Source organism: Corvus hawaiiensis, chromosome 21, assembly GCF_020740725.1.
Source record: "Corvus hawaiiensis isolate bCorHaw1 chromosome 21, bCorHaw1.pri.cur, whole genome shotgun sequence".
In the NCBI taxonomy this organism is placed as follows: domain Eukaryota; kingdom Metazoa; phylum Chordata; class Aves; order Passeriformes; family Corvidae; genus Corvus; species Corvus hawaiiensis.
This window is the reverse complement of record NC_063233.1, coordinates 2,887,802-2,948,240: the sequence shown is the minus strand read 5'-3', so window position 1 is coordinate 2,948,240 and position 60,439 is coordinate 2,887,802. Positions and strand designations below refer to the sequence as shown.

General features: G+C 52.9%; 4 protein-coding genes, 1 long non-coding RNA gene and 2 other non-coding genes across 10 annotated transcripts; 5 read left to right on the top strand and 2 right to left on the bottom strand.

Moving 5' to 3' along the window:
* The first annotated feature begins 30,819 nt into the window (after positions 1 to 30,819).
* On the top strand, positions 30,820 to 42,058 carry PPP1R26 (protein phosphatase 1 regulatory subunit 26). Of its 3 annotated transcripts, none has more exons than XM_048325620.1 (3): positions 30,820 to 30,934; positions 33,652 to 37,677; positions 40,798 to 42,058. In XM_048325620.1, the coding sequence occupies exons 2-3, from the start codon at positions 33,713 to 33,715 to the stop codon at positions 40,949 to 40,951; spliced, it is 4,119 nt and encodes a 1,372-aa protein (XP_048181577.1). In that variant the 5' UTR covers positions 30,820 to 30,934; positions 33,652 to 33,712; the 3' UTR covers positions 40,952 to 42,058. The 3 variants fall into 3 exon arrangements, with proteins under 3 accessions (XP_048181577.1, XP_048181579.1, XP_048181578.1); XM_048325622.1 differs by having other exon boundaries at positions 41,545 to 42,056; XM_048325621.1 differs by lacking the exon at positions 40,798 to 42,058 and adding an exon at positions 38,315 to 39,935.
* Positions 42,059 to 42,225: 167 nt separating this feature from the next.
* Positions 42,226 to 43,195, bottom strand: PIERCE1 (piercer of microtubule wall 1). The gene is made up of 3 exons (XM_048325626.1): positions 43,036 to 43,195; positions 42,890 to 42,968; positions 42,226 to 42,728 (listed from the first exon to the last, which is right to left on the bottom strand). Exons 1-3 carry the CDS (start codon positions 43,098 to 43,100, stop codon positions 42,528 to 42,530), a joined length of 345 nt encoding a protein of 114 aa, XP_048181583.1. The 5' UTR covers positions 43,101 to 43,195; the 3' UTR covers positions 42,226 to 42,527.
* A 46-nt stretch (positions 43,196 to 43,241) lies between these two features.
* MRPS2 (mitochondrial ribosomal protein S2) lies at positions 43,242 to 44,982 on the top strand. Of its 2 annotated transcripts, none has more exons than XM_048325623.1 (4): positions 43,242 to 43,344; positions 43,418 to 43,483; positions 43,675 to 43,804; positions 44,083 to 44,982. In XM_048325623.1, exons 1-4 carry the CDS (start codon positions 43,317 to 43,319, stop codon positions 44,624 to 44,626), a joined length of 768 nt encoding a protein of 255 aa, XP_048181580.1. In that variant the 5' UTR covers positions 43,242 to 43,316; the 3' UTR covers positions 44,627 to 44,982. The 2 variants fall into 2 exon arrangements, with proteins under 2 accessions (XP_048181580.1, XP_048181581.1); XM_048325624.1 differs by having other exon boundaries at positions 43,269 to 43,344; positions 43,421 to 43,483.
* Positions 44,983 to 46,762: 1,780 nt separating this feature from the next.
* On the top strand, positions 46,763 to 51,209 carry LOC125336718. The gene is made up of 5 exons (XR_007207833.1): positions 46,763 to 47,030; positions 47,498 to 47,606; positions 48,381 to 48,425; positions 49,505 to 49,550; positions 51,035 to 51,209. It is a non-coding gene; the product is annotated as an uncharacterized LOC125336718 (long non-coding RNA).
* On the top strand, positions 47,877 to 48,011 carry LOC125336893. Its single transcript, XR_007207878.1, has one exon. It is a non-coding gene; the product is annotated as a small nucleolar RNA SNORA17 (small nucleolar RNA).
* LOC125336892 lies at positions 48,456 to 48,589 on the top strand. Its single transcript, XR_007207877.1, has one exon. It is a non-coding gene; the product is annotated as a small nucleolar RNA SNORA17 (small nucleolar RNA).
* A 1,355-nt stretch (positions 51,210 to 52,564) lies between the features above and the next one.
* DIPK1B (divergent protein kinase domain 1B) lies at positions 52,565 to 59,115 on the bottom strand. The gene is made up of 5 exons (XM_048325672.1): positions 58,984 to 59,115; positions 56,521 to 56,655; positions 55,145 to 55,252; positions 54,842 to 55,018; positions 52,565 to 54,322 (listed from the first exon to the last, which is right to left on the bottom strand). The coding sequence occupies exons 1-5, from the start codon at positions 59,044 to 59,046 to the stop codon at positions 53,510 to 53,512; spliced, it is 1,296 nt and encodes a 431-aa protein (XP_048181629.1). The 5' UTR covers positions 59,047 to 59,115; the 3' UTR covers positions 52,565 to 53,509.
* Between the last annotated feature and the right edge of the window lie 1,324 nt (positions 59,116 to 60,439).

Here is a 60,439-nt window from a genome sequence, read left to right as displayed (position 1 = left end):
GAGGACAAGGAATTGCGTAACACCCACCCCAGCCGCCGCTGGATCAGCTCCCCAGCTGGAATAAATCAAGAGAGATCCATCGAGGTCAATCCTGGCCAATTGTATCCACATAATCTTCTCTCGGGAAGCAGCACTCAGTTGATGTGCAGAGTTCCTGCCTCCTCCACTGCCCACTCCAAACCTCTTCCCAAAAGCACCAGAATAGAAACCCCTCCAGCAGTGGCTCCTCACTGAGTGTCTGTGCCACAGCCCAGCTGGGGCAGAGCCAAGCTGCCCCAAAAAATGCATCTGGGATGGGGATCCAGTGGGGAACTGAACCAGCTGCCCCAAAAAACATCAGTTTATTCCAGAGGGACGCAGGATTTATTTTCCATTTGATTTGCCTGAAATGGCTGGGGTGGAAAGAATGGACATCTGGGATAAAGGGTTCTTGATAATTCATTTTCCAGGATGGTCCTGCTCCCAGCCCCAGCGGGGTTCTCATGTTTATTTAAAAAATGTAAAATATTTATCTCTGTTAAGTGCTCTCCCTCCCCAGCCCTTCTCCCCTTTTCAGGGTGAGGGGGTGGAGCAGGGCAGGGATATTTGTGTGGATCCTTCACAAACAGGGAAATAATCAACAAACTGGAAGTTTATGGCCAGTTTTTGTTTTCTGGTGGATGTTTCCATCCCCAGAACTGCTGCAGCAACTCCCAGATTTAAAGCAAAGCACAAAACAAAGCATTGGGGAGTCTTGGGGTGTCCCTGGGGGAGAGGGCTGACCACAGGCACTGCTCCCCATGCCCTCAGCACCCACCCCCCCATCCCTGTTCCCTGCCATCAGCCCCCGGCCCTGCTTCCAATAAATAAGCTAGATTTTCCCAAAACCTCTCCCACAGCCCCTTGGATCCTCCTGCTTCCCTGAGGGCTCACCTCCAGGGGACAGCCTGAGTTTGGGGACATATCCCTCCCAGAGGGCTGCTCCCACTGGGAAAAGAACAGCCCTGTGGGTCCCACCCTGCACCCTCTCCCTCCTGAGAAGGGAAGTTTGGGACCATGGATGTCGGAGGAGAGGCAGGGAGAGCGAGGCTGCTTTGATGGAGGCGTCTTTCAAAGAATCCTAACCAGCCTTGTTAGATGTTTTATTCAGTTTTTATAAGTGTTCCTTGCTCTAAAGAGTAAATTAGGAGTTTGGGGCAGTGCCAAGGGGTGTCTTTTTTTGTTTCTCTTGGCAGTAAATCAGCTTTCAAATGATTATTGACATAAGGAAAAACAATATTCAAATGCAGGCCCCTCTCCCTTTTATCACCCCCCTCCCCTCTCCTGTTCCTTCTGCTGGTTCCCCCTCTTTTAAATGGAGATCAGCCCTGGCCCTCCCCATCACTCCCTCTCCATTTTGGGGAGGTGACAATTCTATTTTCACACGGGAGGGGTTCTTCTTTCTGTCCTTGCTTTTCCCATTTCAGGGCAGGATCTGGTGCAGAGAAAAGGCAGAGAAGGAGCAGAATTAAGGCCCTGGAACATCACCTCGTGTGCTTGGCTCCACACACCTGCCTGAGCTTCTGGAGAACACAGCTGACAGCAACAGGAGAGGAAAAACCAGGAGGCATGTCTGGGAAAGAAGTGTTAAATCCCAGTGACTGGAATTGCAGCAGGCGAGGATCCGGCAGCAATCCTGGGTTAAATCACAGCTAAAAAGAGAAAAAGTTGCTCTGAGGAGCATTTTTAGATGGTTCCAGTCACGAGGGGCTGGGGGGTCACATTCCCAGGGGACGTAAATTGACGTGGTGGCATTAAATCCCAGGCAGCTCCTCACGCCCGGAGCCCTGACCCGCTCACCCCTCGCTCCCAGCCTTTATTAAAGCCAGCCTCGGGAGATGTGGCTGGCATGAAAAAGCACCGGAGATTTGCATTTATAAAATTCCCTGAAACAAATGGCTTTGGTGGGACAGAAGTTCACGTCAGAACGGCCCAGGGGGTGCAGGGGTGACTCGGGGAAGGTTTCAGCACCGTCAGCACCGTGCTCTGGCGTTCCCAGGGATGAGGCAGGAGCAGAGCTGGGCTGATGGGAATGGGAACAGCCTCTCCTGGGTGCCAGCTGGGCAAGAGGGATTTGCCATGGGGCTCACACCAAAGGCAGCAAACGGGAGACACTTCCACCTGCCTTGGCCCTTTGGGGCTGCAAAAAGCTTTGCTGACCACTCCAAGTGGCCCTTCCTGGCCAGAGAACCCTTCCCCAGGCTGATTCCAGCCCAGCTCCCTCTGCAGCTGGTGGGATTTGCAGTTTACCCCGGCAGGATCAGAGCAAGCTCCCAGCTCCTGGAATAACTCCTCCAGCAGCACTCCATCAATCCCAGCCCCTGCACAGCCAATTGCTCTTTGTGTTTCTTCCCAATGCACTGCAGCACATGTACATACACAGGAAAGCACAAACGGGTATAAATTACCTTCCAGGCAAAGCCTGAGGACTTCGAAATTGCTGAGAAATCAAAGCACATTCCGGGGGGGGGAAACGTGGTAAATTGGAAGGGGGAAAATGCGCAGAGAGGATTTTAATAAAAACAGAGCCAGAGCGGGAGCTCAGAGCCCTTTCAAGGTGTTCATGAAGTGAGTGCCAGCACAGCCCTTGGGGGCACAGAGGAGTTAATGCCCCCAATCATTTTCCAGATGGATGTGGATGTCTAAGCTGACTGAAATCCCCCATCCCGTGGAGGGGGAACATTTTGGGTGTCCTCCTGGGGTGCTGGAGAAGCAGAGATTTCCCAGCTCCGCTGTGCTCTGAGCAAGGCAGGAGCCAGCACTGAATGTAGCTGAGCAAGCCAAGGATGGCTCTTCCAGGTGAAGGAAATAGGATCAGAGGGAAAACAGTTGGGAAGAAAAGCAAAAAGAAATCACAAAAAAGGGGGTTTCTAAATGAAAAATATAAATCTAAAGTGCAACCTCAACCTTTTTCGCTTCAGAGTGACGAGGTTTTAATGCTGGAAGCTGGAAGACAACCAGCAAGTGATGGAGAGGAGGAGGCTCAGCCTGAATTCCCTGCTGGGAAAGCGGAGCCCTTCCCGCTGCCCTGACGTCAGGACGTAGAGCTGGGATCAATACACCCAACACTGAAGCCAGGGTGGCTGTAAAACACGTCCTTTAATTACTCACAGCCAGCAGCAGAACAGCAAGCCCAGATTAAAGACCTGCAGCCTGCTGGGGTTGTGGTGGGAGCCTTGGGAAGGGCCCCGGTGGCTTTGTCCCTGCCCACCCTGACAGGGTCACCGTGCACAGGGACCCTCCCGGGGCCACCACAGCTGTCACAGGAGTGTGGCCGTGTTTTTACTCCAGATCCAGCCTGCTGCTGCTTTCCCAAGCCAGCCATAATATTTTCCTGGCTGATCTTAGCAAAGTTGGAGTTGGAATGGAGATCGATGTGTGGAATGGAATATGCTGAGATACATTCTGAATGTGTCGCCGGGAGCGTTTCATGACGGGAAGGCAGCAATGACTCCAGCAGTGTTTTTCCCCAGCCTCAATCTTGGCACACTTTGGCTTTTCCTCCCAAGGACCCATTAGTCACTGCCCTGAATACAAACCAGCCCAAGCAGCCAGATCCTTCAGTCTCGCAAAGATCCCCCATGTTGTAATTCCAAAATAACACCACACTCCTTTAATGATCAATAGCAATTACCAAGTCATTTATATCCAATAAAGGCTCCAGCAGGAGGTCTGGGTGATATATTACTGTATAAATTCACATTATGAAGCAGATTAACAAAGCATTATGAAAAGCAAGCTTATTATTTGCATGAACACGAGGCTCAAGAGGTAATTGAAGCAATCCAGCAAAATGTCAATGACTCCTTTTGTGTATGAAATATTCATTAAAGGCAAGCACTTATTTGTGAGCGATTGTTTATTTATACCTTTTCATTTGCATTCTGCTATAAAACTGGCTGGCTTTCCATTAGGGCACAGCCAGCATCACTTTTCTTGGGAATCGCTGGGACCTGGAAATTGCCTCCTTGTCTGCAGAGAGCGGCGGGGGATTTTTCTTAGGCAGTGGATGGATCCGATGGATCATGATGAGGAGGGAAAGGGAGCAGTTGCAGGAGTGATGAACGTCCTTGTGCTCCCTCATCCCCCCTCTGCCCTCTGCCCTCTTCCCTGGTGCTCCGGAATGGAGGTGGCTTTGGGGGAGCCTCATTTGGGCACCCCAATCTCTTACAGCAAGACCGGGGGGAGTTGCCAGCCTTGTGATGCGTTTTTCCTGGGCATTAATTAGGTATTTTCATATTTATTTAATTTTGTTATACTTTTATTTGTTTATTTTATATTTATTCATGCTAACGAGCAGTGTTTTCCCCGCTGTGGGGTGAGGGACCCATCTGCTCCCTCCAGGGCTTCCTTGGGCTCAGCCCACAGGGACAGATCCACAGGTTTCCCTGGATCTGTGTCCACTGAGGATGCTGTGGGGGTCACCTCACGGTGTCACCCCACTCTTGGCACCTCCCTGTGGGGTGAGCCTGAGGCTGGCAGGGCACAGCCTTGAAAAGGAGCAGTTCCCCTTCCCTCTCCCCACACCCACTGGAAATGCCTGGAAATTACTGGAAATGGGGTTGGGTTTTGTTGCTCTTGGTGCCATATCCAAACACCAGGGCAGCAAGAGCTGATGAGGGTGCAGAGGGACAGCAAAGATCCCACAGATCCCTAGGGGAAAGCATCCCCTAAAAAGCAGAGAGCTCGTGCCCCTTGTGCCCTGTGCCCCAGGCAGGAGGTGCAGGGGCATCCCAAGGCTCTGGGCACCCTTTCCCTGCTGCTTTCTCCAACTGAAGCCCCAAATGAAGTTTTTCCCAGCCCATCCATTTGCCAGGACAGCTCCTGGGCTACAAATCAATGCAACACCGCATCTTATTTGCTCTGCAGCCAGCTGAGCAAAACAATGTAGCACCAACAGAGACATGAATCTCCTTCATTTATCTTCGCACTAGAAAAATTTCAAGGCTGGAGGTTTTTTTCTGGCTCCCTGGCAGCACTGTCAGGAGCGTGACGTGTTAGGAATGGCTGGATGGGGGCTCAGGATTTGTTTTCTCTGTGATTTCCTCGCTCCAAATTGCAGCTTTACTCACACACGTCCCCAGGTGCCACAGACAAATGTTTGACCAACAGCTTAGGGCAGGATGTGAGGATCAATCTTGGATCCCTGCTCCGAGGGAGGCTGCAGGGGAGATGGAATCATAATTATCCTTAAGGGGAAATGCCTGTGCAAGGCCCCATGGGCGAGGATTGGCTTTGGGGGACTCGGGATTTGCTCCCCCAAGGCAGGTTGCAGGGTTGAGTTTCCCTGGGGGAATGAGGCCCATTCCCTGCCCCTGAGCAGAGCTGCTCTGGAGCTGCAGTTCTCCCTCTCCCTGCTGTACCTCACCCTGTTGCGGTGAGCCGCGGCTCCCGCCACGGTGCCCTGGACCCTGTTGGGCAAAAGGTCCAATGGTTTGATCCCTCAGGGGCCCAGTGACCATAAAATGGCCGCCCGTTCCAACATGGATGCCTCCCTGCAGCCCTCAGGCAGCTTGGCGGGAAAGATCGTTGGCCTTGGCGGGAAAGATGTGACACCCTGCAAGTCCACAATGGCCGCCACACTCTCCTCCCTCAGTTATGTCATTAGTTTTTAATTGGCCCATTAGTTTTTAATTGGCCTTCCCCACCTGCCTCCTTTCCCATTGGTTATTATGCATTGTTCCCCGCCTCTGTTGCACCCCTGGTCTGCTCTGTTATTGGATGCCTAATGCATGCGCTGCCCTGACTGCCGGGGTATAAAACCCCCTGTCAGAGGCTTTTCTCTGCTCTTCTTGCCCCTTTCCTTGGTGTCAATAAACTTGCTCCTGCTTCCCCAAGAAGAGTCCCTCGCTTCTTCCTTCTCCCTTCGTGCTTGGTCTATCGGTGGTCGAGGTGAGCTCTGCTGGAGACCTCGCCCGTCCTCCCACGATCAGTCCGCCTCTGTCCTCCTCCACGGCGGTAGGCGAAGACTGCCCGGTGCTCAAGCCCAGTTGAGCTAGCCCTTGGGTGAGCACTGCGGCATCACCCCAGAAATCCTACTGGACAATCCCTTCCCGACAGCACCTTTTGGGATTGCAGCCACGGGTATTTCCTGGAGGGTTTTGCTGCTCCCCTGAGCTCCCTCCCTCGTGGAGGGGTTGCCCAAACCCCATCCCATCACTCCCTCAGCCACAGGAACGAGCAGACTCCTGCTGACTGTTCCCAAAGCTCTCAGCACTCAACCAGAGCAGTGAAACCCCAAAGAACCCCATCAGGGACCCCACAGGTGGGAGCAGAGCCTCCAGTTCCCAGGAAACATCAAACACAGGTCCCCACACCTCCGTCCTGCCCCTCACAGCAGCTGCTGGTGCTGCTGCCACTTTCTCAGCGGAGATTTCAAGCAACGGAGACTTCAGCTCATTGCTGAAAGCGCCCAGCGAGCTCCGTGCTCTCCGCAGAAGTGGAACTCGGCAGGGCAGAGCACGGTGGAAAAATCCCTGTTCCTGTTGTGGGAGCCAAGCCCTGGGTGCTCCAACAGCCAGCAGCCAGCACCAGGATGCTCGGGATGAGCCTGAGAGGGAAAACATGGGGTGAACCTGCCCAAGGATGCCCAGGATGCACAAGCCCGAGGATCTGGGGCACCACGCTGTCTCCTGCATCACCAGCTCATCTCACCCCTGAACTCTGGAAGTTCCCGATGCTCTCCGAGGCAGAGCCGTGAAAAGGGAAGGATGTGAGAGCTGCCGGAGCCACAGAGCACCGGGAAACTGCTGACAAAGTGCGCTGGCTGCGCCCTTAATGGCTTTTAAATCACGGAGGTTCAACAGGAAAAAAACAACCCCTAATGTTTACTCACACTTGCGCAGCTCCTGATTTGCATATAATTGCTTCCTGTCACAACACTCCATCCAGAGGCTCTTAATCCCGGCGATCAGAGGAGCCCTGTGCAGGGAATGCCAGGAATAAATCCTGGGATGCCTCAGGAGTCGTGGCCGTGTCCTGTGGAGGAGCAGGGACAGCGACAGGGACATCCCAGCAAGGGATTCATTACAGAGAGGAGCCCAGGCGAGGCAGGTGACAACACGGATTTCCCTTTGGATTTGGACTGATATTTATCAATGCTGGGAACGCTGGGGACATTCATGGGCGCAGCTCCCTCCTGCAACACTTTTTTATCCCTTTAACACACAAACCCCTGTCACTTAAGATCCCAGTTAAAAGATCCCAATAATCCTAGAATGGTTTGGGAGAAGGAATTCCTCCCCAGAGTTGGATTTGAGGCAGGACATGGATGGTGTGGGATGGCTCAGGGGATCCAGGATGTCCCCACAGCCCCAGGTGCCCGGGCACAGCAGGAAGGAAGCGCTGGCACTCCCTGTGCTTGTCCTACTTTCCTGCTCATCCGACGGCGCTGCTGATGCACTCACGATGCATTTTTTAAAAACCTACGTCTGTCTGGAGGATTTAACTCCAGAGACACTTTCTGAGGATGATGCTGGAGATGTTGGAAAACATGATTTCCAGGGAGGCCTGCAAACCAGCTGAAAGCAGCCCTCTGTGGATCTCTGAAGCTCTTAATTAGACAAGAATTAACACCCTGGGAAACATTTGATTCCTAACAAGGGCACAGCTCCCTTTCACTGGGATTAGCATCCCTTGGACTCCTCAAGTTTTACATCACCCTCCAGTACACAGATCTGCTTCCCCACTTGTCCTGGTGTCACCTGCCTGTGCCAAAAGTCTCTCTCCATCTTTTTTAATCAGCTTTTTGTAAGTTCTGAAAAGCCCCAATGAGGTTTTTAGAGCATTTCTTGAGTCAAGCATGGCATTCTCTGTGTGTCATCTCTTCCAGCATTCCTCCAGTTCAGGGGAGGCACTCCAGCATTCCCCAGGCTCCAGCACTTCTCCTGACAGGCCACTGGATAAGCAGAGACCATGAAATTTTAACGGAGTTCTGTGTTTTCCAAGGCACGCTCCGGTTCAGCAGAGCAGGAGGAGGGCACAGCGGATGGGCTGACGAGACACAAAGAAGGGAGCAGATTTCAGCTGCCATGCTCAAGGAGGTTGAGACGAGCTAATTAAGCTCTTAGGGGGGAAAAGTGCCCTATATTTTGTTTTATTCCACTTTCTTTTTCCTCTTCCCAAGTCCCACGCTCTCCCCTCGCAGACGTCATTGCAGGCGAGCACATGTGTCGTCTCCGATGATTTATTCAGGAGCCACATCGGCTCTGCCTTCCACTCCAGTGAGCAGAAACTTCAATATTTCATATGGAAATCTCCAGCTCTCTGTCCCTATTTCTGCCTCAAGCTGCTGCTCCTCTCCGGGGTGCAAAGATGGGGTGGGTGCAGCGCTCTGCTGCTGCTCCAAAGTTTTTCCCGAGTTTTCTGGATGCTGTTGAGTCTCTCCCTCCTCCATCCAGCAGTGTGACAAACCCAGGGTGGCACCGTGTCCCCTGCCAGTGCCACCAGCCCTGGCTGTGCCCGGGGTTCATCCATGAGCCTCGAATTCACCAGGATTTACCCATTAATGACCCTTTTGTTCAGTCCTTGGGTAAAAAAATCCCTTCCTGGAGAATGAAGACTTCCTGCCTGGAATTCACCCGGATTTACCTGTTAATGACCCTTTTGTTCAGCCCCTGGCTAAAGAAATCCCTTCCTGGAGCTGTAAAGGCCCTTTCCAGAGCAGGTGCAAGGAACAAGGTTGTGTCTTTTCCTGCAAGGATTTGCTTTGTGCCTGGAAAACCACACGTGGGATCTGGGGGATGCTGAAAGCTCTGCATTCCCAAAGCTTCCAGGGGCTGGCACCTGGGACACTGAGCTGGGCACTGGTGCCTCCACCAGTGGCACTTCCCTGCCAAAGGATGCAGCAGCTCCCATGGGCTGGTTTTGGGATTGAAAAGTGCTCCGAGGAACGAGGCAGAGCAGCAGTTCCAGCCTGATTCCTCCTAGGGAGAGGGTGAAAGTGTTAATTAATATTATTCTCATTCAATTAATATTATTCTCCATGAATGGTTTTAATCAGCCTTGCAGAAACCTTGGCAGTGGTGCTGCATTTCCAGGGATGAGCTGCCCTAAATCCACCCAAACTTTGGGAGGAGAAGCGAGATGGAGAGGTCAGGGGGTGCTGGGACGAGCTGGTTTCTGTCCTGAAAACCAGCACAGAGCCTGGCCCTGCTGCTGGTGCTGGTCCAGAGGGAGCAGAGGGGCTGAGACATCTCCCTTCTTAGGCTGAAAGTTGGGGACTCTCTAATTTTGAGAGCTGCAATACTCAGAAAATAAATCTCTTTTCCAAGCTTGCTCCAGCTTTGGAGCTGCTTGGCGATTTTCCACTTTTTGAACCAAATTTGGGGTTCGGTTGGAATGAGGGATGTCAGTCAGCTCGATCAGAGCAGGAGGTTCATCCAGCTGCTGTTATCCCGTGGAATATCTCAGGGATAAGAGGGAGCAGCATGTGCAGGGGATGAGGATGCTCTGACACGCAGCTGATTCCTGCTCTGCACTCCCATCCCACTGCATGCCACAGCATCCATATGGAACAGGGCCCCCAGCGAGGGAGATGAGAGCCACCAGAAGCGATGGTTCAATTGGAGAGAATAAAGGAAACAACCGAGATGATAAATTCATTCCAAGAGGGGGGAACAATCCATGTCTTTTACTGCTCTCCCAACAAAAACATAAAACACAAACAAATCAAAGGGCTGGAAGTGCTTCCAGACTGTGGCATGACCTGACTGAGCAAGAGGCTTTAATGTGGAGGGAGCTCCCGGGAGGATTAAACTGCTGATAATAAATTATTGAGAAATATTAGGTGGTGAATGGGCCCGATGCTGGATTGATTCACAGTGACATCCACGAGGAACAAACGGAAAAACGCAAAAAAAACCTCAAAGCAAAGCAAAGCTGTGAGTTTGAGCTGAGAAAAATGGAGTGAAAGCAGCCCCCAAAGGCTGTTTTAGGGTGCAAAAGGGATCTGGGAGAGGTTTGTGTTCACATGGAGGGTCTGCAAATCCACCGAGGGCAGCGCCAATTTTCCTCTGGGTTCTCAACTTGGCTGGAAAACTTCTCAGGTGCCCATGGTGCCATGCACATCCTGGAGGCAGGAATATCCTGGGACTGACCCTGCCTGCTGGAATGAAGGGAACAAAGGAGCCAGACACAGCCATTAAAAGCAGCCCAATGGATTTAATTTAATATTTTTGTCTGTTAATGCTATTAATCACCATAGGCACACGTCAGGAGCCTGATGCATATTTAAACCGGGCCAGGAGCCAGTGATTTCTCCTATGCAATTTCCTAATGTTAATAATGTTTCCATTAACCATATTCAGGGAATCTGCCATTTTTTTGTCCCCTTCTGGCCCCTACTTTTTACTTTTAATTATGACCCGGTGTCAGCTATTGAATAGGTCGGCGCATTTGAAGCATCTGCAAAGATTTCTTTTTAATAATGCAATTTCTTGGCTGTAATAGCCCTGTAACAGGAGTAATTAATGAGCCACACATCCAGCATGCTCTCAGAGGCTGCCCATCCATCCACAGCAAAATTTGCTGATGGATAAGGTGCTCCAAACCAGGAGAGAGTCAGGAAAAATCCAACAGGGACTGCTGCTACCCCATTCTTTGGAAGAGCAGAGCTGGGGGCCACTAGAGTTTCCTTGCAGCTGCAAAGGGGGAAAGGGCGGGTCTAAAGCCAAGTACTCCAAAAATTAAGTGTCAAGGCAAAGTGGCGGCAGAAAAAGTTCAGGAGGTGACTCCTCAGAGTAGGATTTGTGGTTTATTTCGTAAGGATGTGGCAGCCCAGTGCACTGACGGGATGCAGGAATTCCACCTGCCACTTTGCTACTGAGAAAAATATCCAGGAAAGCAAGAAAGGTGCAAAGGGAAAGGCCTGGGGAGGCGGAGGGTGCAGGGGGATTTGGGAGATGGGAGTTGCCAGCAGCAAACTCCCTGTGGGATCACACCCTCCCTTCCCTGCTTCCCCGCTTCCTCTCCTGCTGTGTGAGAGCTCATCAGAGCAGCTGCAGGTCTGAGCAGAGGAGATGCTCAGGTTGTGTAGGAGAGGAAATAAAGCATTTAAAAAGTGGCTGGTTCGGGCTTGCAGCTCTCCGTGGCGTTAATAACCCAATCCCAGCCCTGCTTCCCACTGGAGGAGCTGGCTTTGCCCACTGTGGTGCAGGAGCTGCAGGAGCAGTTTTGGGGGTGATAACCCCTGGGGAATCAGCCAAGGTTGGTGTTGTCATTGTCACCGAAGTCACCAACCAGGGGGACACCAACACAGTGGAGCTGCTGCTTTCCCCAGCACCGAGCCCACAGCGGTGCCTGGAGACGCTGCCATCCCTCCTGCCAGCCCTGATCCCACTGACGGGTGGGAAAACGCTGCTAAAACATGGTAAAAAAGCTGGTAAAACACATCAGCTGTGGGGACAGGCCAGGAGAGAGGCAGAGCATCCCACTGGGTGCCACATCCCACGGCTCCCTGCCTCCCACCAGGTGCCTGCATCCCACCATCCCCAGCACCCAGTCCCCTTCCGTGGGGCTGATGGAACACGACAGCGAACACAAAATTAGGCTTTGGGGAGCTAAATGGGGCTTTTGCAGCAGAGAGCCATGAATCAGCCTCCTTGTTGGGAGCTATTAGTGTCTCCCTTGCCCTACTTTCCCGTGCTCCGTGCAGAATTCCATGGCTGGATGTGTGTTACTAAACCAAAAAGGACGTTAATAAATAAGGAACGATGCAGTCCCTCCGCCTGGCTTAAAAAGGAGCTGGGTTTGCAGGGCTGAGGTGTGTCATAAAATCCATCCCCGCCCCCTTGTCCTTCCTCCTCTGTCCCCTGAGCCACAGCCCCGTCCCCAGCAGGGCCAGGGCTCCTCTTGATGAGGAATTGGGATGAATCAGGCAATTAGCTGCAGCAGTGCCTCGCAGATGCCATCGCTCTGCTGCTGCCCCAATGCACTTATCTAATAAATGTTTGCAGGAATTTAAGTGTCACCAGCAGCAGTGACAGCGTGGGGACAGCTGGGGAGGTGCTGCAGGAAGCTGCTGCCTCTCCCAGTGCCACCGTGGGGACAGGGCCAAAGTCTCCTCTGCCAGGGAGGGTGGAGAGGCTGATTCTAGGTGGCACATGGGACATACCATGGCATCCTGTTTATCTGAAACACAGGAAAAGTGTCAGGCGCTCTCTTCCTTCTAGAAACCAAAATTCCGAGGAGAAGTGTTGAGCCATAAGATAAAAAGTCCCCACACTGCACAGTGCCCACGGAGCTGCCCACACCCCTGAGGTCCCTCCTTCACCCTGGCAGCATCCAAAGCATGGGATGAGGAGAGCAGGGGGATAAATCCCACCCTCACCCGGCATCTGGCTCTGCTCGTGGCTGATATTAGAAAAAGAGTGAGAAGGGAATGAAGAGAGCCCTGAGAAGCTTGAAAGGTAATTAAGGTAAAACTCGTTAATATTTCAAGGCAATGCTGTGCCTATTACAGCAAAAGGCCTGGCTGGAGCCAGGGAAGTGACGGGAAGAGCTTGTCTCGTTGCATAACGGCACATTATGGGATCAAAGCAATAAAACTTAAGCAACCTTCTGAAAAGCCTTGCGGGGTGAGGGGGGAAAAGCCTCTGGAAAAGCCTGGGAGAGCAGGAAATAAAAAAGCTGCCAGTTCTTGTTAGACATGAATAATCAGGGAGAAAAACTCCCTGCAATCCTCTCAGGACATCGCTAAGTGTCCTCCAGTGTGGGGAAGAAGCTGCTGCTCCTGGGCTGGGATGATTTTGGGGGCCATGGGGAAGGAGCTCAGGTGGGCAGAGCCATGGAGACAGGCCAGTGGCTCCTTGGGACCCTCTCCAGCATCCCCCTTGGGTGAGGATGGGGCAGCACAGCTCTGAGCATGGTTTGAGGGGCTGGGCTGATTATTGGGGTTGGAGGAACTCGGTTAATTATCAGGATTGGAGAAGCTCAGCTAATTATGTCTCGCAGTCATTGTTATTCTGGCGGCAGCGGGGAGGGCAGCTCGGCTCTCCAGAGCGGCTCCATCTCTGGTTTCATCTCCACCAGGAAGGGAGGGAAAATGGGGCTTTTTCCTCTGCTTGGAAATTTTCCAGCAATCCCCAAGGCATGGGCTGGTTGCTGCTCCAACACCCTCGGGAGGGGAGGTGGCACCAGGTCCTGGGGGTCCCCAGTCCCTGTCTGAGCCCACCCTGACCCTCCCCAGGGAAAGCCCATCCTTTGAGAGAAGCAGGAAATCCCAGGAAAGCTCAGTGCCTTGGGCTTCCCAAGCTGGACCTGAGGGCAGCAGAAAGTCCCACAGAAGGGCTGGGGCTGGAAACAGAGCCTGGAACCTCCTAGGATGGGGATTCCCAAAGCTCCAGTGGATGCAGGCTGTCCTCCAATATTGGACCAGCAGCTGTGAGAGCAGGGACCTGGCGAGGTGAGGAGTGGATTCCAGCACTCCTGTGCTCTGCTCCCCAGTAATTAACATCCCAGATTTGCCAGGAACACATCAGCAAACATTTGCCTCTCAAACAAACCAAATAAATACGAATCCCCCAAATTTCACATCTCTGTGCGAGGGTCCTGCTGCAGATGGGCCGGGGCTGAGGGATGCCCACATCCATCCTGCCACAGCCAGGCGATGTGCAGAGCTGTGAATTCCCAACATGCCTTGATTTATTGATGCCAGAGATCTCTACTCTCCTCCTCTGTGGTTTCTCCAAGCAGAATGATTCCCAAATTAAATTGCGGCATTTTTCCCAAGCACCCGCTCCCTTGAATGCACAAGGCGAGGAAAAGAACAGAGTTGCAGTGGAGGGATTACAGGATGGGGAGTTTATTTGTGTTTATTTGTGCTTTAAAACAAGGGGCTGGGGCTCTCCCTGCTCAGGAAAGCAGCACAGAGCTGTGAGGAAAAAAATCTGGGAGGAAACCAGGCAGACTTGGAAGGGGCTGTGGACAGGAGAACTCTTCAGGAATGGAAAGAAATTTAAAATACATTCAAAAGGTACAACACAGCTTTAAGGGCTGGAAAAGGGGAGTGCGAAGGAATTGAGAGATTTTAGGGAGCCAGGAGCAGTCCAGGAGGGGAAGCCCTTTCAGGATCTCTTCCCACAGTTTCTAAGAGGGCGAAGGATCCAACCTTGCTGGCCTTGCTAAAAGCAGGGAGTTCATTTTCCTGCTGTGCTGGAGATGACACCGAGAATATTCCGCTTGGATCCCTCCAGCCTCTGCAAAAACCAATTTCCCTTGCGCCAGCAAAACTGTGTTTTATTAACAGCAATTTGAGCTCTCCGATAAATCCCGGCCAGGCATAATTCCTTGGAAAACGGCATGTCTGCATTGTTACTGCCTCCCTGCTCCTTGCTTGGAACCATTTAGGACAATACTGACTTGACGGAGTCCATTAAGCAGGATATTCTGGGATGTGCCACAACTGCTGTTGTTAAACCTGCTCGTTTCCTGGGCAATGGTCCCGAGCAGCAGGAGCAGCCAAGAGGATTCCCATCCATCCATCCATCCATCCATCCATCCCGGGTGGCACAGCCTCGTTTGTGGGCTGGACACTGCTCCCGCTGTCCCTGAGTGTCCCAGTCTCAGGAAAATGTAGAAAAATCAGAGCTGAGTTTAGCAGTGAGAGGCTGGGGCGGAGGCCAGAGAGATGGGAACTGTGTGGAATCATGGAATCATGATTTGGGTTGGAAGGATTCACCCCATTCCACCCCCTGCCATGGGCAGGGACACCTTCCACTGTCCCAGGCTGCTCCAAGCCCCATCCAACCTGGCCTTGGACACTTCCAGGCATCCCAGGGGCAGCCACAGCTTCTCTGGGCACCCTGTGCCAGGGCCTCCCCACCCTCACAGCCAAGAATTCCTTCCTAATCCAAACCCACTCCTTCAGTTTGTAGCATCTCTGGGACCCCACAGCAGCCCAAGCAGTGGGCAGGCAGGGGGATGTGGCAAAAGCTCCTGGGTCACCCCAAGGGTGCTTCAGGTGGAGGAAAACTGCTGCAGAAGTGAAGATTTCCACTTGTCCCTTCGCAAGCTGGAGGTTCAGGGCAGGAGAGTCGCTGCCTTGTGAAAGGGAGAGCACAGCCAGGGCAGGACTCCCACTCCACATCCAGACGGTTCCCCCTTCCCTTCCCGGGATGGGTGTGAGCCCCTGGATGGATCCAGGCTTGTGGGAGGTGCCTGCTGCTGCCCAGCCCATCCCCAGGCACGGCAGCAGCGCTGCCAGGAGCACACACCAGCAGCGCCCATCGATCTTTTTTTAATTTGAAGAACGAACAGTTTCCAGGAACTGCTCCAAAGTTAGAAACAATATGATGCTGCTGGTGAATAAGTCATGAGGGCTGGAGCCTAAATCTACATATTTATGTACACACTCCCTCATCCAGGGGGATGATTTATATAATTTATACAAGTGAGAACACTCCCATGCCAAAGCGCAGCTCCGCCAACGGTGCCACTCTCCCCAGGCTGCGCTGTGCCCCACAAAAGCCAAGCTGCCACCCCAAATTCCTGCTGCAAGGCTGGCACTGACCCCCCCCCAACCTCGACCCACTGCTCAGGTGGCTTTTGGGACACACAATCCTGCCCTCAAATCCTTGCTTCCCACCTCCCAGCGCTGCCAAAGCCACCAACCGGAGCTCTCTTATTAGAGAAACTGAAAATATTGCCAGGCAATGATATCTCAGAGGGGGGAAGTCAGCAGAGATCTATTTTCACACACTTTCCATATCAACACTTCTTTCCCCCTCTTTTTTTGCTTTTTTAATTATTGAGCGTTTCTGCTTCAAGAAGCTCCCCCGTTCTCCAGGGGGGTGGGAAAATTATATTAAAATAGGCCTTTTGCTAATCTCTGCCTTTTAATGTGCGGCAGAGCTGCGCAGTTTTCCTGCTGGATCCCAGAAACATCAGAAAGTCTCGTGTGCCCCCAGGGTCTGCCTGCCAGCTCCCCGTTAAGAGAGCAAGCAAACCTGATTAAATTGTAAAATTGCAACCGGCACTTTTCCTTTCTTTTTCCCTTTTCTCACTCAGCGCTCGGCTGTGTCTTTAATTACCGCCTTCAATTATGTGTCACTTCAAGGACCAAGCCCGGCTTTTGAAAACCCTTTTTGCTTCAGTCAAGGGGGGGAAAAAAAAACCTGTGGAAAAAGTCGGAGGATGGTTCAGGTGTGGAACTCCAGGCTTGAGCTTAACTTAAACCCGTGCTTGAGCGCTTAAGTGAAGAGCTTTGCAAGGCTCAGGGTATCTCTGTGCCTCAGTTTCCCCAACCACCCGCAGCAGGCTCTGCCCCTGAGGCTGGCTTGGTCCTTTTCTTTAGGATAGGGCCACTGGAATCATCACTGCCCTGCCAGGACACGGCCAAAGCCTCTCAGTGCCCTGCAGAGACCCCGTTTTGGGGCACACAGAGCCCCCAGCCCCTCCTGCTGAGGGAGGAGATCCTCTGTCCTCTCATCCCAGCAGCAGAAATGCCCTCAAAGGCTTTTCCCCCTCCCCAGTGCGAAGGTCAGCCCGCAGGAAGGGAGTTTAAAGCCTTTTCCTGGGGAAAAGCTTCCCGAGAGGCGGCTCCCGGGCAGGAGAGGTCTCACCCCGATCACAGAAACACCGAGGGCTCGGCTGGAGATCAAACGCCTTCGCTGGCCGCGTTCAAAGGCGGCCGGGGCAGCGCTAAGAGCCGGGGCTGCCTCTCGCAGCGTGCAGCCTCCTCCTCTCCTCCTTCCTCCTGAATGCCTCCGGGCTTTCATGTCTGCGGCAGTGCCCCCTCCCTGGCCAGGAAACCCCAAAAATGGAATTAAAACCCCTCCGAGACGCTTATGCTGGTGAGCCAGTCCTGCCTGTGCCTGCACGGAGGAGAGGATGGGGAAAAGGGCGTTTGGGGTGGCTCTCACCGCTTCCCTTCCTGGGGTGCTGAGCAGCGAAGAGTTCAGGGACCATCGCGAGGCAATTCCCGCACTGGAGAGGTGCAGGAAGCTCCTGGGTGAGGTATGACTGTTCCCTGGGCTGGCTGTGAGCACAGCCAGTGCCTTCAGGGAATCTGCCCCTGATGCTCCTGAAGTCTCCTTGGCTCCCTGTGGGAGTGGGAGATGGGCTCTCCATTCCAACCACCTTCCTGTGTTTCCTCTGGAAAGCTCAACCCTCCCGACCTAACTCGCTGGTTTTGGGTGTTGCAGGTGGGCAGATTCTACCTGCTCTGTCTCTCTCTTTGAGATCTGGGGGGGAAAAAGAAGGAAAAAACTTGTGCAAGGAGCAGAGAGGAAGTGTTTCCTGGTAAGGAGTCCTTTGCGGCAAGGGAGGAAGGGGAGCTACAAGAATCAGCACAGACACGAAAATTAAGAGTCAGGAGTAATGAAAAGAGCCTGGACCGCCTCTTAGCCCCAGAGGAACCCCTGATAATGCTGTGGGTGCTCATTAAAGAGATCTAATTAGGACTCTGAAGCCACTGATGAGCCACTCCACATCCCCAGCGTCACAGTCTCCACACAGGCAGCTCCTGCCCCCCCTCTCCTCTCGCAGGCTCACGGCAAATCCCTGCACAGCCAAAATCCTGCAAGGGCCTGCCCAGCCTCTCAAAAAGAGAGTAGGTTTAGATGGGATACTGGGGAAAAATCCTTCCCTGGGAGGGTGGGCAGGCCCTGGCACAGGGTGCCCAGAGCAGCTGGGGCTGCCCCTGGATCCCTGGCAGTGTCCAAGGCCAGGCTGGACATTGGGGCTTGGAGCAACCTGGGACAGTGGAAGGTGTCCCTGCCCATGGCAGAGGTGGCACTGGATGGGTTTAATGTCCCTTCCAACCCAAACCATTCCATGATTAACTCTGAGGGCAGCCCAGCCCTGCCAGGATTCCCAGAAATAATTGCTCACCCCTCAGCTGGCTGTGACCCTTGGGCAGCCAAAAACCAGCGCCACAAAGATAGGATGAACTGTTTGAACACACAATGAAAACCCTTGGGTGAGCTGGAACCCAACAGGGTGTTGTGAGGCCTAATTAATTTATGTCCAAAAGCACTTTGAGGGTGTCAGATGAAAGAGGTTATCATAGGATTGCGCAGAGATCCTTTATCCCACAAGCTGGAAGCAGGAACAGCCCCGGCCATGCTCCCACTTTAAAGGGCATGGGCTATTAGCACAAAGCCTGCTGATGAATAGCAGCTATTTTATTTTCTCGTGTTATGGAAATGATGCTGCATCTTCTGGTGATGACACATTGTCCTGTCACGAGAGGACAGGGAGGAGGAGGAGAAGTTCCTGGTGAAAAACAGAGAGCTAATTATTGCTTCCTAAAAGCCTGCAGTGAGTTTGGACCCAAATGCCTCTTTCCCTGCCATGCCCCTGGGAGAGTTTGCCTCTGCTCCAGCATGCCCCTGAGCTGATTTAGGGTGTCTGGAGCTCTCCTAACACTGCAGTTGTTTGAGAAGGGAGAAAAGGATCCATCAAAAGACAAGGGGAAGTTTGAGGGGTTCTGCCTCACCAGACTGGGCAGACAAGGCAGCCAGGCTTACATCCCACCCCACAGAGTCCCAGGATCCCCTGAGCTTCCCCAGCCCCTCCACTGAGAGCCCCATCCCCATCTCCTCCTTTGGGGTTTTGGTGCAGGGAGCTATTTTGGGTACCCTGGGACAGTGGGTGCCACCACTCAGGAGATCTCAGTGAATGGCCAGAAACTGGGATTTTCCTGCTGGGATAGGAAAATGGGTTAGAAATCAGCCCCAGTTGCAGATGCTGAGTTGTTTCTTCTCTACAAGCCAGTGAGGGCAGGATCAGGCCCTTTTACATCACATTTTATGGCTGTAGATTTAGGGAATTACAACCTGCAGGATGAATTCCTTCCCAATCCCCCTCAGAAAACCCCCTGAAGAATTAAACACAACCCCACATCAGCCCAAAACATGCACAGCCCCCCTTGCTGTGCTTGGAGGGGTCAGCCTCCTCATCCTGGAGGAAGAACAAAGAATTTGGGTGCAGAGGAGCTGCTCAGGGACAAGGACAGGAGGCATCCAGGGGTGGGAGCTGCGCAGGTTTCCCTGCTGCTCCTCTGCTGTGGTGGTGGCAGGGTTTGTTTAATCGCAGCTCCACGGCAGAGATAATTTGTAGGTATGAAAGTCATCCTGGTGGGCGTTCGTTTTTGTTGGCTGTTTGTGTGCACAGGCTGAGTTCCTCCTCCCAGGCTGATGCTTCCCAGCTGCCGAGACACCACAGGGAAGGCATCAATCCAGCTGGGAACACCCCTGCCCCACAGAGCCCACAGGCAGCTCGGGGATGGATCCTCCTGCTGCTGCTGTGCCAGTGGGAAAAATTCCCCCGAGGGCACAACTTGCTGGTGCCCACTTTTATTTGTAGGATGGGGGATTTGGCTGCTTGGAGCCCCCTGGCACCCCACAGTGTGGGTTCCTGAGTGGGGAGATCTCGTGGATGCAGTTGCCATGGAAAATTAAACCCCCTGTCAAGATGCAGAGGGAGCTAATGAAATAATTAACAAGTAGCAAACAAAAAAAAGGAGGATTGTTGTGGGGCTTCTGCTCTGTTGTCCGAGCTGTGGAGGGGAACTGACCCTGAAAGCAAAGAGATGGAAAAAGCAGGGAAATAAACCCTACCTAAAGCTGAGCTGGGGCTGGGATTGTCTGAGTTTTGTTTTGCTTTCTGTCCAGAAAGCAGAAATGGTAACTCCAGGACACAGAGAAAGCAAGAGCACAGCTCCCTTCTGACCCAGCTGGCAGGGCAGGTGCTGAGGGACAGGCAGCCCTTGCTCCTGTGGGATGGGCCCACGGGATGGAGGATCCATGTGGCTCCACAGGACCTTCAGCCACAACTGGGACAGGGCATCTGCAATGGTCCATGGAGCTGAAAACTGGGGGGGACACCGGGAGGGGACACTGTGTGGGGAGCGCTGCATTGCTCTGAGACGCTGACACAGAAGGACCAGTTTTAGCAATTACAAACATCCCCATGGCAAAAAGGCACCCACAGGAACATCAAGTGCCTCTGTGGGGTCTCAGTGCCAGCCCTGAGCAGGGCTCTGACTGGGCACCCCATTCCCCTGCCAGCAGAAGGCTCCTTCCCACCCTGCCACGAAGCACAGCACCAGATATATCTCTGCACCAATTTATGCAGCACAGCAATGTGCTCCCTCCGTCTCCCCGAGACACCAGTTGGCAGATCTGTGCTGTGAATGTCACAGCAGTCTTTCATAATAACTTCTCCCACCATCCCATCGAGTGCAGGGAGATGGGAGTACCATCTGCTGGGAGCTGAGTGCATCCCGCCCTCGCCAGAGAAACCCTGACACCCTTCGCTGGGCCCACTCAGCCTCTCTCAGGGTGTAACAGCCACGCTTGAGTCTCCCAACTTTCTCCTTGGGAGGCAAGCAGGTCCTTTTTGTCCCCCCCTCATGTCTGCAGTGATGGTCCTGGGTGTGAGGGGGTGACCAAGTCTTAAAACAGCTCCTCATGGATGCTTTTAGCCCTCAGCCCTAAGATCATCTCACAGGGAAAAGCATCAATAGGATTGGCTCTGTCTACAAGACTCCTTCCCTAAAACAAGGAGCAGTAACACTTGGAGCTGCCAGGGATAAAAGACAACATAATCTGATTTTCTCAGGCAGGAGAGTGTCACTCCCCAGGGGACAAAGATCTGATCTCTGCCCAGAGCCAGCAGCCTCTGAGACAGGGGAGCCACAACCGGGCAGTGCCAGGGAGAGCTGGGTCACCTGGGGAGGATCCCGAGCCCGTTGCCACTTGGGGCTGCACCTCCAGCCCGTGTCACCTCCCAGGCCAATGTTCCCAGGGTCCAGCAGAGGGAAGGGAAGGGTCTGAAGCAGCAGTAGGCAAGGGTTTATCCCAGCTTTGAAAGGCAGACAGGGAGGGAGCAGCGAGAGGAACAGGGTATCTCCATCCACAGCTGTTGATATAAGGAAAACCAGGTTTCCAAACGCTTTTCAAAGCTCATTCAAAAGTGTTTCTTGAAGAAAACACTTGAGCAGGGATCTTTGCAGGAGCACTGGGCATCACGGGGGTGGCAAAGCAGCAGCAGCAAGGCAGTTTATACCTGTGTGTGCACAGGGGGTGGGAAGAGTCAGGGCTGGAGTGGCAATTAGTGCAGGAGAGAAAAATCTCAGGGCACTCCAACACAATTTTGTTGACACTGTTGTGCTCAGCATGAGCTGGAAAAGGCCAGCGTGGTCCTTGCCCCTGAGGAGCGAATGGTTTCAGCTCTTGGATAATGAGAAAAAGTGTTTTCTGAGGGAAAAGAAGTGAAATGCTTTTCCTCTCGTGAGGCACTTGCTTTCTTTAAGCTGCTTGCAACACTTTTCATAATTAAAATGCCTCCGTAACGTCACCCGGTGCTTTTTGATGCTTGCTCTTTGATTTGGATCAATGAAAATGTCCTGGGAGCTTATGGCAACAGCCTCGCTCAGCATTTTCTTCACTTGAAAGAAACCCAGGAAGAAAAAAACATTTGTGGCTCTGCAAGAAGAAGGATTTTCCAAAAGGGCTATTCCACACCGTGGGAAAAAAAGGAGAGTGATAATAACCTCACTCCTGAGTTTCCATCAAGGCTGATTTGCATAATTAACTCTAAAATTAGTTGTTGTTCTGTCCTTTAGGGAATGCTGCAAAGGGAACCTGGTGAGGGCAGACCTTTGCCCAAGGCAAGCTGGGTCTGCCCGGGGATGTCCCCAGGTCCCCCATATGCAGCCACAGGTCCCTGGCAGAACCAGGGACCCCAAGCCCTGGATGCAGCCAAAGCCTGGCATGCCCAGGCACTCCCACAGAGCCCAGAGCAATGATAAGAACCGTTAGATTCGGATTTGCCTTGAAAACGCACTCGAATCAAACCTGATTGGATTAGCACTGAAATCCGAGCGCTGCCGGAACAGGGAGCTGCCACCTCCAAGCCCTCCTGGCTTTTCAGCTGGGCTCTCTTTGGCGTGTGCCTGTCTCCCACCCACAGCAATTGTGCTCAGAAGTGAATAATTATGGAAAGGGACTTTGATGCCAAAGCAAAAAAGAAAATAACTCAACCCCAGCCCCCAAACTGGCACAGCCTGAGCCGCGCTCACGCTCCGGCACGCTCGGCTACACGAGGAGTTTATTTTTTTCCCCCCCTCTCAACAAAATGTCAAAAATGTACTTAATGAGAAGTTCTCCTCTTACAAATGAAGCAGTAATCTGTCAGAAGGGAAAATCTGCTGTAAACTTAGAGCTCATCCCCTGACTCCCTGCCAGCACCAGCGCTGGCAGCCGGGAGGGCGGCGGGGCCGGAGTGCCACCTACAGCGGTCGTGGGGAACTGAGCCATCCCAAAGCCTGCTGCCGTCAGCTTTGGGGCTGCTTGGCAAAAAACAGGCTGATGCTGCAGCTGGAAGGGTGGTGGGGATCGTGGCAGGGATGCAGGGCAGGTCATCAGCAAATTAATCAGCTCTCCAACAAAAATAAGAGTTTCTCATGCAACTCGTGCTCACAGCACAGACTTCCAGAAATTCGTGCTGCGGGGCGTGAGGAGTCCCTCGTGTGGGTTCTTCAGGAGGGCACAGGGCTCTGGTCCTGCTTCCATGGGCAGCACACGGCAAAACCCACCCTGGCACCGGGAGGAGGGGATCCAGTCAGAGCCACACCGCAGCAACTCCCAGAAAGATCTGCGGGAGAACATATGGTGTGTTTTTGAATGCACCCATAACATTTATTTAAAATACAGGCTCTAAAGCTTGCCAGCAAAGCTTCATAGGAGGAAAGCTTTCTTTGTGCTGGAATGCCTCCTATTGTTTCACTCAAATCATTAGGCTCGTATTTATTCGGGTTTAGGCTAAACAAGTGGGGAGTATCGCAGGCAGAGCTGCCCAGGATTCCCCTGTCTGCAGGATCCCAAATCCAACCTGCTTGGCTCAGGGGGGCTGCCAAACCCAGCCGAGCTCACTGCCCTGACGCAATCCCTAAGCCATAAATGTCCCTCTGCAGCAAGGAGATGGCTCCTACAGGGAGCAGGTCCTGGAGGAGAAGAGCATCCCAGTGTGTGTCCTCCCGGCTGCCGTGGGGTGGGCGGAGAGGCTGAGCTGCAGGTGGGAGCTGAGGTTCTGTGTGTACCCGAGCTGTCCTGCCCAGCCCCGCGGCTTTGGCAGCTGCATCCCTCCCGTCCTGGGGATGAGTCAGGGCATGGCAGGCGGCCGGCGGCTCGAACAGAAGATTACGGTGGCATTTCAGCTCCCCCGGCCGGCCCGGGCTGTGCCCGGCGTGAACGGAACCCGCCGGATTGCCGCAAGGCACGGGGTCACCGCCGAGATCTGTCCCCTCTCCTCCGCCTTCCGCTGCGCTCTGCCAGCATCTCCCCCGGGCACTGCCAGGACATGCTCTGCCAAGGACAGAGAGGCCGGGAATAGCAGGAGACGGATTTCTCATCGCCTCAGTGCCACGGTGCCCACGGCTGGCAGAGCGATGCTGCTCCACAGGCACCTGGCGCAGAGCCTCGGGCAGGTGACAGGTGCCGGATTGTGTCCCTCGGCTCTGTCCCATCCTGCCAAGACGCTGGGAAGGGGCCACGGGGAGAGCCCAGAGCTGGCTGCACCCCCCGTTCTGCCGCAGGGTTGGGGTCTGGCAGTGCCTCGGTGATGCCCAAAGGCAGCTGCACCATCTAGAGGAGAAACGGCCCCCGAGCAGAGCCCACACCCAGCAGGCACAGGGGCTACAGGAAAAGGGTGATCAGGGCAGCCTGGTCATAACTGAGCTGCAAATCCTTCATCGAGGCGCTGTGTGAGTGATTTCAGGGTCTCATGAATGAGCCCAAATGGCCCATCTATCCCAGAGCACGGCAACAGGGGGGATAGGATTCACAGATCCTGTCTGTGCCTGCTTTACATGTGACTGATCTCTGCTGGCTGCAAGGAACAGGGCAAAGGAGAGGGGAAGAAATAAATTAAAAATCCCCAGTCTGCAGTCAGGCTGACCACACAGCCCCGAGCTGGGAATCAACAGCCCTGAAAGCAATTTCGTCGCTCAGCTGGACCTGTATTACTGCTCTCCCTCTGAACAGCTGTGCCAGGGACACTCATGAATTACCACAGAAGAGATTTGAGTGGGTGAGGGAAAGCCCCCCCTCTTCCCACCCTGTGCTCCCGGCTCCCCCTTCCCCAGGGTGCTGAGGCCGAGTCACTGCCCAGCATCCAAACACGTGGCACGTTTCTGATCCCTTGCACTGGGGAAGTCTCCAGACAGAGACTTTGGGGACCAAACCCTCAAGGCCATACCCCCAGGTATCCAAAGGAAAAGGAGGCTGCGCTCCATGGGTTGGGCTGTGCTGGCAGCACCCGCCAGCCAAGGATTGCCCAGCTCCCTGGAGCAGGGGCTGCCCTGTGCCACCCACCAGCACACCCACCTCCTACCCTGTGGCAGCTGGATGAACCCATGCTTGGATTTGCAAGGCCTGTGAGGGCCACCTCACCCTCCCCTGCAGCCTCACGCAGCACAAGGGGATGGGGGAGCTCCATTCCCACTAATTTCACATTTTCTATTTGCACCATTCAGGCCCCTGCCGGCTGTGCGAGTCACAAGGGAGCGTTGATCGTATCCCAAACACAACCACTAACACGTCTCAGCTCTCAATCTGCCTCGTTTGCTGACACCCAGTTTTCTCCTCCTCCTCCTCCTCCTCCCACCAGCTCCTCGCAGCCGGTTCCTTCCTCCCAGCACGTACGGCTCAAGCTGCTCCGGCTTTCCCGTCCCACGCAGGCACACACAGCCCAAGGTGCTGTCTCCACACCTTCCCTTCCCCGCCCGTGGCTTTCCTGAGCCCCAGCCAAGCTGGGAAGCAGGCAGGGAAGCCTGGCCAAAGGTCAGATCCAGCCCTCACTCTGCACAGTGTGGGATGCAGCGAGGAGAGAGCAAAAAGAAAAGCACCTCAGGTAATGGGAATGGGCTTTTTTTCCCGCTCTGATTCTTCCTGGCCAGTTGGGCAGTGCCAGGAATTTGCTGAGCCACATTTTGGGTGAAGGTTTGTAGCCCCACACTGTCTTTTCAGCATCTCAGTGGCCCAAGGGGTGCTGGAAGGATCAGAGGGGGTTTGGGTCATTCTCCAGGGAGCCCAGACCACTGCCAGGGGATACAAGATCAGGATGAGGAAACACTTTAAAAGGACCATCAATGCCAGCAGTGCAAGCCCTATCCAGGAGAAGGCATCCCACATTTTTCTCAATGCCTACTAGGACAGGATTTGATCTCCTGCTCTGTCTCCAGAGCTGTTATGGATCTGCTGTACTGGAGGCATTTGCAGTGCCCAGCCAACATTTCTCCATCACTGACAGCTCTGCAGGATGGGAGGGTGAATCCGACACTGCACTTAGTCCAAAATTCCCATCACTGGCCATATGACACGGCCCTAAAAGACCCATGAAAAGCAAGAGGACACGTGGAGTGTGAGCAGCTGCAGCTTGCACAAAGCAGGAGCGCTCAGGGCTCCTGCCCTTTGCCTCTCAGGGCTGGGGCACTGAGGGAGCAGAATGAAGACTGGGGGAAAAGAAATACTTCAAGTAACTATCAGCCTGCTTTCCAAGCACTGCTCCAACCAGCCTGGAACTGCTCCTGGGAGGTCTCCTCACCCCGCAGAGCAGCGGGGAGGCTTTGGCTCGGCACGGCTGCTCTGCTGAGGGCGATTAATTTAGTGCTGCTTTGCTGGAGAAGAACCCAAGTCAAAGCATTGCACAAACCCCCAGTTCAGCGTGTTTTTTCAGTCTGATGAAAATTCAAAACAGCGGTGATCTCTGGCTTGATCCAAAACTTATTTAAGGAAGCATTTTAAGCACTGAACCAAACAGGAGCTGTTTGCAAATCCTTAATCAAAGCCACTTGTGCAAAGAGCACTTGGCAACGGCAGAGGCGTCGCTGGATGAGGCTGTGCACCGTGGCCCTGGTGGGACTGGACAGGCAGCATCCTGTGGTGGCTCCGTGGGCTCAGCCTGCTCCACAGGGACCTCGGGGACAACTCATTTCCATTGTGCTGAGCCTCAGACAGAGACTTTGAACCCCTGCCAGCTGCCCTGTTGTGAATTCACCACAGAGAGGTTTCGCTTGTTTGCAGCCAAGAGAGTCCACGGATGCTAAAAATAGAGCACTCCTTGAAGGTGATCTGAAAAGCTGAAGATGCCTCTTAAAAACACCAGTTTAGAGCTAATGGGGGCTGGGACTGTGCTTGGGATGGCTCTGCTGGGAATCAGAAGTTGCTCCACAGACGGAATCCAGCAGCCTCTGTCTCAGAGGGGGCTGCAGGGATGCTCCTGGGTAAGCAGCAGGTCAGGAAAAGCACTCTATAAATGCCGGATCTGGTAACTGCAGGTGGCCAAGTCCATGGCTGTGCTGGGATTCCTCAGCAGAGAGTCAGAGGAGCAGTAATGAGGGCAGCTGGAGTTGTTGTTGTGTTTTCTTTCCCTCCCCCTGCCCCATTAAAGCTCTCAGCAACTGCAGCACAAAGTCAAAGCAGTTTCCTTTTGAAATATAAAGTGAGTGCAGCATCTCTGTTTCACTCTGGCTTTTCTTCATGTAGCAGGGCAGGTATCCATCCCAAGGTACATCTTTGATCCTGCCCTTTAAATAGGCCATTTTAAAGCTCACAGACCCCTTTTCATCACCAGGCACCTTGGCCCATGGCACCAAATGCCCGTGTTTATATCCTGGCTCATGGCTGGAATCAAAGTGCTGCTCTGGGAAATTCTGCACATGGTTCATTAAAAAGTAAAAAACGAAGCCTGGCTTTCTGTGTCTGGATGAATCCCCATGTGTTCAGCCATGCTCCCAAGCCCCGAGGTGCAGGAAGTATCCGAGCTGCCCCCACACCTTGCACTGGCAGGGCTTGGCACTGAGCATCAACACCCTGTTCCTACTGCTCATCCCAAAAGGATGATGGACAAGGTGGGAAGAGGTTGGTCACTGCTCTGACAACACCTCAGTGACCCTGCAGAGCCAAGAGCAGTGTGAGGAGCTGCTGCAAGAGGAAGAGCTGACCTCAGGAATGCAGTGAGAGGTGACCTGAAACACAAATGTGCTGCAAAACCCGGCAGGTCGGGGGCAGGAGCTGCTGCCTGTGGATGCTCATTCTGCAGCCCTGGGATGAGCAGTGAGTCTGGAGGAATCCCAGCTGGTAAAAACCTGGGACAAAGCCAGCATAGAGTCCCCGTTTGGTGGCCCAGTGAACACCACAGCAACCCGTTTGCCCTTTCTGGGTAGGATCCAGAGGTGAGAGAGCATCCCAGAAAAGCCACACCAGCTCTGGCTTCTCACAATCTCCTCGAAATTCCAGGAACTGGAGACTGAGCCGATAAGAGTCTGACACCTAATGGGCACAAGCAGAATTGTGACAAGCACAGGAGCCAGCTGGAAGTGTCCTTGTGGGAATACTGACAGCATTGCCTCCGAGCAAAGCCCGCGGAGATGGCCAGAAAGGAGGGATTTGTGTAAAGAAAACTCTTAAAAGCCTACACGGCCCATGTCCAGGATTGTAAACATGAAATATTTATCATTTAACCTAGATAGGAATGAGTCATACAAAAACCATGAAAAGGTTCCAGGTACAGAATATGAGAAGGGGGCCATCATTTGCTTTGACATTTTAGAGGTCTCTGCCACGTGGTAGCAAGGAAAGGTCAGGGTTACAGTTAAAACTCCTGGCACTAAATTGTGTTTTTCACGTTGTTCTTATGCCAGATATGCCTGGAATGAACAAGGAAAAGGGACATCTTCCAAAGCAATGAGCTGTGCCCCACAGAGACCTTCAGCTGCACTTTGTATAATGGTCAGTGATGAACGGGAAGCCCACCAGATTTGACTCAAAAATGTTAAATGCGGTCTGTAACCTGTCTCTGTGCTATAATTACAGTTTAATTTGCTTCATGGATCCGGTTGGTTTCTTTCCTTAAAAAAATCTGTCAACCAAAGGTGATTTACAGCAACGATGTCTTCCAAGGCAAGACACAGCACAGCTTCCAGGACTGAGCTCCACCAAAAATTGCCCTTGAACCTCCTCCTGCCTCAGGTGCTGCTTCCCTGGGCAGCATCCAGCCCTGCTAAAAGGAAGCTCAGACCATCTCTGTTCCATTCAGAGGGTAAATAGAAATGTTCAATACCCAGTGCTGCTTCCTGGCAGCTTTCACAGGCATCTCTCTTCCTTTTTTTTTCCTAAATTAGATCTTTCTATTATAACTTCAAGGCCTCATGAGTCTCCTTGGCATTTATTAAATAACAACTAAACTCTTCAATTTGCCATGTTACTACATGATCCAGTTGTTCTCCATCTAATAAATCATCTGAGATCAGACTAAAGGAGCTGAACAGGGCAGGGAGATGTTGGAGCAGGGCCAGCACTGAGCATCCTGAAGCTCAGTGGAGCCATGTGAAAAATGGACCCTAAATACTGAGGGTCAGGGAAAATCAGATTTGGCTCCATCCATCTCCTTTCTCCAGTGCTTTTTCTCCCAAAACCTCCATGGGCACAGCAGGATTGTGTTGTTGTGAATCAGTTTTGCCCCAAAACCCAAAGAGGTGCTTGGGGAATGCCGCCAGCAAAGGGTTTGAACAACCCGAGGTTATCAACTTCCCTCGTGCCCTATACATGGCCGTGTCCTCAGCCAGCATCAGCTGTGACCCATATTCCCAAAAAACAGCAGCACAGCAGACATGGGCAGTGTTTTAACATAGCTCCATGTAGGAATATTAATTGGCCACGAAGCCACAGGTTACCTGACAACAAAATCTGCCTGGTGAGTCATTTTATTCCTGCTAATTTGGTTTTAATCTTGTCCTTTCTCTTGCTAAAAAAAAATAAAATAAAAGCCATCACCTGAGCTGTGATGTCAGGCTCTAAGGTATCCAGAGGTACCTGTAATGAGCACCTAACCCTGCAAACAGGAGGAGTAGATCCCGAGGTCGGGGGAGATGTTTCATTTTGGGAACGCGAATGTTTCCCTGCCATTCCAGCCATTCTAACAAGGGGCCCAATTAGTGCTCGTGACTTTGTCATCCGTCCAGCGGGGACAGGGACCACTGCTCTCATTTCCGCCAAGAGCAGGGATCAGGAGGACAAATCACCCCTAATGGGACCTTGGGGAGAGGCTCTGCTCTTCTTCCAAGTCAAAGTGGCACGCAGAGCCACAAATGGCACCTCGGCTGGGAACAGCAGAGCTCTCCAGCAGCAGCCAGCCTCCCCCCTCCCAAGCAACTGCATGTGCACAAAAACGCTTATCAGGCTTCTGGCCACAGCTTTGACTTTAATTTTATTTTTAAAGTGCATTCACATGTAAATTGACTTGGCCCAGGAGGATACATGAATACAAGAGCCCTTTCTTTCTTCTGCCTCAGCATTAGGGAGGAATATGGTGAGCGGAGCAAAGTTTCCTCACCTCCAGGCTGCAATTCTGCAGTGAAGGAAAAGCAAGTCCATTGTTTCCTCCTGCACACAGATGCTGGCTGTGCTGTTTCCAGCAGTCTCGTTCAAGCGAGCCAGATCAGAACATAAAAGCATGTTACATATCCCAGGGACAAGAACACACAGGCAAATGTCTTATCGGCTCTGTTTTATCTGTTGTAAGAGCAGGAGATAAATTAATACGAGTTTGTAACTGTGTCTGATGGTTTGAAACATGGTCCTGCTCCACATTCCCAGGGTCAGACCTGGTTTGGTGGGGCGGGAGGAAAAATTCGAATGTGAAGCTGGAAATGAGGAAAGGGCACAGAAATACATGTGCTCCCCAAAATGAGAATCTCTGGGATAAAAGCCGGTGGAAATCTTTTCCTCGCCATATATCAGCCCCGTATCTTGTGATGTGTTGCCACAGAGTGAGCACAAAAAGAGAGCAACACTCTCAGTCACCCCATTTTCAGCCTGGGACCCTCCATACCCACTGTTCCCCACTTGACATCACCCAGCCTGAGCATTTCCCCTGTGATTTTGAGGACACCCAGCCAAAAGATGCTGATTTCCTCTGCAGCATCACAGTTGTTCCAGCCCCACGGGGAAACAAAATGCACGGACAAAGTGAAAACAGGCAGCACTTCGGGTTGAGGCACCAGGTTTTTGTTTGCCAGAGACGAGGAATGGAAATGCTTGTGCAGATTTATAGACTGAGAGCTGTGACTCACTCTGTGTGTTTTAGGAATGAGCAGGTTGAAACGGGTGTCCCGAAGGGAAGCATCCCACAGCTTGGTTCTGCTCTGGAAGCACAGGGATGATAGCATAGGGTTGGCAGTGTATCCTCGGGGAAAACCCGCTTGCCAACAAAACAGGGATGAATTAGAGCACTAAAACTTTGCTGTTCCGCTGTGTGAAACCTCCAACAGTCCAACAGCTCCAGGAGCCCCAGCGCCGACCGCTTCAGCTGCTGAGAGCAGAGGCCTTGGCTCTCTGCACCTCAGTTCTTGTTCTGCACCCCCAAACTTTGCGCCTGGGACAGCCAAGTGTTGCATCCTGCCGATATTTTGAGTTCCCCCACTCTGGCACCCCCGCTGCACCCCGAAGGGAGCGGATGGATCATCCCCCCCCCCCCTCCCTACATAGTTATGAGACAAGAGTCGAGTACAATCTTGTTCTTTCCGCTGCTGTTTTCCCAGTCCGCGCCGGGACCGCGGTTTGGAGCCCGGCCCTGGCCGCGGGGCTGCGGCAGGAAGCCGCAGTGCCCCTTCCCCCGGGGGCCCTTCCGTTACGATCGTTACCGGGCTCCCGCCGCCCGCCCTCCGCTCCGCGCCGGCTTCTCGGGAGCAGCGGCCGCCGCTGCCTTTGTGCCCCGGCCCGGTGCGCTCCCTCCCCGCCTCCCCGCCGGAGCCCTGCGGCGCATGCCTCCCGCTCCCCGGGGGCAGGGAAGGAAGCGCCGCCCGCCCCTGCACCAGAGCGGCGGGCAGCGGCGGAGCGGAGCCCGGCGGAGCTGACAGCCCGGCCCGGGCGCCGCCGACCCCCGTCCCCCCCTGTCGGCCTCCTCTCGGCAGGTGAGCGCCGGGCGGCGGGCGGGGGGCGCGGCCGGGCCCCGCCGCTCCGGCGGCCGAGGGAGGCCCGGGCCCGGGTCCGGGGCGGCGGAAGGCGGGAAGGGGGAGCCATGGCGGCGCGGGCAGGGCCCGGCCGGCTGCGGGCAGTGGGCGCGGCGCCCCGCGGGGGTCCCGCAGGCGGCGGCTGCGGGCTGCCCCCGAGGGTGGGGGGTCCGTCACAGCCCCTCCGGGGTGCCCCCCGAGGTGGGGGTATCCCCGTGTCCCCTCACACAGCCTCTGTGGGTGCCCTCCGGGTTGGTGTCCCTTCATGTCCCCTCACACAGCCTCTGTGGGTGCCCTCCGGGTTGGTGTCCCTTCATGTCCCCTCACACAGCCTCTGTGGGTGCGCACCGGGTTGGTGTCCCTTCATGTCCCCTCACACAGCCTCTCTGGGTGCGCACCGGGTTGGTGTCCCTTCATGTCCCCTCACACAGCCTCTGTGGGTGCGCACCGGGTTGGTGTCCCTTCATGTCCCCTCACACAGCCTCTGTGGGTGCGCACCGGGTTGGTGTCCCTTCATGTCCCCTCACACAGCCTCTCTGGGTGCGCACCGGGTTGGTGTCCCTTCATGTCCCCTCACACAGCCTCTCTGGGTGCGCACCGGGTTGGTGTCCCTTCATGTCCCCTCACACGTTCTGTGAATATTCCCTGGGTGAGTGTCCCATTACGTCCTCCCTCAGGCAGCACCCAGGTGTCCCCTCCCAGTCTCCATGGGTGCCCTGGGTGGGTGTTGTGGCACAGAAATTCACCCCAATCCCATGTAATTCTTGCAGGATACCCCCAGTCTAGGTGTGGCATAGCAAAGGTACCTGCCCCTTCCCTGAAAACTGTGGAAATAGCTTAATAGGAAAAATGTTGGGGTTTTATTTTTTAATGAAGCTGGGAGCTAAAGTGTGTTAATTGCATTGCTTCAAGGTAATGAGGTATCCTAATTTCTGTCTTTTTGATCCTTAGCTGCCTATTATAAGGAAAAGTGGTTTTAATTTATATTTGCCCAAGTGAACGTGTTGGAGGCTGTTGGGAACTGTGTGTTCAGGCACAAGTCAGGATTGTGAGGTGCTTTTGGTTAATTCATGGCCAAATACAGGTTCTGTTGGGAGCACTGAGCTCTACTGGTGTGTGTAGAGCTGAAATAAATCCAAACTATCTTCAGTTGACTCAAAGGTGGAAGTTAAAACAGCTTGTGTTGGGTTGCTCCAGGTACCAGCCAGCAAGGAGGGATGGTCTTGATCAAAATACTTAAAATTTTAATTCTGTAGGAATGGCTTGGGACAAATTCTCACAGAGGAAAAGAAAAATCAGAAGAGCGATGAAGAATTGTCTTCCCTGGTTGTCTGTTACGTTTCAGTAGTAAATAAAAAGGAGTTTTAAAGAGTTTAGAGTCATTAATCCTTTAAAATATTTAATGCCACTGATTAATTTGAAACCAGAACTAGAGAATAATTGACAAGAGCAAGGTCAGGGAGGTTTCAGAGGGAAAATCGTGTCCCTCTAGGTTGGCAGAGTCCGGTGCCCCTGCAGTTGGGACTCACTGTGTTTGTGCGGAGCCTAGGCTTGAAGAGCCACCCAAATGCTGTAGTTTTTTGGGAATTGCTGTCTCCCTTGATCCAAATGATGCTGCAGGTGAAGCCTTCAACCCTCATGGGACCATGTGGAGATGGTGAACTTTTTGGGGTGTTAAATGGAGTTTTGTGGATGGTTTTTTTCACTCTGCCACAAACCAAAGCATCGTTCTGTCTGCAGTTTCGACTGGAACACAAAGAATAGTTCCTAATCTTCATCCTGCTTTTGTGCACTCCCAAAGATCTGTGTTTGCCAAGAGCTTTTATCCTGCAGTGAGGCCGGATGATTGATGTCTTGGGGTTATTGCTGTAGAGCGTGTCTCAGGAAGAAATAAGTTCCCTGTCCTTCTCTCTGAGCTGCCCCAAGTACCTCAGCTGTGTGTGTTTAACGCCAAGTCAGATCAAGTAAAAGCTGTTTTGGGATATTGTGTGAGTACTTTGCTCTCTGAGGAGGAGTTGGTTTGTGTCCCACCATCCCAGATCATGGTCCAGCTGTCTCCACATCCACCCATCCTGCACCATGTGGACACAGCCAGCGCTGCTTTCGTTGGAAAACTGGAAAGCTGAGCTGTGTGTTCCTTAAAAAGGGCAGTTATGCCAAAGGAAACAACAGGCAGAATATTTTGCTGGGTTCTCTACTCCCACCAATTCTACTTTATTATAAAGAATTCCTTAAAATTGTTCTTTCTCTCTTGCCACAAAGTTTTCTGCAGAAGTATTGAGACAACCTTAGTGCAAAGGGGATTGCACACACCAGTGCACTGGGTATCATCACAGTGAGTCTTTGTGTGTCTGGGCAGTACATCATTATTTAGGAGCACATGCAAAAAGGACTGGAAAGCGCAGGAAGATTTTCAGAAGTGAAGATAATTACTTGAATTGGGTTATGATTTTGCCAGAAAATACTACAAACCACAAAAGATGAGTGCTCTGCTTTATGCCCAGTGGCAGTAGTGACTGATTTACCCGTTCAAGTGATGTTGAGGAGTAACTCCTGTGATTATCTGGCACAGTAGTTCCGAGTGTTAATAATTTACAATTTATGTTACCAGGATTATTACATGGAATTTCTAGAAGGCACGCGTGTCATAAGTATTTTCCTTTTTTTCTTTGTTTTAGGATGGAGGAGAGACCAGTCTGAAAATCTGTTCCACTGTGGACTTTGCTGTGGTCTGCTAGAATGTTCCTTATGGATGCTTCTCCTCTGGTAGCTCTTCAGACAAAATGGGAGTCCTTTGGACCAGCAAGGAATTGTAGATACCCCGTTTGCTTCCCTGAATCTGACGGCGACATCACCAGAACCTCTGTGAGCGCCAAAGTTCAGATGATCATAAACAACCTGCAAAGCCAAGAGCCTGCCCTGGGTATGAACAATGAGTGTGGCTGTGTTATGCAGAAGAAACAGAAGGAAGAAAAAGGCACCAGTACCAGGGTCCCATCCAGCACCACGTTGCTGCGGAAGCATCCTCAGTATACCCGGTGTGGGTGCCCTGAGGATTCCGATGACACCGATGTGGAGGAGAATGTGGAATTTGAGACTCTCCTGCTGGATTCTGACAGCGACGATTCTGTGGACCGAGGTATAGAGGAAGCCATCCAAGAGTACTTGAAAACGAAAAGCAAAAGTGCCCAGTCATTACCAAGGAATGCAGAGCGTACTGAGAATGTGAGCAGAGACAAAAGGTTTAAGAGAGAATTCTCCCGGAACAAAGTGGCCAGTAACCTCCTCCCCGTGAAGTTTAAAGCCGAGATGCTCTCTGAAGAGTACCTGTCTGACCACCTGGGAATTGGGAAAAGGCTCCAGCCTGCTTCCCCTCAGAGCATCAGCAGCGATGACTCCTTCGAACAGAGCATACAAGCTGAAATAGTGCAGTTCTTGAATGAGAAGAAGCAGCAAGAAATTAGTAAATGTGTTACTGAGGAGGATAAAAAAGATTCCGGTGTGAGATCTGTCCTGAAATGCAACAAAGAAGCAACGAACAGAACGAACTGTGGTGCTATAAAGCAAGGTTGTAGTGCACTGCTCCTGAGGCACCATCCCAAGCTGCAGAAATCCGGTGCCCAGTCCAAGTGTTTGCAGTCAAAAATCCAAGCAGAGCCCAGTGATTTCAGCCAGGTGAACCAAGCATATCTAGAAATGGCCACTGCCAGCCAGCCCTGGCTCGTGGAGCAGAATGAGGGAAGTGGAGCTCATTACTGGGAGCCAAGGGAAGCACTTATCGAGGAGAGCATGCACACATCTGACTCGAGCAGCGATGATGGCATTGAAGAAGCCATTCAGCTTTACCAGCTGGAGAAAATCAGGAAAGAGGCAGGTCATGCAGCAAACTGTGTCCCTTTGCAGAGGGAACAATTTGATCCAAAGGGTATGGCAGACATTTCTGCCAGCCTGACAATTAGCTCCACAAAAAGTGCCTCACCAGAAATCCATAAAAACCCTATAAGCAACAAGAGAAAAGAAATTAATTCCAAGTCAACAGGATTAGAAAGGACAAGCAATGACTTTAATAAGCTGTTTAAACCACTGAAAAAAGCCAGACATTTTGCACTTCCAGAAAACAAGATTGCTGCTTGTGAGCTCACACTGCAGGCCTCTTGCAGAGCAGACACATCTGCAGAACTCATGTGTGCAGAAGCTATCCTGGATATTTCCAAAACGATCATGCCATCCCAAATGGGAAGCGACAGCAAATCCCTCACTGCAGACTCCTTCTTTTCTCCCCAGCTTCTTTCATCCTCCCGTTGTGAAAGTGACAGCAGCCTTGTGGACAGTGATGACAGCATAGAGCAAGAAATCAGGACTTTCTTGGCTCTGAAAGCACAGTCAGAAAACCTTGGAACAAAACCTCCCAGCCTGTCACACTCCATCCAGATGCCTTTGCCTTCTGATCCAAACAACCTCACCGGGACCCTTGAGCCTTCTCTGCCCAAAACACTTAAATTATCCCTGAGTCGGAAAAGGAGACTTAAAAGGGAGGGCAGAACAGCAAAACAAGGGGCATCAAAAGCACCTGAACAGCTGGAGACAGGACTTTTCCAGCCAGGTAACTATTCCAAATTCCCTATGCTCCAAGAGGAGCGCGCCCTGAGCAGCCCTGCAGAATTCCGGGATGCTCAGAGTAGTAAAGACCCGAGGCAGCAGCAGCTGATGTCTCCCAAATTGTCTGGCTCTGATGGCAGCAGATGTGTGGCCTTGGACTCTGTAAACCCTTTTGTGCAGGTTCAGAGTAGCACAAGAAAACCTATAAAAAACCCCACCCAAACCCCAGAGAGGGAGGGGTCGGGTGATGAGAGCAGCTCTCTGGACAGTGATGAGGACCTGGATAGTGCTATCAAGGACCTGTTACGGTCTAAAAGGAAGTTAAAGAAGAAATCCAAGGACCAGAAAGCTCAGTGCAAGAAGAAAGTCAGATTCAGTGAGACAGAAACTCAGCTGCTGGATGAATTCAGTAACCTCCAACAAAACGAGTGGAAATATAAAAATCCCTCACTGCTGAAAAGCTGCCTCTCAAAACCAAGGAAAGCTGTGAGGGAGAATGCAGTCAGGAACCCTCCAGACAACATCAGACTTCCCAATGACAAGCCAGAAACCATGAAAAACCTGGAGTTTAACTTACAGCTTAAAAAAGGCAATAAACCTAAATCAGTTTCAAACCAGCGGGGGGCTAAAAATAGAAAATGTGCTTTCCCAGCTGTGTCGGACACCAGTGACAGCAGCTCAGTGGACAGTGATGACAGCATCGAGCAAGAAATCAGAAGGTTTTTGGCAGAAAAGGCTAAAGACTCTGCAAGCAATTCAGAGATGCAAAAAGGTGATGCAAGTCTGGACCTATTTAGAGCGACCAAACAAACTGGTAATAAAGGAAAAGCAAAGCAGCAGCCGGTGGAAAATGAGATCGACTTCGTGCTGGGTCAGAGTAAAAAGACTGAGGTAGCTCAGCAAACTGAGGAGGTGAAAAACTCTCCGAGAACAGAAGGGAAAAGTGCAATGTTAGCTGGCAGCAGGAAATGTGCTTCCTCTGCAGAGAGTGTTCCTACTACTGGTCAGTCAAAAGCTAAGCAAGGACTGGGGGGGGTCAAAGGTGGTGCTGCTGGGGAGTTACCTGGGAATGCAACAGGGAAAAGGAATGTCCGTAACACAGAGCCCCCAAAAACCAGCAGAAATGAAGGGTGTAAAGTGAGAAAAGTCATGAATGCAAAGCCCAGATCTAAAAGGAAGAATACCTTCCAACTAAAAATCTCAAGTAAATTTATTGCAGGTCTCAAATATGCCCGGGACCGGAAGAAATCGATGCTTTTGAACAAAAAGCAGAAAGCAGAGTGTTTGCTCACCCAGAGCAGTGCCTTGGGAATGGAGGCAGCTTCCCAGGACACAGATGTACTTAACCCCTTGGCAAAAGGTGAATTTAGTGGGGAAATTACACCAGCAATAAAAGCACCCAGTTCCTCTCAGAAACTCACTGTGAGAGGGGCAGGTCCCCATGTAGCAGAAACCTGTGCAGGAGCTGAGGCTGCTCCTGTGTGTTTCAAAGTGGCAGCTGAGGGTTGCAGGAAGGCCGACACTCCAGGGCATCAGTCACACTCCAGCCTCCCCTCACAGGAACCGAGTGTGGCAGCAGGAAAAGCTGATAAGGCTTGCAGAGGAACCTCCAGAGCTGAGAACAGCCAGCTGTGGATCGAGGAAGGAGGTATCCACAAAGGCAGCTGGGCTGACTCCACTGTGGATCCCCCACGCCCTGAGTGCAGTGTGGGAAAAGCAGATAAAGTCAGCAGAGACCCAGCTCAGCAGAGTGCTCAGGTGTGCAGTAAGGGAGGGAATAACCAGCTGGACAAGAGGCCAGATCCAAGTTTAGCTTGCCCAAGGCAGGAATTCAATGTGACAGCAGCAGCAGTGGATAACAGTGGAGGAGCATGTGTAGAAAACAGTGTGCAGATGTGTGTTAAGGAAGAAAAAGCTGAGAGGCAGGAAGAAAGTCAGGTAACCAGCTCCAAAATGGAAGGAAAAATACCTGTCCTGCAGAACAGCGAAGCTGCTAGTGAAGTACACCAAGGGCAGGAATTTTTAACCAAAACCTGTGCAAAATTTACTGATCTACCTGCAGGGGACTGCCCAGGTTCCCTCATGGAAAAAAAGGTTTCAAATATGTAAGTACTTTTTTTTTTTTTTTTTACACTAGCAGTCTTTTTATAAAATAATTCTCATTGTAATTACCTTGGTAAAACTTGAGACAGGAAAGGAGAGGCAGTGGGAGATGCTGATACCTGTATATCATACACACACTAATGTGAAAATAATTCTATTTAACAGGGATATCATGGATAGACATACGTAGCTTTTGTAGAATTTTGTAAATTATTTAAAGTGCTCTAAGGAAATATTTTTTATAATGATTTTTAGGGCTTGCATTCCTACAGGATACTGTAGTTACTGTAGATAAGATATTGGCTAATCACACTTTAAATTATGAGGCCTCTAATTGTCTCTCGAAGGGAAACCTGTTTGTGCACAGAATTTATTTGGGAACCTGTTAAGAGATCCTAGGAAAACACAGCCTTGGATAGCAATGCAGATGATCTGACACTGGTCACATCCGAGCTGCCTTAGGACAATCCTGTGGGGTGGGTTTTTGCTGGGAGCTCAGTTTTCCCACCCTGAGGACTGTGGGATGAGGTCCCTAAGCAGAACTCGAGTGCAGCTGTGGGTGTGGAGATCCAGCCTGGAAGATACAAATGCAAATTCAGGTAAATCAAGTGAATGGCTCTGTCTGCACGTCCTCTGCAGAGTGATCTCAGCAGCTGCTCAGAGTCCTTTTGAACACCCAGAACCTCCTGCTAGCAGATGATTCCAAGCACAATTGCAGTCCAAGACAAGTGAAGGAGTGTGTCTGTTCAGACAACGTGATCTCCCTGGATCTCCCTGGATCTCCCTGGATTTCCCTGGATCTCCCTGGATTTCCCTGGATTTCTGTACTGTCAGGCCTGCAGGGCTCAAACAATTCCTCGTTATTCTCAACTATCTCATTTGATGCCCTGCAGTTACCCAGAGATGGCTTTTGGTTTCCTGAATGAACTTTCTGGAATTGAGTGCCCTTAACTTTCCTTTTTCAGAAGTGGTTTTTTAAATGTTACATTTCTGTGAACTTTTCACTGACAATTTTGGTGCAATAAAGCAAAGCTGGGTTTGCTGTAGGAAGTCACAACACAAACGCCACGGATCTTTTCAGCACTGTTCTTTCTTCAGGCTCTTTCTTTGCCTCCATTGCCAGCAGCCAGAATAAAGCAATTTTTCACTACTATCTTCTTATTTGTACTGACTTTCAACGGGATTGAAGTAGCACATTCACATCACACACACACACAAAGTGCCCCCACATTGGTTTCACTGCAAATTCAAAAGGTGTAAATTGGAGTTGTTGGTTCTTTCATTTTCATTTGTGTGTCGTGAAGTCCTTGGAGGAGTTTGTTCTCACATCTTGTCCCTGTGAATTGATCTGATATTCTCTTTGTCTGGTCTTCTGCAGAACTTTTCTCAGCCAAACCACCACTTAGCATCACTTTGTTTCTCAGTCACTTCAGGAGTCTTCCTCCAGGCTGGCCTTAAACTTGCGAAATGGAGCAAAAGCAGCCAAGACTGGATCCAGTATCCCACGGTGTCCCTGGTGTGATGCAGAATATGGGCAAAATGCGGTGTAGCATAGAGTAGTAACTGTGGCATGTAGAGAAATGAACATCCTTGGTGTGTTTATGCTGTTGTGCAGCTACGTTTGAAACATGTTTATAGCGCTCACTTTGGCATTTCTGACTGTCCAGCCACCTTTTTGTAGCCCTTGGGTTGGTTGGCCGGGTTGTTTAAAGGTCAGTGTGTTAGCTCATCTCCATTTTGTGGTAGGATACCTTGGAAAAGTGTTTTTTACTTAGCTCAGTGCCTGCAGTCCCTCTCCACAGGTTTATCTTTTGCTCTGCCTTGATTCCTTTGCAGGATTTGGGCCTTTTGTTTGGAATAGTTCAATAGGCTGGTATTTTAAACTAGAAGTTTTCCAAGTACCTTGCTTTAAAAGGATTAAACTGTATACTTAATTTTCCTAGAGATGTTGGAAGCACTACGTACTGTTTGTATAAAAAGCTGAATGTTTCTCCTCAAAAGTTTTCGGTAAATCCACATTACGACTTCAGAGGTGTCTCGTGCCCTTGTCGCTGTGTCTGTGTCCTCAGTACCACTCGTGACCTGATTCACTCCCAGTGAAGATGCAATTCCAGTTACCTTGTGCTTTAAATAAAACCTGATTTCAAACAGCACTTTTTTTTTTTTTTTAATTGATGAATTTGATTTGTATATAGGAAATGGTGTACATTGCTGAGTTTCTAATGTTTAATAAATGGGGTTCTGCCCATGGACCGTGAAACTGGAGTGCTCCTATGGTTTGTGTCATCATCTTGAGTGAGTGATAACTTTTGTGTTCCCTTTTCCCTCCTGACTGAGGATGTTATTAATTCTTTGTAAAAAAAAATGAAGGAGGAGAATTTACAAAATACAAAGGGGTGGCTTTTGGGAGGTGAGGATGGTGCTTGTGGTAGCAGAACTCCAAGAGTTTACTTTCCTGGTGTTTGTGGTCAAGGAGTAGAGTCTTTCCTTGTGTAACTAAATGTGTGTCAAGGAACATCTCTGGAAGTGGAATAGCAGCCAGGGCTCCAGTGGCAGTGTCCTCATCCTGGCCCAGTTCTCGTCACTTGTTCAGAAAAGAGAAGTCTGGTGGTTTGGAGCAATAAGAAATCCCTCTTACACATCACTAAAGGCTGACCAGCTGAGGAATAAAAAAGATTATATTGAGTGGGAATGAATTCATGAGCAAGAGTCCCACACGTGGTGCCAAGGCTGGGACTGCAGCACAAATCTCTCGAGGCTGAATCTTCATAGGTGCATTTCCAAAAGCAGATTTTATTTCCTGTTTATAGTGCCCATGACAGCCCCAGAGAGGCCACAGAGAGAGCACAGACAGCACAGCCCTGCTGGCCCTGGGGAGTGCCCAGAAAACTCCTTTTTCCTTTATCCCCACCCTCCTGAGACCCCAGTTAATCCCTTATTGCAGTAGAAACATGAAACCATAAACTCAGCTCTTCTAAAGCTTGTGAAGTTACCTTTTTTTTCATGAGTGCTGGTTCATGGTTTTTAAAAATGCACAATGCTATTTCTTCTTTCCAGTCAGAGCACAAAACTTGTTAATTTAGATATTAAGTGATTAAACTACTTGGTGTTTTTTATTACAGCTCTGGTGAGTTACAGATCCTGGCTGCAGCACCACAGCTCTCAGATAAATCTGAAAAGAGGTTTATTGCTTCATTTTTTTACCCCAGTGACTGTTTTTGTGTGCTTTGGGAACAATCTTCAAGGATCCTCAAGGGACCAGAAGGACTCCCTTAATTTTTTATTACCAGTTCTTCGCTGCTATTTTAGGAACACATGTTGTGACGTGTAGCTGCTCTTTATACAAGGCAGGAACACACCATTCCTGCCCCCATTTCTTTTATTAATGTAGAAGCTTTTTAATTTTTCATCCCTTCAGTTTGTGATAGTTCAGCCTCACATAATTTTATCTGCAAACGTGAAAATCTTCCTTTCAAAAGACAGAGTAGAAAGAGATCGTTTGAGGTAGATCCTGTGTGGTAAAATGTGTCATTTTTAGGATGATATTTTGAATTTGTACAGGTATTTCTTTTTAAAAAATTGTATTTGGTCTAACCTCTGAATACTTAGATACATTGCATGCCAAACTCTTCAAAGGAACTGGTTTCAAGAGTAAAACTAAAAGGGAAGAAATTGAGGCAAGGAAGAAGAGGTGGGTGTTTTCAGATGGAGTGGGAAAATATGTGACAGAATCCACTCCATTTATATTCTTAAGAGGCAGCCTTATCTCTAAATTATGCCACCTGCAGAAAAATCTGTGGATAAAAATACACATAACATTGCCACAACTATTTCAATTGATTCAGCACTTTGTTATTTTCTCATTTCAGGAGAAGAAAGGGAAGTTCTAAGAAGCTCCAGGTATTGTCTAGAGTCTAATACGAGAGTAACAGCAAATGAGAGAGGGTTGCTTATTTCTTTTCCTATGTTAAATCTTTGAAATGTTAACTTTTTGGGCCCATTTGTGCTCAGTTTATTTACCTGTTCCAATGTATTGGTGTGTTTGCAGCAGAGGGGGGTTTACCCAGCTCTTGCTATGTTTGAGATAACCACATGCCACAAATAGGGAATATTTCTGACGTGAGGAATATCAATTGCAGTAGTGTTTGGACATAATGTTACACTCATTATTTATATTCTTAGCAAACAGTTTGAATAATATTATGCTCATTTTTAATGTTATGTTACACCTGTAAGGTGGGACTGTTTCTCATCCATCAGGCAGAGTAGTTTCTCTTAAAAAAACTCATCTTTACCCAAAAATGTTCAGGTGTTCTTTCAGTGCACTCACTCTCCAACTGATGCAGTTTCTCTGCCTGTAACTACAGTTGTTCCAATAAAACTTAAAAAAAAAATTTCTTTTTGATTACTTGTCATTATTTGAATAAATTCTTAAAACGCTGTAGTTTTGAGAGAGAAGAAACATGAACTTTCTACAAGAAATCCAAAGAGTTAATGAATACCTCTGGAAAACTTGCAGATTGATTAGTCATTAAATAGTAGAGAGGCAGTTTAAATCTTAATTTTTAATGGTATGTGGTACATGAGCCCAGAGTGTAAAGGATCATTAGTGACAAAGAGGATAAGGGGATGTATATGTAATATATGTTGTTCTAGTATTTATACACTACTGATAAATTAGGTAAAAGCCTTCACCTAAGCAACCTAACTGACATCAACCACACTAAATCTTTAATATATTACTCCTAATAACATTCTTCTGTAATCTAGTGGGTTTTGTTTAGCATCAAGGCTGGCTGTAGGTGGTTTTCCCAGTGCAGCCAAAAGCCGCAGTGGCTCTGTGGTGTCCCCGCTACAGCGGCTGGTCCCTGCAGTGCGAGGGGCCGCTGGGGTTGTAGCTGGGGTGGAAGTCCAGGTGCTCGTAGGCGGTGATGAACGTGTCGGGGCCGGTGCAGTGGCTCTTCTCCAGGGACGTGTTCAGGCCGTCGTTCCTGACCATGCCAATCTTGCCCAGATGATCCGAAAACTTGTGCGAGAGGATGTTGAAGGAGCTCTGGGGGTGGCGAGAAAAGGGTGGGGATGTTTTAAATGCCAACATGGACAGCACCCGCAAAGCCTCGATGCAGCGGGGCTGGATGCAGGTAAGGGCAGCGTGTCTCCATCTGCCGCGGGTGCTCGGTGCAGAGGCCGAACTCGGCCCCCCGGGTCACGTACCGGCAGCTCGTGCACCGTGGGGGCCCTGCTGCCGTAGCTCTGGTTGGTGGTCCGGAACCGGGGGTGAGCCGGCGGCTGCCTGCGGGGGGAGAGCACAGGTAGCGCGGGGAGCGGGGCGGCGGGGCCGCGCCCGGGGCAGCGCTCACCCGTAGCCGCGGTAGAAGGTGAGCTCCTGAAAGCGGCGGGGCACCTCCTGCTCGGGGCCGGCCATGGCGGAGCCGCCGGGGACGCGGGGACGGAGCGTTGCCCGGCGACGAAACGCGGAGGGCGGGGAGCGATCGCAGCGCAACCGCCCCGGGGAGAGCCCGCCCCGTCCCGCAGGAAGCGGAAAGCGCCGCTGACCTTCCGCCGTCTCCTCCTCCTCCTCCTCCTCCTCCTCCTCCTCCTCCTCCTCCTCCTCGTCCGTGCCCTGCGGCGGGCTCGGAGCATGGCGGTGCCGCGGCTCCTGCGGGCAGGTGAGCGGCGGGGCCCGGCCCGGCCCGGAGCGCCCCGGCCCGCCCGTGTGACCCACGTGTTTCTCTCCCGCAGCAGCCCCGCGGCTCTACAGCACCGTCCCGGTCCCTGCCACGGCCCCGGCAGCCACCCGGCCCCGCGGTGAGTGCTGCCGTGCACCCCGGGAAAGGGGGTCCCCAGAGCCACGCACTGCACCCCTGGCACCCCAGCCCGTGAGCGATGCCCGTGCGGGTGTCACCGCCGTGCAGAAGCCGGTCGTGCTGCGTCGGGCGCCTCTCTGCAGGCCCGGCTCATCCCCAAAATGCAGTCATTATTTCTTTCCCCTCTCTCAGCTGAGGATGACAAGCTGCTGACGGAGCCTCTCAGCCACCCCGACTTCTTCAGCGTGACTGAGCTCTTCACCCTGAAAGATCTCTTTGATGCTCGGGTACACCTGGGCCACAAAAAGGGATGTCGGCACAGGTGAGTGATGCTGTTTTGTGATCCAGCTCATGTTGACATCAGGAATGCTTCCCTAGACCACATTTGCTGGATTGGTCTGAGCCTGGAACTGCCCACACAGGGCAGGTTACAGGGATCCCCCCGATGTGAGACTGGGGCACACACTGGGTGTGAGGGCTCTCTGCAGAGAGCACCTCTGGTATCAGCCAGGAGCTGGAGCATGGGATGGTCCAGAAACACTCGATGCCTGCACACCCCATCCCCGTGTCCCCTGTGTCGCACTCCCACTGTCCCCGCAGGTTCATGGAGCCCTACATCTTCGGCTGCCGCCTGGGTCAGGACATCATCGACCTGGATCAGACCATGCAGCACCTGCAGCTGGCCCTCAACTTCACGGCCCACGTCGCCTACCGCGGGGGCATCATCCTGTTCGTCAGCCGCAAGCGCCAGTTCTGCCACCTGGTCGAGAGCACGGCGCGGGCCTGCGGGGAGTACGCGCACACCCGCTACTGGCAGGGAGGGCTCCTCACCAACGCCTCCATCCAGTTCGGCCCCGGCGTCCGCCTGCCCGACCTCCTCGTGTTCCTCAGCACCCTCAACAACGTCTTCGAGCCGCACGTGGCCATCCGGGATGCGGCCAAGATGAACATCCCCACCGTGGGGGTGGTGGACACAAACTGCAACCCGTGTTTGATCACCTACCCCATTCCCGGGAATGATGACACCCCCGCGGCCGTGGAGCTCTACTGCAAACTCTTCAGGATGACCATCATCCGTGCCAAGGACAAGAGGCGGCAGAGCGAGGCCATCGAGGAGCTGCGGAGCAAAGCCAAGGGCAATTAGAGCCCTAGGGATGCGCTCAGTGCCTCACTGATGGGTGTCCTGCTCCACTTCCATGGGACTGGCTCTGCATCCAGAGCACCGGCTTTTGGCAGAGCTGGCTGGCTGGGGAGGGGACCCCCCAGCCCTGTGTACAGTGATCCGGCAGTGGTCACAGCCATGGAGGGTCTCTAGCTCCAAAAATTGTCCAGAGCAACGTAAGGGAAAATGGAGCCAGGCCAGACCCTGCTCCTGTCCTCGGGTTTGTCACTGTTGCAGGGAGGTGCCGCTGTCCTGTGGCTTTCCTGTGTTTGTGATCTCATCTGAAGCCACTTGTATCTTGCACCTCTTCTTAGCAAATAAAGGGATTTATCCCTGTGCTCCTTTTTGGGTTTTTGCCTTGTGGAATGGGATGGGGAGTCTGGCCAGGGCAGTCAAGGCGATGGGAGGGAACGGGATGAAGGATGTCCCCAAGCTGGGGACACTGCACAGTGGCTGCTGCAGGGTAGAAGGGTCCTCAGTGGGGGTCGGAGGGTCCCTACTTGGTCCAGTGACACACTGGGAGCCCAGCCTTTGCCACTGCGGGAAGCGGGGGACTCTAGGAGCAGCTGAGAAAAGGGATACCCATACTCCAGCACGCCTCGTGTTTCCGTGGGAGGCCCCAGGGTAGCCCGGGGCAGGGGTCCGTGCCCCATCCCGTGTCCCTATCCCGTGTCCCGTCCCGTGTCCCGTCCCGTGTCCCCGTCCCGTGTCCCATCCCATGTCCCGTCCCGTGTCCCCATCCCGTGTCCCCATCCCCTGTCCCATCCCGTGTCCCATCCCGTGTCCCCATCCCGTGTCCCGTCCCGTGTCCCTATCCCGTGTCCCCATCCCATGTCCCTATCCCGTGTCCCGTCCCGTGTCCCCGTCCCGTGTCCCATCCCATGTCCCGTCCCGTGTCCCCATCCCGTGTCCCCATCCCGTGTCCCTATCCCGTGTCCCCATCCCGTGTCCCCATCCCGTGTCCCCATCCCGTGTCCCATCCCGTGTCCCGTCCCGTGTCCCCATCCCATGTCCCCATCCCGTGTCCCGTCCCGTGTCCCCATCCCATGTCCCTATCCCGTGTCCTATCCTGTCTCCCGTCCCGTGTCCCCATCCCGTGTCCCATCCCGTGTCCCATCCCGTGTCCCATCCCGTGTCCCCATCCCGTGTCCCCATCCCGTGTCCCATCCCGTGTCCCCATCCCCTGTCCCATCCCGTGTCCCCATCCCGTGTCCCCATCCCGTGTCCCATCCCGTGTCCCCATCCCGTGTCCCCATCCCGTGTCCCCATCCCGTGTCCCATCCCGTGTCCCATCCCGTGTCCCCATCCCGTGTCTCCATCCCGTGTCCCATCCCGTGTCCCCATCCCGTGTCCCCATCCCGTGTCCCATCCCGTGTCCCCATCCCGTGTCCCATCCCGTGTCCCATCCCGTGTCCCCATCCCGTGTCCCCATCCCGTGTCTCCATCCCGTGTCCCATCCCGTGTCCCCATCCCGTGTCCCCATCCCGTGTCCCATCCCGTGTCCCCATCCCGTGTCCCCATCCCGTGTCCCTATCCCGTGTCCCCATCCCCTGTCCCATCCCGTGTCCCATCCCGTGTCCCCATCCCGTGTCCCATCCCGTGTCCCCATCCCGTGTCCCATCCCGTGTCCCATCCCATGTCCCTATCCTGTGTCCCCATCCCGTGTCCCATCCCGTGTCCCCATCCCCTGTCCCATCCCGTGTCCCATCCCGTGTCCCATCCCGTGTCCCCATCCTGTGTCCCTGTCCCGTGTCCCTATCCCCTGTCCCATCCCGTGTCCCATCCCGTGTCCCCATCCCCTGTCCCATCCCGTGTCCCCATCCCCTGTCCCTATCCTGTGTCCCCATCCCGTGTCCCATCCCGTGTCCCCATCCCCTGTCCCATCCCCTGTCCCATCCCGTGTCCCCATCCCCTGTCCCTATCCTGTGTCCCCATCCCGTGTCCCCATCCCGTGTCCCCATCCCCTGTCCCATCCCGTGTCCCATCCCGTGTCCCATCCCGTGTCCCCAGCCCCGTCCGTTCCCCGCTTTGGGTCCTCCCGCCCGGCAGGGGGCGCTCGTGGGAGGAAATGCGCCGCGCATGCGCTCCCGTCCTCTCCCTATATAAGCGGGAGGCGGGGGCTGCACCGCCCTTTCGGCGGGCGCGGGGTGGCGGGAGCGGAGCTCCGGCCGTTCCTCAGCGGGACCAGGACCGGGACCTGGACCAGCTTTGGCCTCTCCCGCTGTCCTCAGCGGGGAGCTCTGGGTTCTTCAGGCGCAGGAAACCGCTGCTGGTTGAGGCGGCTCCACAGCTGCGCCTTCTCGCGCCATATTATGGTGAGGCTCCCTCAGGGCCGCTTCTCTCCGGCCCCGGCGCTGAGCGGCTGCGGCGGGAGGACCCGAGTGAGGTGAGGCTCCGGGTACGGCCCTTCCCCCTCAGCCCCGCGGCCGGAACCGGCCCGGAGAGGCCCCCGGGGCTCTGGGGGCTCCAGGCCTTGCCACGTGCGCTGTAAATCTGGCGTATCATGGAATGCACTAGGAGAATAATGCCCTTATATACATATACATACATACACGCACATTAAAAGTGTATCTTTTAATAGATATATTTTGTATATATAGTTGTAATATAGAGCATAAATAGCTGTATATGTTTTAATATACCCCACTGAAGAAGGGAAGAAAATCTAGGGCTTTCAGGTTTTCAGGAAAATGTTTTCAAATATTTCAGTAGCTAAAATGAATCTTTAGTAGATATTCTTTTTTTAATTGTTGTAATTCTCTGGTTTTCAAGTAAATGCCGCGTTTCAGAAAAAAAAAAAAAGGTTGTTAGGCGATTGTTAACAGCATTTTTCTTTTATTTTTCTCTCTTCAGCTTGGCAGTGGACAAAAAATGAAGTGACCACGATGGGGTGACTTCAGAAATGAAGGGGTGAGCCTTCTCAAAAAGGCTGCCCAAGCAAGCTTCAACCACGTTTTTAACTGTAAGTGGTGTGTTATGTTTAACGTCTCCACGTGCACCATACACCTTTGTGGCATTGCCTTCTGAGCAGGTGATAAAATCTTGTAATTAAAAATAGCACAGAATCACGGAATGGTTTGGGTTGGAAAGGAACATGGGCAGAAACACCTTACACTATCCCAGGTTGCTCAGAGCTGCATCCAACCTGGCTTTGAGCACTTCTAGGGATGGACATCCACTCATAATTACATTTTTTTCAGTCTTTATGGGTTATTCCCCCCCCCCCCCCCGGCCTGCCACTGGCGTTGCAGAGATGGCTGCTGTGGCATCTTTGTGTCAAGAGAGTGGCAAGAGAGACACAGGCTATGTTCTACGCTCGTTTGTTCTGCACCCCGTGAGCACTCAGAGTGATTGATAGCCTGACATCGTTCATTAATCAGCTGCTTCATAGGAGACTGGGGAAAAACTGACTCTGAGATCTGGATGTAACAATGGGAAGTTCTGCTTGATCTGTGCAGCAGAGGTGGCACGTGGGTTTCTGATCATTTAGCCTTGAGAATCAGATCCTGTGGGTATCACTTGTGTCACAGAAGAATGCCTTGAAGTGATTTGTAAAGCCCCGTGGCAGCGCGGTGACAACACTGGGAGTCACCAACCTTAATCTTATCAGAAAATAAAAATACTCCTGTGCTGTTAGTTTATTTCTTTTAAATCCCTGTTGCCAGTGAAACAGTAACCGTGTAACCAGGCTTTGGGGTGTGGTTAAACCCTGTCCATGTATTTCCCTCTTTTCCAGAGGCAGCCCTGAGCCGTGGCAGAGCCGGAGGTGCCCCAGACCGAGGTGAGCTGCAGTGCTGGAAGTTGCCCAGCCCCTGCCCCAGCTCGTGTTGCAGGCGTGGCTGCAGTGCCGCGTTTGTGTCATTCGGTGGCAGACAGCAACAGGCGATGTCTTCCCTGGTGCTCTGAGCCCTGTGAGCTCTCAGGATTGCTCAACAACCTGACACTGATTGATTTTCCTGTTCCCTTGCCTTTAGTGGGGAATGGCGAAGGGTAGACAGGATGCAGCAGCTGACACTGTCCTTCAGTTCTTCTCTTAATCAGGGACACCTCCCACTACCCCAGGTTGCTCCAAGCTCTGTCCAGCCTGGCCTTGGACACTTCCAGGAGTGGGGCAGCCACAGCTTCTCTGGGAAATCCATCCCAGCCCCTCACCACCCTCACAGGGAAGGATTTCAATATCTCATCTAAACTTTCAGTGTAAACAATTCCCCCTTGTCCTGTCACTACATGCTCTTGTGAGGGATGTCACATTCTGGTATTCTTCATTCCAATAATCCTGACTCCCTGCAGAGAGGAGTTGCTTGGTGTTCTTTCCACACTCCCCTCTCTCCAGAGAATCAGCAGAGGGTGGAGCACAATTCCTTTGAAGAGCAGTTGAAATGATGCCAGTTTTAACTGCAGCAGGGTGTTCCTTCACTTCACAAGGACAAATACAAGTGTCAGCTCTACTCCTGAATTCTATTTTTACCCTCAACAATCCTTCATGGCCTGTGAGATATCCTTAATTGCTGCCTTTGAAAGGGCACCTCGGCTTGTGCAGGGTTCAGGAATTGCACCTGGCAGTGGAGGAGGAGGAGGGGGAAACAGGCACTGAAATTGTTGTTTCCAAAATACGGATGGGGTTAGAAACAGCTGGGTGTGGGTTTAGCATATGGAGGAAATTACACCCTGTTCCCGACATGGATAAAACACTTCCAACATCTTGATTTCCAAGAGTTGGAGCAGAAGGTGCAATCAGCAATCTCCTGAAATGCAGCTTTGTAATCAGGTTTGGCTTTTGGGGGGAGAAAGACACAGACCAAGCGAAACCAACTCAATAAAAAAACCAACCCAAACTGAAGATATTTTTCCTTCTCGCAGTGACTTGAGAGCAGGACAGCTCAGGAACGTGCCTCAAATATTGAAGGTGGGTGTTTTGTTATTTCTTCATGTGGTACCAAAGCAGTGAGGGGGAAGAAATCAAGTCAAAAATTAATGCTAAAACCTGACATTTTATTAAAGTCCTTCTAAACTGACTTCAGTGCAGCAGTGAGTGCCTGGCCGTGTTTTCCAAGGCAAGATGTCACTTCCTCCTGTATGGTGGTGTGACTGGTAAAACAGGCTAAAAGCAAACACGGAATTTATTGAGCACAATGTGAGTTTTTAGTTGGATTCTGCTGTGGTTTTGTGCTGGCACAATGGCAAAGGAAGCTCCAAGTGAGCTTGTAGGAATACAGGTGTCCCTGTATCCAAATCGTGCTGTGTGTCACTGTCCCTTCTTGGGGGACACCAGGATGGTGAGAGCAGCTCTGGGCACGCAGAGATTGTGACCCTGAGGCTTTGCAGTGAGTAACTGGCAGTGCTGAATGGGAAACCTCATTAAATGGCCATTACAGGGCCAAAGGTGCCTCAGTGGTGCTGGCTGCAAAGTGAACCCTTTAATTGGCAAAAGTCACTGGCTTTGGGAAAGAATGCTAATAAGGTTGTGGGGATGTGGTTATGCTTGAAGATGTGGCTCTTTTACTTAAATTTCTTCACTTCTTTTAACCCTGCAGTCCGTGTTTGGGGTTTTTCATCAGGCTTTCCTCACACCGGGGGTCCTGCATGGGCACAGAGTGCTAATGAGTGTCTCTTCAGAACTTCCCTGTGTGAGGCACAGCAGAACCACAAACATTTTCCTGATGGCATTTCCTGTAACTGCCCTTCCCCAGGCAGCACTCCTGGGCCATGGATATTGCTTTACTGGCACTCAGCTGTGGAAAACCAGGAGTGTTTTTGCATGAAAGTGGTTTCGAGAGAAATTCAAAATCTCTCTGCACGCAGCACAGCCCTTCATCATCAAGGACTGGTTTATGTCATGGATTTAAAGGCTGGAATAAGCCCAGATGGGTTTTTTTCCCTGCACTATTAATAGCTTGGCTCTGCACCGAGGTTGGCAAGCTCACCTTGGATTTTTAGGGAGTGAAGGAATAACCCAGAGCAGGCTCCAGCTATCCTGCTCTTAAATTATCCCTTTCCTAAACTCCCCCAGCCAGATATTTTTCCAAAACCTTTCTGATGTCATGGCAAAGAGCTTCTCCTAAATTTGTGCCATGTCCTTCTGTCCCTGCTGTGAGTCTGAACCACCCAGGTTTGCAGGCAGGGAGTGTTCCTGTGGCTCTGGACTGAAGGAAATCCCTCTCTAGAAGTTTCCTTATGAATCCTGGTAACAGAGCCTTTAAAATGTGGTTTCATTTTATGAAACTTTATTTCCTCTGGGATGTGAAAAATCTTGGGACAATACCAAGACAAGGAGGGCAGCAGAGTCTGGATGGCAGGGGTTAATTAGCTCATTAGTACTGACATTACTGCTCCCTTTTCCTGCCTGTTTTTCAACTTTTCTGACATCCTGGGCCTTTTTTTAATTTGCAGATCATGCCTTGAGTTGCAGAATGTCTGACAAACGTGGCAACTGAAAACTGGCTGGCAGCATCCACGTCTGATGGTTTGGTTCTAAAACTTGATCATCTGTGTTTTCTCTACATGGTTAAGAAGGATTTAAATTAAAAAAAAAAACTAAATAAAGATGCCACCTACAAGACTGAAAGGTTTATGCTGCGTATTTGTAGTAATGCTATTTTTTAACCATTCTAGGATTTAAGACTTAACATTTGTGGATCCGAGAATTTAGGATTGTTTTAAAGCCATTAAAGGTTTTGCCTCCATCCCCTTGAGCACAAAGCTCTGCTGCAGAAGCAGCAGCAGCATCCAGTGAGATTAGATTGTCAGTCTTGGAGTATCCTGGCTTTTTTTTTCCAGCTCCTGTGGGGAATGTGGAGGAATTTGAGTGTAAAACAGCTTTGCCTTTACTCATTTCTCTCCTGTATCCCGGTGTGGTTTGTAAACTGCACTCGCTTTGTGCTTTTTATTAGTGGTGAGTAGAATTCCTGTGAGTCAGCAGCGATTCCTGGGAGTGTCCAGGGCCACGGGGGTGTGGATTAATGAGGTGGTGATGGAACAATTGTTGTCACAAGTGTCTTTATTTCAATTAAGCTGTCAGGGCCAGGTCTGTCAGCTACAGCGGCCGCCTCTTCATCATAGATGTTTACAGAAGTTCTGATTTAGGAGGAAAGGGTTTTCCTTCACTTCCCAGGTGCTTTAACACTGCTTTGAGGGAAGGGAGCAGCAGGGATTTAGTGGGAGTAAACAAGGAAGGGTGAAAAATGGCTTTTCTGACGCCCTGAGGAGGGGATTTTGGCAGGGGCATTGAATTCTTTTGCTACTGGCAGGAGGAAATGCATTTGTCAGGGGAGCCGGTTGCCATGGGGATGCAGGACAATGGATGAGGAGCTGGGGTGGCTGCCTGGAGCTGCTTTACTGAATTCCAGTGAATTCCAGCCCTGGCTTTCCCTCCCATGCAGGTGTAGCTGCACCTGCACACAGGACCTTGGCAGTGCCTTTGCCCAGTCCAGGCTGAGGAACCTTCAAACACAGAATCCTTAGGAGTGCTCAACTTTCCAATTCCATTTCAGAGGCAGCTCCTCAGCAGGGAGTGAGCTCCGGTGGCTCTGCTGAATACAGAGCACTCCTGACACCAAAACATCCCCGGTGAGAGATGATGAGGATCCTTAGCACCAGAAGGAAATCCTGATCTTTCTCCCCAAAGGGCTCCTAAACTCGCAGCCCTGGTGCTGCACTGTCAGGTGTATTTTTATTTTGTGATTGCACATCAGCTGCATGCTCTCTCCCCTAAGGAATTGTTGGCAGGAGAAGCAGCACGTGCTCCAGCAGCAGGAATACAGCTGTGCTGGGAACGGAGCAACCTGGGGGAGTTCATCCAGCTTTTCCTCCCTACGCAGAGTTGTGGGATTGCTGTAACTGAGCATTTAAAAGAAATGGCCATAGTTGGAGTCCCGGGAGTACAGACACAGCCAAAAAAAAATAAAATGTCTGGAGACCTGCTAAAAGCTTTGCCTGGAAATTCATTTTAATAATGAGAGAAGCACTGGATTATTCTGTTATTAACCTTCAACCTCTGCAGGGCAAGCCCAGCTTAGTTTCTGGAGAATTAAACGGAGAGGTTGGCTTATCCCTGCTCTGAGTGTGGTGGGCAGTGACACCCGGAGCACATGAAGGGGTCAGAACTGTTCGTGTTTAGCCCTTTGCCTTTAAGCCATCCTTGGCGTCGGACGCGTGAGGGAATGGCTTGTGCCGCCAATTGCAGGCTGGGGGCAGGAGCAGCTGGGGGGAGCCTCACACAAGCCATGGCATCACTGTCAGGGTCAGGCACTTAAAAATGGAACCAAAGAATTCTCCACGGTGCAACAGACAGCTTATCTGCTTCCTGTGTGACAGCTGGATCTGACAGCAGATGACTCAAACACTTAAGGAGAGACTTTTGAATGGGGAAATCTACCTTTTCCTCCTTTTTAGATCACAAACAAGCTGGTACTTAACAGGCTGCTGTTTGGCTATTGATGTACGGGGCGTGATTCACGTAAAAGCTGTTTATTTACATCAGAGACGTTCCTCAAAAGGAGATGTGACAAGTACAGCATGAATGATTCATTCCCATCGCTTTGCACAGCTTTCCTGTTCATCAAGGAACAGTTAGATGCATCCAGCTGGGCTCTGCTTCCTTATCCCTTTCCGTGTCTTCTCCCTCCCCCAAGCCTGCTCAGCCCGGCTCCATGTCCCAGCTCTGCTCTGCCGACCCATCCCTGATCCTGCTGGGTGGTGGAAGTCATGATGCTTGGTTTCCATGAAGGAGAAGGGGCTGCAGCTCTGCTGAACTCCCTGTGCAGGGTGTGTTTTTCCTGGGGGGGAGAGGATGGACAAACAGGCCTTCAGCCCTCAGACCTCACTCCAAGCTCACAGATCGGAAACTCCAGGGCCGTGCTTCCCCCATTAGGAATATTTGGTGTTGGAAATCTTCTTCCAGAGCAAGGTCTTGAGGTTGTTGAGCACGAGGGAGTGGTGCACTTCCATCTGGCTGGCCAGGCCGCTGAGGGTCATGCAAGTTCGGAGCTGCTTCTGCAGCTCTTCCTTCAGCTCCAGGGGAGCTCCGTAGAGCAGATAGTCCTGCAGCAGCGCGCACACCTTGGCCAGGTTGGGCTGCACCATGTCACTCTTGCACTGCTTCAGGAGCTTGTCACACGTGGCCGTGCAGTCCCGCCCGTAGGTGCAGTCCCCGTTCTGCTCACAGTGCCGGCCCTTGAGGAAGCCTCTGATTGTCATCTCCGTCGCCACCTTCCTCAGGTTGACCATTTTGAAGTCGTACTTGTCGTTGTAGCCCACGTTCCTGAGGCTGCTCTCGCAGATGTAGAAGTTCCCGTAGGTGCCGTGGAAGATTTCCTCCACGAACTCCAGGAGGCCGATGGCGATCTTGGCGCGCCGGGGCCAGGCTGGCGCAAACCACTGGTGGATGAGCTGGTGGACGATGGAAGGCAGCAGGGACTGCAGGAAAGGAGGGACATCCAGCCCGTAGAGGGAGGTGTGCGGGATCTTCTCGGTGACATAAAGGTCCCCACAGTGCCCCAGCAGCTTGGCCGTGTGCTCCTTCTCATGCAAGGAGAACATGAGGAGGAACTCGTTGAGCTGAAGCAGTGCCCAGATGGATTTGGCCTCTGCCAGGGACACCTTCCCGTCCCGGTTCACGTCTGCCATGGTGATGATCCGGCTCACCAGAGCGGGGAGAGACGGCTGATCCCCCAACTTGGACTGCAAACAGGACAAGAAGAGGCATCAGACCCTCACAGCTCCCCATGTTTGGGTGTCACATCACAAAACTGAACCAGGGGAGCAAAGAACTGAGCTGGGGAGAGGAGGAAATGGTGACCACGCTGCAGAAAATCCAGTACCATAGCATGGACAGATCCAGCTCCAGCAGAATTTTACCAGCCTCAGGGCTGCTGTAGACCCTCCTGCCAGAGCTGCCACCCCACCACTGCTGCAGAAGCCCCAACAGGAGTAACTACCAGGGCCACCAAATCAGCTCTGCCCAGCACAGACACCACCCACAGCCGTGGCACAGCGGCCTCCAGGGATGCTGCTACTGAAATCTCACAAAAAAAGAATTCCTGGGAGAGAATGGAGGTTTTTCTCCACTAATCCAGTGCATGGCACAGAGCCCTGCCTGGCACCCAGCAGTGGGTGGAGGGCACAGGCAGGAGGAGTTCTTGTTTGAAGGGAAGGAAAAACACAATTGGTGCTTCTGATGCCACAGGACCCTGCACTGACCTTCAGGAAGTTGAGGAGCATTTCCTTGAACTCGTCCATCGAGGTTCCCCGTGTGGGTTTGTCGAAGAGCACCACGTCCCTCCTGGGCACAGAGTCCGGGCGGCTGTCGGCCCTCAGGGCGTCCCCGATGCCACATTTGATGATCACCTCCCTGTCCCTCCAGAGCCCTCTGTAAACCTGGAGCACAGGGAGGGGGACAGCGATGGAGGGAGCTGGGTTCTGGTTTAGGTTGGGCTGAGGGGGAGAGCTGCAGGGTTTGATGGGGGTGCCCATCCCCTGCCGTGGTGGGGGGCACAGACCTACCTGCTGGCTGGGGGAGGAGGAGAGGCAGTGCTGGAACAGGAGGCTGCGCTCCTCACACAGGTCCTTGCACGTGGAGCCAGAAATGATCCCTTTCTTGTACTGGTCACACTGGGGAGGGCAAGGAGAGAAAGGAGCTCAGCGGGGGCAGATTTCTACTGGCCCTTAGGGATGGCTCAGTGCCCTGGGCATGGTGGGGTTGGCATGGCAGGGACCCCCTGTGCTGCTGGAGGGACGTCAGGGATTTGTTCCTGGATGCTGCTGCTGTAAATCCAGGGATTTGGGAGAGCTCCAAGGGCTGGAGGAGAGAGCAGCATGGAGCTGGGTGAGGATGAGGATGCACAGGCTCAGGCTGCCCAGCAGAGCAGCAGTCCCTGCTCTGAACCAGGCTGGCCCCAGTCCAGGGGGTGGCAGGGACAGGGACAGACGGTGGCTCTGATCCGCAGCTGGGCTGGAGCTGGAGACGTCCCTGGGCAGGAGAGGCTGCAGCTCTGCAGCTCCTCAGCGAGGGGACAGCAGCCTCAGGGCTGGGAGCAGGAGCTGCAGACATTCGCTGCATCTTTTCCCTTTTTCTTTTCTGCTGTGGATGGGAATTAACCCTTGGAGCTGCTCACAGGGGACACGGCCAGACACGGCGTCTGGAAGCCCCAGCTCCGAGCAGGAATTAGCGCCCAAGACCCCGCGGTCGGAGTCAGGCAGAAAATCAAATTAAACGATCGTCGCTGTTGTTATGGCAATTCCTGCCTCCCTTCTCTGCTGAGGGATTGATCAACGAGGCTCGTTCTGACAGAGCCCAGCTCCCCCTCCTCACCTGGGCTGGGCTCAGACCTGCTCCCATGCCAGGGGCACGCACAGCGGTCCCGGGGACGTCGCGCTGGGATGCGGTGGGGAACATGGAACATGCACCCCACTGCAAACCCCAAACAGGGGCAAAGCACACCACGCCAAGCTGCCACAAGGAGCTCTGGTGCTTTCTGTAGGACTCACCAGCAGTCACAGAGAGGTACCATGGACTGACTGCTCCCGTTTTCCCTCCTGCTCTGCAGAGCCTGGGGGATCTGATGTGATGCTGTCCCTGCCCACAGATCCTGCTCCCTGCCCTGACATTCCAGCTCCATCTGCACAGACACGGATCTGCCCTCGTCTGCCCTGGCTGCGTCCCTCTGACATCTCATTCAATTGTTTCACCGCCGCCCTGGCAGGGTAAGGTCACCCCTCCCGCTCCGAGCTCCGTGCGATGTCGGGGACGGCGCCAGGGCAGCAGCTGCCAGGAGGGCTCCTCATCCCAGCTTTGGGGCTTGGAGGATGGAAATGGGGCTCCCCCAGCCCAGCTCACCCAGCACCCCAAACAGGAGCCACGGGGCTGTGCTGCCACTCACGATGATCATCCGGCAGACGTGGCCGCGGCACAGCTCGGAGTAGGACGAGTAGTGCATGTAGGCCACCCAGCTGCCCACGAAGATGCCCAGCCACACCACCAGCAGGTACTTCACCTTGACGCCCGGGAGGCGGCCCTGCAAGGGAAAGGAAACGCTTTTGAAACCCTTTTGGAAGGGCAGGGCTCTGCCCAGGGCAGCGGCAGCTGGCCAAGGACGGCTTCTGCCACATAAACCGACCTGAGCGCTGGGGAAACCTTCAGCCTTTTTTATATATATTCATCAGTCTCTTATGCAACTCCTGCTGCAAGTAGGTCACTTAAAATTCCCTAAAAGCAGGGGGATTACAGGGCTGGGCTGCAAGGAGCTGGATGCTGAGCATCCCCAGGAGCTGCGGCCACATCCTCCCGCTCTCCTCCCCTGTGCAAGCCCAGGGTACCCCACTGGGGCTGCAAGAGCTCTGCTCCTGTTTGGGGAGACCCCTCTCAGCAGAACCCCCCCTTACAAAGCCCCATGGGCAGGGGAAGCCCCCAACAGCAGCTCCTGTGAGGGAGCGGGTGAGTAACAAACCTGGGAGCTCCCGGGTGATGCTCTGTGCAAACAGCTCCGAGGCTCTCAGCAGGATTTTGCTTTGTTGGCTTTGTTTCTTCCCCCTGACCCTGCCACAGCAGCGCTGCTGCCATCTGGCCTCCCGCAAGAGAGGCTGCTCACCTGGCTCGTGTAACATGGAGCAGATCCCGGCAGTTCCAAAGGGCAGGGATTGAATCCCTGCATTAAACAAACCATTCCATCCCATTTCTATAGATTATTCTACAGATCCCTTGGCCTTTGACCATGTCCAAACCGTCCTCTCTCCTCACAGCGGTGAGACCACAGCGTGCTGCTGGGATAGGGCTGGATCTGAGTGGGTGCAGCGCCTTTAAAACCTGCCAGGGATCCTCGCTTGGGTCTTGTAGCCCACACCCACTCCCACCCCCAAAACTCCTCCTCAGCCCCTCTCCAGGAGCTGTCAGGGCTCTGGGAGCCACAGGAATGGGCAGGTGAGGGTGAGAGCAGGCAGGTCTGCCTTGAGATTGTGACATTTCTCCGTTAATTGGAAACCCCGAAGTGTGAAGCGGGCCAGGGTGCCTGGTTTGCCTGTCGAGCAATGGCACTGCTAATTAACGTGAAATTAAATTAAAGAGAAGCCAAGCACGGCCAGGACTTGGCAAAGTGTGGGTGGCTGAGAACCAGCTCATGGCCCTGAAGTCAGACACATTGAGACCCTGAGATCCCCCCCAGCAATGCAGCCCCACAAAACTGCCCAGGGTGGGTGCGTGAGGCCCCCTGCCCTCAGCAAAGGGGCTCTTCCAGGGAATTCCCACTAGGGATATGTCTTGGAAAACCTTGGAAAAGCCAAAATGTCACTTTTTGCTTATGCTGACTTAGAATCCATCATGTTCCTGTGGCAGAAGGGGGTCAGGACTGTGGCCTGAGCATGGCAGGGGGAGCACTGGCTTCATCATCCTCTAAATGGTGGAAAGAAACGTGGGAGTGGGGGATTCATTTCAATGAGAGGTTCCCCCGAGCTTTGCTTGGATTTTGGATTTTCAGGGTTCCTCCAACGCCTCAGTCTCAAGGCACGGGGGTTTCTCTCCCCATTGCCTTCCCTGCAGCAAAGGGTATTACCCTGTGAGAGTTGCTCTGTTTAGTTTAAGGGTGACTCTGGAGGAACTGGAAGTGACTTTGGGCTGGAGCCGACTTCAAAGGCAAAATGGATGCAGCATCACAAAATCCTGCTCCATCCCTGCGGCTCCCCTGGGAACACGGGGGTTGTCTCACAGCAGTCCCAGCTCTGCACCCACCTCCTGCCAGCACCCTTTGCCCACCGGGTACCCCTCTCATGTCCCCTCATCCCCTCTGGGATAACCCCTCTGCTCCAGAATCTTTGCCAGAGTCAGGGTTTCTCATCCCACGGCTGCAGAGAAAACACCCAGTCCAGCATCTCTGACATCCCTGGCCCCAGAATCCCTGGAGCTCTGAGGCAGGTGCCCGGCCCCTCGGCAGCTCAGGGATGGGAAGAGGAGGGAAAATAAAGAAAGAAAGAAAGAGAAGGAAGGAGCCATACCTGCCCTGCTGCATCGGCGGCTTCACCCAGCGCTGCGGGCTGCCGGCTGGGCTGCCCTGGTGCTCCCCGGCTCCGGCACGGCGGAGCGCGGCGCGGGTTATGCAACCGCTGCGGCCCCCGGTGCCGCTCCAGACCCCCCCGGTGCCTCTCCAGACCCCCGAGGTGCCGCTGCCCGGCCCCCAGCTCCTTGCACCGGCGTCGGGGGGACAGAGGCGGAGCGTCCCTTTGTGCACGGCCGGTGCCAGGATGCGGAGCCGGGCATCCCCGAGCCCGCGCCCCCCATCACAGCGCATCCCCCCAGCCCGGCGCATCCCCGAGCCCGCATCCTCCATCCCGGCGCATCCTCCCTCTGCCGGTACCTGCAGGCCTTTGGAGAAGGGGCAGAACAGCACCAGATGCACCAGCCGCCGGATCCTCCGCATGCTGCGGGCGCCCCGCGGCCGCGGGCCTCAGGCTCCGGGGGGCATGGCCGGGGCGGCCGCGGCCCCCGCACCGCCGCCGGGGCCGGGGGGGCCGGGGGGCCCGGGGAAGGGGGGCCCAGCCGCGCCGCCCGCTCGCTCCGCCGCAGCGCCCGGCCCGGCCCGCGGGGCTCGGCGGCTCCGCCCGGCACGGGGCGGTGCGGGAGGTGGGGGCGGCGCTCGCAGCTCCGCCGCAGCCCGGGGAGCCGGGGGATGCTGCCCGGCACTGCCCCGCTCGGCCCCGCCGGGTCAAGCCCAATGCAGCGCTCCGCATCTGGGCATCCCAGCCGGGGGTCTCATCCCACAGCCCGGGGCTCCCATCCACCGGCGCACCCCACTTGGGGATGCCATTCCCTGGCTCTTCCCACAGCCCGGGGTTCCACCCACTCGGGGATCCCATCCCCAGGCTCACCCCACCACACAGGGGCTCTCCCAGCCCTGGCTGATGGTCCCGGCAAAGCAGGGAGGATTCCACAGAGACGCTGATCCCACCTGGCCCCCAGCACTCACAGCAACTCCAGGTTTGTTAAAAGCCATTTTAGGTGACAGACGGCCAGACTGCCTCCTTATTGCCCATAGCAGGAAACCTGCGAGCACAGCTCGGGGGCTGCATCCCCTCAGGCCTGAGCCCTGCCGTCACTGCTGCTCCTTCTCCTCCTCGCTGTGTCCTTTCCCCACCCTGAAGCCCAGCAGCAGCACTGGCTGGTCCTCGCTGTTTGCACTGAGGCTGGGCAGGGAAACCTCACGGCAAGACAGGGGCTGCTTTGTGTCAGCTGGGCCAGGGACAGCCCCATCCAGGGGGATGCAGTGGCAACAGGCAAGTTAGAGCAAGGGGGACAGCAAATAACGTAGTGGGAAATGATCTGGGAGGCTCAGTCACGAGGTCATTGTTAAGATAATTTCCTGCTTGCTATCAGCAAATTTTCAGATCATCCATTTGCCCTCTTTTCATGGTGCAGGTTGCTCCTTCCTTTTGAGTTTGGCTCAAAATGACCTTTGAAAACAAGCTGGTCACTGCAAGCCCAGATCCCCGCTCAGTGTGAGTGTCAAGCGCACCACTCAGTGTCAAGCACCAAGTAATCAGGGCCTAATGAGCAAAAGCCTTTGCTGGACTAATCCGAACAGTGGTGATGAGTAAGGAGAATCACACAAAACTGACTGAAACCCCCCAAATCCTGCAGCATGTTTGCTGCCTGCTTTTAACCCCAAGGAGGTCCCTGCTGCTCCAGAGCTGTGCCCTGACCTCTGTGTGGGCTGGGCTGACATTGCCCAGGGCGCTGCTGCGGTGACGGGGACCATGAACATCACCTCGGCCACCCACAGCCCCCCATCCAGGCAGGTTTTGCCATCCCACTGA

Bases quoted from the DNA above. Each gene is read 5' to 3' on its own strand.
- PPP1R26 (XM_048325620.1), top strand. From the start codon at position 33,713: ATGTTCCTTATGGATGCTTCTCCTCTGGTAGCTCTTCAGACAAAATGG. The intron at 37,678-40,797 runs GTAAGTACTTTT...TTTTTATTACAG, and splicing joins GAAAAAAAGGTTTCAAATAT to CTCTGGTGAGTTACAGATCC.
- PIERCE1 (XM_048325626.1), bottom strand. From the start codon at position 43,100: ATGGCCGGCCCCGAGCAGGAGGTGCCCCGCCGCTTTCAGGAGCTCACC. The intron at 42,969-43,035 runs GTGAGCGCTGCC...CTCCCCCCGCAG, and splicing joins ACCTTCTACCGCGGCTACGG to GCAGCCGCCGGCTCACCCCC. The intron at 42,729-42,889 runs GTACGTGACCCG...CGCCACCCCCAG, and splicing joins CCACGGTGCACGAGCTGCCG to AGCTCCTTCAACATCCTCTC.
- MRPS2 (XM_048325623.1), top strand. From the start codon at position 43,317: ATGGCGGTGCCGCGGCTCCTGCGGGCAG. The intron at 43,484-43,674 runs GTGAGTGCTGCC...CCCCTCTCTCAG, and splicing joins GGCAGCCACCCGGCCCCGCG to CTGAGGATGACAAGCTGCTG. The intron at 43,805-44,082 runs GTGAGTGATGCT...CTGTCCCCGCAG, and splicing joins AAAAAGGGATGTCGGCACAG to GTTCATGGAGCCCTACATCT.
- DIPK1B (XM_048325672.1), bottom strand. From the start codon at position 59,046: ATGCGGAGGATCCGGCGGCTGGTGCATCTGGTGCTGTTCTGCCCCTTC. The intron at 55,253-56,520 runs GTGAGTGGCAGC...TGCCCTCCCCAG, and splicing joins ACGTCTGCCGGATGATCATC to TGTGACCAGTACAAGAAAGG. The intron at 54,323-54,841 runs GTCAGTGCAGGG...TCCTGTTTGCAG, and splicing joins TGCTCCTCAACTTCCTGAAG to TCCAAGTTGGGGGATCAGCC.